Source organism: Chiloscyllium plagiosum, unplaced genomic scaffold (genome assembly GCF_037043375.1).
Source record: "Chiloscyllium plagiosum isolate Xiang-an unplaced genomic scaffold, Cpla_swu_hap1 HiC_scaffold_23, whole genome shotgun sequence".
NCBI lineage: Eukaryota > Metazoa > Chordata > Chondrichthyes > Orectolobiformes > Hemiscylliidae > Chiloscyllium > Chiloscyllium plagiosum.
In genome coordinates, this window is record NW_028270161.1 from 51,558,167 (window position 1) to 51,630,255 (window position 72,089).

The 72,089-nt window shown below is 41.6% G+C and overlaps 1 long non-coding RNA gene across 7 annotated transcripts; it reads left to right on the top strand.

The window, feature by feature from the left end:
- The first annotated feature begins 1,379 nt into the window (after window positions 1–1,379).
- On the top strand, window positions 1,380–60,057 carry LOC148145896 (uncharacterized). 7 transcript variants are annotated; one of them, XR_015761181.1, is made up of 6 exons: window positions 1,380–1,483; window positions 1,725–1,819; window positions 24,424–24,698; window positions 34,861–34,975; window positions 55,446–55,500; window positions 59,284–60,057. It is a non-coding gene; the product is annotated as an uncharacterized LOC148145896 (long non-coding RNA). The 7 variants fall into 7 exon arrangements; XR_015761182.1 differs by having other exon boundaries at window positions 1,394–1,483; window positions 1,728–1,819; XR_015761187.1 differs by lacking the exon at window positions 24,424–24,698.
- Window positions 60,058–72,089: the final 12,032 nt, after the last annotated feature.

Below are 72,089 nucleotides of genomic sequence, written 5' to 3' on the forward strand. Positions count from 1 at the left end.
ATGAGCAATCCCTTCAGGACCTGGGTTACATACTTGCATTATTTAATACAACCAAAGGTTCCAAATGCAATATTTTGTTTCCAATAATAAGTGATTTTTCAAATGTTTCAATTCTATTCATCTTCAATTCTATTCATGATTAATATATCTCTCTTCATTATTTCTGACCGTTTGTGACACTGTGCCAGGCAATGACTAACTCCAACAACGGAGAATCCATTTACCACCCCTTGATATTTAATGTCATTACTCTCCCTGAATCCCCTGCTATCTACATCCTGGGAGTTATCATTAACCAGATGTTGAACAACACCAGTCATATAAATACAGTAGCTGCAAAATCAGGGGCTTAGAATTCAGTGGTAAGTGTCTCACCTCCTGACTCCTCAAAGCTTGTCCAGTGTCTACAAGGAGCAAGTCCTCAGTGTAATAGAAATTGCCCCTCTCCCACCATTTGCCTGGATGAGGAAGCTCCAATATTGCTCAAGAAGCTTAACACAATGCAGGACAAAGCAGCCCACTTGATTGGTAGCCCCTCCATCACCTGCAGCATTCACTCCCTTCACTACTGACACACATGGTAGCAGTGGGCGTCATTGACAAGGTGCACTGCAGAAACTCACCCAAACTTATTTGACAGCACCTTCCAAACGGATGATCTAGAAAGACAAAGGCAGCACATATGTTGAAATCACCACCAGCCACATACCATCCTGTCTTGGGACTATCTCACCATTTCTTCACTGCCACTCAGTCAAAATCTTTGAACTCAACGGTTTAGGAATGCAACTCACCCCACCTTCACAAGGGCAGTTAAGAATGGGTGATAAGTGCTTGCTTATCCAGTGATGCCCAGATCCCATGAACGAGCAATAATAAAATCAATGTCTTTCTAACCACAGAAATCTTTAGTTCTACTGAAAACAGTTTTTTAAAAAATAATTCATTCACAGGATGTGGATGTCACTGGCTAAGCCAGTATTTATTGGGCTTACATAATGCCAAGAGGATTGTTAAAAATCAAACACATTGCTGTGGCCCTGGAGTCATAGCCAGAGTGGATAAGGATGGTAGATTTCCTTTCCTAAAGGAAATTAGTGAACTAGATATGATTTTTTCCACCAACTATAGTTGTATTGTCATTATTAAACTCTTAATTCCAGATTTATTTAACATTGAATTCAAAGTCCACCCTCTGCCGTGGCAGGATTCCCATCCAGGTCCCTGGAATATTACCAGGATCTGTGGATTAGTAGTCGAGTGCCAATACCACTAGGCCATTGCCTCCCATCCAGCACTGCATGTTGGGTAGTTCACTGACACCCGGAATCAATATACTGAGAGGCAGAATTAGCACTCAGCAATTGCCCAATGATTCTTTTGCTTGTGTGGCTGAGGCCTGAGTTTATGACCGTTAAGAGAGAGCTTAGAATGGAACTCTTGGGATACAGCTGGGCTGAACATCAACGTGACAGGAGAAACCGTAAGTGAGCATGGAACCAGAAAGGACTGAGTCAGGGAGGAGGATGTGGCAGTCAACTCTATCAGAAGCTTAGATTAGATGACAAACCACAGTTGGAGTAATCAATAATACAGTTGGAGAGTATGATCAGGGTGGCTGTGGTGATCTGGATTGGTTTTTAAAATGCTGTTTGTGGTTCCATTGTAATCTGTTTTTTTTCTGAATATTTTCTGCTAACACTGAATTACTGTGACTGTTCTAGCAGAGAGAGAAAAAAAAATTCTGGCAAGGCCACAGACACAATAAAGCGCCCACATGAAAACAACGAGAATACCATTCCACCACTGAATGTAGGAGGTAAGTTCCCACCAAGATAGATAGGGCCTGAGACCATTCAGTAAATGAATAAGACTTCAATTTCCAAAGAACAGTGCTGAGAATGTGGTGATATCACCAGAAGCATCATTGTATTTGCGGCTCTTTGATCTCTTCACATCTGAATAAAATTCAAATCCAACGTTCAAAAACTCACTATGAATTCATGCAACCACATAGCGATCAACCCACACATTATTAATTGAATGCCATTAACCTGCAGGAAATGGAAAAAAATTCAATTCTAGGATATGTATAAAAGTGAGGATGTTAGCATCAGAGAAATACATTGGGAATAAAAAGGACTTAAAAAGCAATTCATAATTACTTTATTTTTTAAATCAAGAAGAAAACATTTGAGAAATTCTGGATTTTTCATGAATCTGATAAAAGTAAGGAGCATTTTTAGTTTTAATATAAACAAATAATTAAAGAGATTTTTCTGTAATCTTCAGTCTTTCTGCCACTTCAAAGGCACAACACAGAATAAGTGCTAATTGGGGAGAGACAAACATGTTCACATGGATAAAAATTTAGTTGGCCAACAGGAAGCAGAGGGTAGGGGTAAATTGACCATTTTCTGGTTTGTAAACTGTTACTAGTGGAGTACCATATAAATTATGGCTGGGATCTTAATTATTTACTTGACTTCAGTGAAGGGCCAGATGTTGAGTTGCTAAATTTGCTGATGCCATGAAGATAGGTAGGAAATTAAGTTGTCAAGGAGACATAAAGATTTTACAAAGAGATTTAGGGAGGTTAAATAAGTAGGCAAAAATTTGGCAGATGGAATATAATGCTGGAAAGTGTGAACTTCTCTATTTGCACTCATCTGTACTTGTGATGCCAAGGCATACAAGGCCATGTGCCAAGTGCTGGAAAATGGGATTAGAATAGTTAGATGTTTGTTTTTAGCCAGTGTGGACTTCAGAGGTCAAAGGGCTAGTATTGCGGGATCTAGGTTTCCTGGACGTGAATCGCAAGATTTATATAGGTGCAGAAAGTGACTGAGAAGTAGATTAAATATTGTTGTTTATTGCAAGGGGAATGAAATATAAAAAGGGGGACATTTTACATGACCTCACTAAGACCATATCTACAGTATGATGTACAGTTTTGCTCTCCTTAGAGTAATAGAGTCATAGAGATGTACAGCATGGAAACAGACCCTTTGATCCAACCAGTCCATGCCGACCAGATATCCCAACCTAAACTAGTCCCACCTGCCAGCACCCGGCCCATATCCATCCAAACCCTTTCTATTCATATACCCATCCAAATGTTGCAGTTGTACCAGCCTCCACCACTTCCTCTACTTAAGAAAGAACATAATTGCATTAGAAGCCCTTCTGAGAAGGCTCACTTGTCTAATTCCTGGGATAGAGGGATTTATTTTATAAAGGTTTGAACAGATTTGAAGTATGTCCATTGGACTGTAGAAGAATGAGAAGTGATCTCATTGAAATATATGAGGTTCTGTGTGAATCTTGGATTTGGAGAGAGGGTTTTCTCCTGTGGGTCAACTGGTCAAGTTTAAATATTAGGGGACAACGATATAAGAATGAGATTAGGAGAAGTTTTTTTTCTCTCAGAGGATTGTCAATCTGTAGAAATCTCTTGCTAAGAGAATAGTAGAAGGAGGGTCATTGAACATAATCAAAGCTGAGTTAGATAGATTTTGACGGAAAAGGGGGTGAAGACTTATGGGGTTAGGTAGGAAAATTGACTTCGACAATCAGATAAAATAGGTAAAGCAAATAATAATACTGTAAGCATGACGTACATGTGCCATTCTTTCTTCATGTTTGTCCTTGGAGGACTGAGTGACTATGTGCTGATTTGTGTCAGCATGAGTGTGTTTTCAGTATAAATGTGCAGTGTACTCATTGCATGGGTTTTTACTGGCTGTTATTGAAAACAATATGTCTTATAAATCAAAGATAATGCAGCTGTGAAGAGTTTCACAATAGATATTGTGACCAGGGACTTATGATGAAAATGGGTCTTTTGAATTAATTTTTAACTTTTAAATATGTAAGTACAAAGTGATTAATCTTTCTTGCAGCATTGGAATGTGAGTGCCGGCCAAATGAGACGCAATCAAAGATTTAGACAGATTGTTGATCGGTTCCTTGTCAGATTGCAAGATTCTGTAGTTTTATTTTACATTATGAAGAGTCGTTTTGGCTTTGCTTTCGGAGCTCTGTTCACCATGTCACCAGCTATTGCCCTGAAGAGTAATTGCCAGTGCTTCTGATGCTACAGCTGACTGAACTCCAGATGCAGTCACAAGCCACAGCTTGGAAATCTCTCAATCCTGATTAACCATCGTTAATAAAGCAAACACAATTGCGTAACTAGAGTCTTCCTGTCTCTTTCAGCTACAACATGACCTAGTTACATCCTCCCGTAATCATGCACTCTGATGCGTATCATAGCTGCCTCTGGCTATCTCTCACTGCTACTTGTTTACACATGTGGTCTTATAACTAAGATAGAGGGTTAGAATGCATTGTAAATTGCACAACAATTAACCCATGGGGATATGTGAACACAATGGCTAGATACAGCAAGGATTAGGTTTGTGAGAGTTTTATGAATGGTCTTTTTTTCAGAAGATTTCCCATTTCCTGTTTTAGTTGATGTTGCTTTTAGAACGGGACTGAAGACAGCAATAAATGATTCTCTGCTTATGGCTAATGCTGAGCTGTTTATGAAAAAAAGAGAACATGTGAACAACAGAAATTGAATGGACCAGTTAAGACTAGCTGGACAAAGAGCTTGACCCCAAAGTTTAAATATGAAGGACATCAAATTTAAGAATGAGATTAGGTTTTTTTTTAACATGGATAGCTTTTGGATAGCATCCTCCCAGAATGCAAACTTTGCTGGGAGGAAATAAAGAGGGATAGACCTTCAGCTAATTTAAGTCAATAAACTTCCCCAAAGAAAGAAAACAAATTATTTTCAGCTATATGGTGATTTTTCTTATCTCATAATGTTCCAAAGCGCTTTATAGCCAACTATATTCATTTGAAGGAAAGTCACCCATAGGGGTCGTAAGGTTGGTATGCAATGTTAAGTAACACGAACAACAACATGGGTTCTATTCCTGCATTGGCTGAGGTTATTATGAAGGGCTCTCCTTTTCAACCTCTCCCTTCACCTAAGGTATGGCAATCCTCTAGTTAAACCATCACCAGGCATCTCTCAAGTTGTGAGAGAGCAGCCCTGTGTCTGGTAGGATCATGGGGACTTTACCTTTTACATTTTAGTGACTATTGTAATAAAGGAAGTATGGCAGTCACTTTATAAGCAGCAAGTTCCCAGGCACAGGTAAGTGATGTTTTCATTCATTTTAATAGTCTTATTTCAGCTTGAAACATTTAAATATTGAAAAGACTGCAGAAAACTGTGTGTGTGTGGAACTTTGCTGCACTATTTAAAAAGTTAGTTCTGCCTCTGTATTCTGTATAATGTGCATCATGTTAAGATAAACACAGTTAAGTAAGTTACTAGGTTTTGTATGTGTCTCATGCCAGGTTATATCATCATTCACTCCTGGCTGGGAGGAATCTGTATGCAAAAGACTGACATGTAAAAAGCAATAAACTAAGGAGAGGGAAAAGACAAATTCTAATTCTTAAGTTGTCACCATCTGAGCAGTTAAGGTAAATCCCTGGGATGGTCATGGTCCTTTAAAACAGGCAAACTATATTCAGCAGCCTCATTGTAGCTGCGAGGGTAAATTCAGCATGAAGTTTAAATTTTAAGCCTCTGTACACATGTTTTGATTATATTTTGCAGGTCTCTTTATAGAATAGCAAAGTAAACTGTACTCTGAAAATTCTGTACAGTATAATTTGTACTCTGAAAATTCTGTAGCTGATGGTTAGATTTAGATGGGGTCCAGATGAAGGTGAGAGATGGTGGAGGGGTTTGGCAAGGTACAGTGGCGCCAAGTGGTCTTGTGTACTCACAAGTGCACTCATTCTCTAATTATCTGAAAGCTTCTCCTGTAACCTTCAAGGAGTGCCTACCAGTGGGGTAGGCAGCACCCAGGCTCAGTCTAGGTGTCGCCCTCTCCATCCGCTTCTCTTTTTCTTCCGTTTCTCGTTCTTCCATTTCTCGTTCTTCTCCCTTTTAACTTTTGTTTTGACTTTCCTTGTTGAAGAGAGTGGGCAGTGACAGCTTTGGAGTGTTTCAGCAGCTGAGGGCCCAGAGTGGGACAGTCAGCAGATCCTAAATGGAGTGAGACGACCAGCCATCGGTGGGTCCAGACTGGAGTGGAGTGGCTGCCTGGTGGGCCTGGAGTGTGGTGGCCGTCGGTCATCAGACTGAGGCCCGGTGCGGTCAGCCTGTCACAGATGGTGGTCAGCCGCTTGTGAGCCTGGTTGGGGTCAGCCCAACACGTGGGAGAGTGAGACCATGTGTTGAAACCCCCCAGCGTGGAGCGACTGCAGGCTGTAGAAGGACCACAATGTTTATCTTTTAATTTTATTTCTTTATTTTCCTAACTGATGGAGTGAAAAACTGTAATGTGGAACTTTTATTTTTTCTCTTTATTTCTCTATTTTTGTACCTAACCTATTTTAGTACTAAAATTTGTAACTGGGTACTTTGTACCTAAGATGTGGCACAGTGGGCACGGTGGCTCAGTGGTTAGCACTGCTGCCTCACAGCACCAGGGACCCAGGTTTGATTCCTGTCTCTGTGTGGAGTTTTCACATTCTCCCTGTGTCTGTGTGTGTTTTCTCCAGGTGCTCCGGTTTTCTCCCATAATCCAAAGATGTGCAGGTCAGGTGAATTGGCCGTGGGAAATTGCCCATAGTGTTCAGGGATGTGTAGGTTAGTTGCATTGGTCAGACGGAAATGGGTCTGGGTGGGTTACTCTTCAGAGGGTCGGTGTGGACTTGTTGGACCAAATGGCCTGTTTCTACACTTTAGGAAATCTAATGTAACTAGGTTCTTTGTACCAGGTGTGGTGACAATGCACACGTTTTACTGTACTTTTTAGATTAGATTACTTACAGTGTGGAAACAGGTCTTTCAGCCCAACAAGTCCACACCGACCCGCTGAAGCGCAACCCACCCATACCCCTGCATTTACCCCTTCATCTAACCTGGACTGTGGACTGTGGGAGGAAACCAGAGCACCGGAGGAAACCCACACAGACACGGGGAGAATGTGCAAACTCCACACAGTCAGCCGCCTGAGGCGGGAATTGGACCTGGGTCTCTGGCGCTGTGAGGCAGCAGTGCTAACCACCGTGCCGTCCACATGAGTACACACGACAATAAACCTAATTCTAATTCTATTAAAACTTGCTGTTGACAGGCCAAGGAGCAATAGTGATGGTTCCAGCATTGGAGGCGGTTAAAAGGTTGAATCAGGAAAGCCAGGCTTGTTCTCCTTGGAGCAAAGGAGATTCAGAGAAGATTTTATAGAAGTTATAGATTACAGCAGAATTAAATAAAATAGTCAAGCAAACTGTCTTTCTATTAGCTGTAAGATTGGGGAAATTAGATTAAAGAATTTGGGCAGAAGACATCAGGGAGAATATGAGGACAGTCAGTGGCAATGACCTGGAACTCATTGCCACAGGAGGGTGGAGCAAGCAAATTATTTCAAAAGGAAATTGAGTGTGTACCTGAGGGAAATAAATTTGCGAGGTTATGTGACCAACTGGGACTTATCGGACTCTCTAAATTGCTCTGCAGAAAGCCAACATGATGGCCCATGTTTGTGCTATCAATGAGTCATCAAAGACTTTAAACTGGCAGCACTGTACCCTTGGTCCTTGGGACTTGAGTGCAACAACTGCCTCATAAATCAAGACTTTCCCCACCAGCGTGAGGGCAGAGAATGTCTCTTCTTCTTTCCAACTCATAGAATTGTAAAAAATGGAAATCTGCTGTCTGACATTCATCGGTCCCTGTCTTTCCCAAGTCAAATTCTGGACTCTCCTCACCTTATCTAAAATTTTGTACAAACACTGGTTCAGCATCAACTACAGTATCACATCCAGGCTTAGGAAGGAAGTGTGTGAATGTTTCAGAATGGATGCAGGATATTCCCAGCGTCATAGACTCATAGAGTCCCACAGCACAGAGAAGGACCTTTCAGCCCAATCTGATCCGTGCCAACCAAAATGTCCATCAATGCTAACCCCATTTCCCTGTACTTGGACCCATATCCTTCTAAATCTTTCCTATCCATGCTTTTGTCCAAATGCCTCTTAAATGGTGTTAATGAACCCGCCTCAACCACTTCCATTGGCAACTCATTCCTTTGGGTACCACCCTCTGTGTAAAAGAAGTTGCCCCTCAGGCTCACTTTTATTCTTTCCCCTCTAACCTTAAACTGATACCCTCTTAAACTGATTCCCCAATCCTGCAAAAACGACTGAGTGAATTCACCCTATCCATGCCTCCCATGATGTTATATACTTGTATAAGATCCCTCCTAGTCTCCTATGCTCTAAAGAAAAAAGTCCCTGCTTGTCCAACCTCTCACTATAACTCAGATCGTTGAGTTCTGACAATATCCTTGTAAATTGCTTCTGCACTCTTTTCAGTTTAATAACATCCTTCCTATAACAAGGTGACAAAACCTGAACACAATGCTCCAAATGCAGCCTCATCAATGTCCTGTACAACAGCAACATAACTTCCCAACTTCTATATTCAGTGCCCTGACTGATGGAGGCCAGTGTGCCAAAAGCCTTTTTCACTGCCCTGTCTACCTGTGACTCCACTCTCAGAGAATCGTGTACCTGAACTCCAAGATCCCTTTGTTACACTACATTTCTTAAGGCCCTACCATTCACCATGAAACCCCTACCTTGATTTGACTTTCCAAAATGCAATACCTCACATTTATCTATATTAAACTCCATTTGCCATTTCTTGACCCACTTCCCCAGCTGATCAAAGTCCTGCTGCAATATCTGATAACCTTCCTCACTGTCCATGATACTGCCTATTTTAGTGTCACGTGCAAACTTATTGACCATGCTTTGCACATTCAAAATCAATGAAATAGATAACAAACAGCAATGGGCCCAGCACTGACTTCTGAGGCACTCTATTAGTAATAGGCCTCCAGTCTGACAAACATCCTTCCACTATTCCCCTCTGCTTCCTACCATCAGGCCAGTTTTGTATCCAATTTGCTAGGTCCCCTGGATTCCATGCAATCTAACATTCCAGACCAGCTTACCATGTGGAGCATTATCAAAGGCTTTTCTGAAATCTATATAGACTACATCTACCCTACTGCCCTCGTCAACCTTCCTGGTCACTTCATCAAAGAACTCTCACAAATTTGTGAGGCATGATTTCTCATGCACAAAGCCATGCTGACTCTTCCTAATCAAACCCTGTCTTTCCAAATGCATATCTTATCCCTAAGAATCTTCTCAAGTAATTTACTACCACAGATGTTCGGCTTACTGGTCTATAGTTCCCAGGTTTTTCTTTACAGCCCTTCTTTAATAAGGGCACAACGTTCACTACCCTCCAGTCTTCAAGGGACCTCACCCGTGGCTAACAGTGATGCAAAAGTATCAGCCAGAGCCCTTGCAATTTCCTCTCTAGCCTCTTACAGCGTTCTGATTAGGACTAGGAGATTGATCCACCTTCATGCATTCTAATATGTCCAACACCTCATTTAATGTGACATGGACTGACCACTAACTTCCCCAAGTTCCCAAGTCTTCTTCAGAAAAAGAAGAACTCAGCCTCATTGGAAGGTCGGAGAAGTAGTGACTGTTTTCTTTCGAGAGAGGAGGAATTTGTATTTTTAATCAAAGGAGATTGGACCAAGCACAAAGAGGGAAATTATTCTTGTTGGGTGAAGAATTAAGAAAGAGAGTGCATAGAAGTGGCAAAAGAAGCACATGGCAGCATCAGGAAAACATTTTCACACAGCGAGTGTTCAGGATCTGGGATGCAATGCCTGAGAGTACAGTGGAGGCTGGTTCAATTGAAGTATTTGAAAGGGAATTGGATTCTGACTTACAAACCAAGTATGCACAGGGATAGAGATGGAGAAGAATGGTTAAATGACAGTGAATGATTATATGCTAATCATGAAATGGTTACGTACTGTAACCATTCTGTGATTCTACTCCAGCTACAATGCACTTTTCCTTTTTGCGCTCTCAGGTATTCAGTTAATGTGTGGAGCCATCACAAATCATCTAATTGCCTGGCTAGCTCGATGGTGGCATCCTATCTTCAATAAATCTGACAGGCATGGGCTGATTGTGCATGGTGATCTTCATGTCCACTTTTGGGGCTGTGAAATTTAGCCCTTAAACTGGCACCTAGAAGTTTGACAGCTCAGAAAATAATCTCTGTAATCGACAATGGTTAGTACTGGTCTAGGAGTGAAATGTATTGTGACAGCTTTGGATTCACATGACATATTTGTCAACTGCAGTCACTGATGCAGTTTTTAATCAAAGAATGTTGTCTTCTCCCAGAAAGCGAATTATCTTGACAGTCATGACTTTTCATAAAGCAAAGAGCAAACACTTATCATTTCACTGGGAGCTTTCTCAGGATGTCCTCGTCTAGACCTTTAGCCCTAAAACCTTTGGCTGTCATGTATTGCTACTTTCTTTATTGAATTAAATGAAGCTGCCATTCATCTACAATAGCTCATTGATGTTATATAAATTGTAAAAGAACATGCAGTGCAGAAAGCTTATGAAAATTACAGAAGCATCAGTTCTATCAAAGGTGAAACTGCCTTTTATTTCAAATGTAACATGCAAAATAATTCAGTAGTTGAAATATTTATGAAAAGGAGATATTGAATATATTATATGGGCACGATTGCTTTATTGCAGAGAAATCTCTGGTAATAATGAAGCCAAGGAATTGATGCATTTGCACGTGCTCCTTTAAGCCTAAAATGTTTTAGTGTGGATGAGAATAGCCACCTTCCTGGCTAGAAAAGCCAAATTTCTTGAACAAAATGAATTTTATTCCATTATTGCAACCATTTAGAAATTCAGGAATAGGATAAACATTGGAACAGAGACTGACAGGAGCACACTAGCCTCAGGTCAATTCCCTATTTGCTCCTTCTATACTCTTTGACCAAGTCCTCATCACATTATCAGTGGTGTTGCTTAGTGGTGGCTCACAGCACCGGGGACCTGCTTTTGATTTCAGCATCAGGTAATTGTCTGTATGGAGTTTGCACATTCTCCCTGTGGGTATCCCCTGGGTGCTCCAGTTTTCCCCCCACAATTCGAAGATGTGCAGGTTAGGTGGATTGACCATGGGGAAAGCAGGATTACAGGGATAGGATATGCTGTTCAGAGGGTTAGTGTAGACTTGATGGGCTGAATGGCCTGTCTCCACACTGTAGGGATTTTATTACTTCTATTACCCTCAATTAAGTATTAATCCTTTCAGAATAAATATACAATATATCCTCCCAACTCATTTTACCCTTTATTGCTGTTATATATTTTTCTATTTTAACTTGCTACTATCCATCTTGCCCACCCCCTGAAGTCTTTGATATTACAAATTCTGATATTCTGGAGGTTTCTCTATTCTCTTTGAAAGATGGGAGGTGCAATAGGCCATTCAGCCCATTGAGCCTGTTCTGGTGAATGCAGGCACAGTTGCAATGTTTAAAAGACACTTAGATAAGTACATGAATGAGAAAAGTTTGGAGGGATATGGTCCTAGAGCAGGCAGGTGGAATTAGTTTAGTTTGGAATTATGTTAGGCATGGACTGATTCGACCAAAGGGTCTATTTCTGTGCTGTGTGACTCTATGAATCTATGAGCTGGTTTTTTCATGCCTGATAAGGAAACATTTTTAAAAAAAATATAAACAATTGAATCTTTGTTTGTCTTTGAGGTCCAAATTAAAATGAAGTAGTCTGATTTTAATAATGAAATGCAAGTACACTTTCAATATTGTCAGCTTTGATTTCTTAAATAAAAGGGATACTGTCCATGTGGAGATAAGTAATGTTTCATATGTGATTCATTCTATAGTGGAATAGCCATTTTCTGTCTGCTGAATGAACTTGTTGATAGCTGAATTGCAGTGGATGACACATTTATGGAAACATTTTTAAAAAAATTTTGTAGAACTTTATTTAAACTGTTCCAATGATCCCAATTTCCTGGATTATGCCTGGGACGGTAGAAAATGCACGGACCTCAAAATGAGAGAGAGTGAAAGCTGGGAGGTTAATTCACTGGCAGATGGTTGAAATGTTTGTTGTTTGTCACTGAATTGGTTTCTTTCCCAGTTTAGAATTCAGACTGGCTATTGGTTCCAAATTGCTATTGATGCCAAGATTTGCATGAATCTCAAAAACAAACAGCAACATTCTGCACACACACTTCACATCCTCATCTCTAATACATTATTTAAGGGAGGAAGGACATTTAGCTCAGGGAGAAAGGAAGTGGTAACAGCAATCCTTTTTTCATGCAAAAAAAAGCATAAACTGTACTTTTTGTACAAAAAAAATTACTTTTCCTTATACACATGTTGGAATATATATTTTGCAGCTGATTGAGACCTGTTCCCACCCATCCTATTTTGTGTACATTGAGCTTTTCCACACAATAATTCACTTATACTATCTTCATAGCATTGCCTTTTGGGATATTGCCATGCAGAAGTGTTGCGGCATTGCATCATATTTGTAGATTAATGTTAGCTGGGTGGCTGGTTTGTGATGCAGAGTGCCATCTATAGTGTGGTTTCAATCCCTACCCTAGCTATTTTCATCACTTACTCCGCTGAAGTGTGGATCACCTTGGATCAAATCACCATGAGTTGTCTCTCTCTGTAATGAGAAAGCAGCCTTTGGTCTTTTGGGGATTCACTTTTCATTGACTAAATTCTAGACCCAATTTATACTGTTCATTAGGTTTTGCTGACAAGATTGCTAACCCTCTCTTTTCGATACCAGGAGAACGTTCCACGTCACAAGTTTCTGCTTCTGAAATAGAACAGGCTACTGGGGAGTTTATGCAAAACTTTGCCAAATGACTGGCAACGGCAAAGTCTCTGGCTTTTAGACTCAATCATTTTGTTACTTGCTGATAACTTTGGCTCAGAATGCGAACACATCAAAATGTTATTCAGTCTGAAAATACAAGTGGAGTTGGGAAAACACTTGGCAGTAAATTGATGACTTAGTTCCAAGTGACATTAGGTGGCCTCAGGTGGTGTTATTTTCTGACTGGAGGGAATTGTATGTTGTTTTCTCAAGGATTAGGGCTGGGTCATGTCTGATAGGGTTTCAAATCCTGGACTTGTATGTGTGGCACTCAATTTCATAATTTGCAGACCAAAGAAAGAGGCTTGGAAATATATTAAACAGTGGTGAGTTTGGTACTTTATGAGACAGACTGAGTGGTGAAATGGTCATTAACTTTAATGTAGAGAACAGAGAAGTGATTAGATTTGATGGGATAAATTGAGGAACGGCAACATAAATTAAATAGTACAATTTTAAAGTAGAAATAGAAACAAGAATACTCGGAAGTGAACTTATACCGGTTTTCCAACAAAACAGGACACCTTCAAACAGTTGTTAAAAAGATGAATGAGATCTTGTATTTTATTACTAGAGGAACAGAGGCAAAGCTGTTATGCCACATTGTTACCGAGCACTGGAATTAGATGCCTCAGCTGGAATAGACAGCAAATTCTGTGCTCCATACATTGGGAAAGACATCAAGGTCTTATAGATGTTGCAAAGAAGATTTACTCGAATCTCACCAGGAAAGAAAGGTTTTCTGTTATGTGGAGATACTTGAGACACTGAATCTTTTCTTCGTAGAGAAGTTTTAAGCGTAGCTTTAAAATAACAGTTTGAAATCATGAATAGTTTTGATTCAAGAGAAACTGTTTCCAACAGCAGAAGACTTGGTAAGCAAAGGGAAACAGGTAATCTGCAAAAGAACCAAAGATGACTTGTGGACATATTGTTTTGACTCAGGCTGTTGTTGTGTTCTGGAATGCACAGCCTGCAAGATTGTTGGAAGAAGATTCAATAATGACGTTCAAGAATTGGATAAACCATTGAAGTAGGGTCAGTCACACAGCTTTGGGGACAGAACTTAAGAATGGCACAGCTTGGATAGTCCTTTCAAAGTATTATCCTGGTAAAATGGGCTAAATGGGTTCCTTCCATGCTGTGCCATTCTGAGTAACAATGGCAAAATCAAAGTTGCTTGTCTCCAGAGGAAGTGATAGGGTAAAGTTGGACTTGGTGCTGATATCAAGATGGAGAGAACAGGAGAAGGGCAGCCCACACATTTTGTAAAGTTTTGTAAAATACAACAACGTCTCCTCTTCAGATTGAACTTTGGTGGGGAAGGCACAATAAGTGGGAGACTGAATGGGTACAGCGAGTACAAGTGCAGACCCTCCAGGTATATCCAGATTTATGAGCAATTGAACAGGGATTTTGGGAAGCACTGCCTTGCAGGTTATAGTTTTAAGCTGTGTTAGTCAGCTGGCTGAGGAAATAGCAGAACAATTCTAAGAAACAGCAAAATATTATCTGTGCAATGTGATTATTCTCTTGCAGTTGCTTGCCCCTGACTAATTGCTTGGAAGATAAATTTAAGAACTGAATTAGTGAGTTGATTATCTTCACGCTAGTTTTTAATCCATTCCACTAAAATGGCACTTAATTTTGACACTCATTTTCTATGGATACTAGATTGGTCTACTGATCAAATATTGGAGCAAAACCATTAGAAACAGGCACCGTGACTTAATGGATTGGTGACCTGAAGTGATGTATACTGGATTACCTAAAGTGAGAAGTAGACGTATCCTGTCGTACTGAGTTTTGAATTCCAATCGACACTGGCTCGTGGTGGGAGTAGTTAGCTGTCACCAATCCTTTGTTCTCCTCTTTTAACACAATCAAACCTCCCAATGAGGCACTGTAACAAAAGCACAAACTAATAACTAATGAAACTTACAGATGGTAACAGAAACATACTAAATTAAAATAATATTGTCCTGGTGATGATTTACTCCAGTCCCAGTGGTACCCAGTCTTCCTTTCAATGCTAAGTCTAAGAGCCTGTCCAATTAACAGTGCCAACATCATCAAAGACCCCTCACACCCCAGTAATTCTCTATTCCAACCTCTTCAGTCAGGCAGAAGATGTAGAAGTGTGAACACACGTACCGACAGGATCAAGGACAGCTTTTTTCCTGCTGTTATTAGACTGATGAATGGACTCTCTAACTACAAATAATGTTAATTTTGCTAACGTTGATTATACTTCATGCACCTCCTGTATACCTCACTCTGTCAAGGCACCTATGATCTGTATGTCCTTGTTTGCAACGATCGCAAAACATAGCTTTTCATTCTACTTAGGTATATGTGACTACAATAAATCAAATCAAATCAAAGAGGATTTCTATTGACTCATCACCCCTGTGCTTGTTAACATATATTGTCCATCAATGCCTCAAATGTAAACCACTGAGAATATGAACAAAAAGAAGCATTTGTCTTATGTCACAAAGTTTAATTTATTGCAAGATAGCAATAGGTACAATTAACATGAACTAGTTCAGCATAACTACAACTGTCAGGAGCGAGTTTCCTACTTCTATCAGGACCCCACGCTAGCCTGCCTGATACTCAACCCAAAAGCTGTATTACATCATCAGATTGGGAGGAGCACAAAATAACTTCAACATTGACTTTTTTCAGAACCACTTTACAATAAAACCCTGAATTCATCACAAACTCTGCTTCTACTTGAGCAACAGTCAGCAGTTTCTCTAGCTTTCCCCAACACCGTGGTTTGTCTTATACCTCCCCACCATTGGTTCTGTGTAAAATGACTTGTATCATGGAGTTTTGTGATGTTTCCTTGGGACCCAGTGGTTCCTTGATTTGAATGTCTGCTCTCAGTTATGTGCTAAGAGACACCTCCGGAAGAGGGCTGAATGACATATATTGCCAAACTAGCTTCAAAATGGTGATTTCTGTGCATCAAACTAAAACTGCTTTTGCTTTAACCAAATGTGTCCAACACCCATTTGAACTTGGTAGTCAAAAGTAGGGAGTACAAATCTCGGGGAAAATCAGTCAAGGTAGAGTTCCATTGTCTTGTGCTTTCTTCCAACCACTGTATTTTTGGTGCGCAAAAACAGAACCAACTATAAATTGAAGAAATTTTAAAAATCCAAGTTTCAGAAATAATCTAAAATTAGAGCTCAAGCGTTCTTTATAAAACTGAACTTCTAATTTGTTGTAATCAAGTTGAACACCAGTGTGCCATGTTGTATTATCTCGTAAATATTTCACTAACATTGTTCCCTCACCAAATTTGTTTTCATTTATGTTTGAATTGTGAATAAACATAAACTTGTGAGAATTGAATTTTGATTGATTGAAGAACAGTTCCAATGCCCATTTCCTGGTTTGGAACAATCTCTGTTGACTCATCACCCCTGTGCTTGTTAACATATATTGTCCATCAATGCCTCAAATGTAAAATTCTCATCCTTGTGTATAATGTGCTCTTGTCTCACTATCTCCTCCAGTCTTCATGACCTCTTAGAAATTTGTATTCCTCTAATTATGACCTCTTGGACATCCTGATTTCCTTCAATCTTCCATTGGCAGCTATGCATTAGTTTCCTTGGTTTTAAGCTTGGTTTCCAATGCTAAACTTCACAGCTCTCTCCTCCTTTAACATATGACTCAAAAGCTGCCTCTTTATAGGTGGTTTTGCTCACTGATCCAAATATATTCTTACATAGCTTAGTGTTACATCTTGCCTGATTAAACTGACGCAAATTGTCTTGGGATGCTTTTACGACGTTAAAGCTGCTACACCAATTCATGTTGTTGTTTCCAATGCCCTTTATTGTAAGTGGAACTTGAACAGCAATTAGTGGTGGATTATAGAATCTGGATCCTTGTGAAATCCTCTGGAGCTAACTGCATGCTAAATGATTAAATATTAATAACGTCACAACTTTGACATTTTGCAGGTTGTGTTTATTGTTGAAAGGAGCCACTGTTGAGAGATGAGTGCAGGGTAAAATGAAAACAGAACGGTGAGTAATGGAAGCTCAAAGTGAAAGAAAAAATGATCACCTACAGCAAATCAGAAGAGTACAGAGATGAAAAAGATGCATTCAACAAGATAGAGTGTAAACAAGAAGCAAATATCAGCTGGTGGTTAGGAGGAATTATAGTGTGTAAAATAATTTCAATATTGATATTTCAGGATAATATTGAACCCAACCCTAAATCTCACATCCTAAACGTGCAGTAGCAATCATAGAGTTGTACAGCATGGAAACAACCCTTTGGTCCAACCAGTCCATGCCAAACATAATCCCAAATTAAACTAGTCCCATCTGCCTGCAGATTAACCAATATTTTAGTAAAATGGGTCTTTAATGCAGAATATTATATTAACATTACATCAGAATCTCCTGCAAACACTAATCTTGATTGCTGTTTCGCAAATCATTGCTGGGCAGGATAAGTTGATAAGTTTATCTCCATGGACTATGGATAATGGGATGACTGCAAAGGAAAATGTTTCATTTGTTCTCTATTTTGTCACTCATTTCTCTCTTCTTCCGTTGTTTCTCTCCTCTTCCATTCCCTCTCTATCTCCGTTGTTGATAGAGAATCTTGATCTGCGCAGGTTTGGAGGACCGAAGGGCCTGTTCCTGTGCTGTAATGTTTTTTGTTCTTTGTTCCATTTTTCTCTCTCCCCTCCTCAATGCTGTTTCTCATTCAGCTGTGTTTGCATGTAGAGGGTGCACTCACTGCTCTCGCAGTTGCTGTGTAGTCACTGCAAGTGATGCCACAGTTAAAACTTTGAACGTGAACAAATTGGGATGTAGAATGCACCATTTGGTTTAAATTTAGATATTGTGTCTTGAGGCAAGCAGAGCGGTGAGTGAAGCAACAAGGCAGGTGACAAACTATGCGCTGAAAGGAGTGGCGAGTATGTCAATGAAGGGAAGGAGAGCATGGCAGTGACAGGGAGAGTCAAATGGGAATACAGAGGAGCCTTGATTATCTGGCATTCGATTATCCAATTTGGGATTATCTGAACAAGATCGCAAGGTCCCAGTGCTTGGCTAAACTATGTTATCCAGCATTCGATTATCCGAACGAAATACTCCCTGCCCATGTCCTTCAGATAATCGAGGGTTTTTTTTGTAATCAGTGGGTGATGAGCATTCAACAGACAATGGCTGCACAACAACACATGTGCTGACAGATTGACTGGGTGCTGGCTCCAATGGGCACACAATGATGATGGTCATCCATAAGGAAAAACCAGCAAAACTTGCAAAAGATGAATACTGGTCTGACTTGTTTTGGTTACTTCAGAACAGTGCTCCAGTATGGCACAACATCAGTTTCCAAATATTAAGGTTCTGGTTCTGGATGTAGGTTTGCTCACTGAGCTGGAAGGTGTGTTTCCAGATGTTTTGTCAATGTACTAGGTAACATCATCAGTGAGCCTCCGGATGAAGCACTGTTGGTATGGCCTGCTTTCAATACATGTGCTTTGGTTTCCTTGGGTTGGTGATGTCATGTCCTGTGGTGACATCAATTCCTGCGATGATGCCATTTCAAGTTCTTTTTCTCAAGGGGTGGTAAATGGGATACAAGTCGATATGCTTGTTGATAGAATTCCGGTTGGAATACCATGCTTCTAGGAATTCTTGAGCATGTCTCTGTTTGGCTTGTTCTAGAATGGATGTGTTGTCTCAGTCAAAGTGGTGTCCTTCCTCATCTGTATTGAAGGATACTAGTGAGAGTGGGTCATGCCTTTTTGTGGCTAGTTGATGTTCATGTATCCTGGTGGCAAGTTTTCTGCCTGTTTGTCCAATGTAGTGTTTGTTACAGTTCTTGCAAGGTATTTTGTAAATGACATTAGTTTTGAGTGTTGACTGCATAAAAAAAACATTGACTTGGATCCCATTTACCACACCCTGAGAAAAAGAACAGGAAATGACATCACCAAAGGAATTGATGTCACCACAGGAAATGACATCACCAGCCCAAATAAACCAAAATACATAAATAGAAAGCAGACCAGAGGCTCATCCAGAGGCTCACTGATGATGTTACCTAGTGTGGTGATGATACTTCTGAAAACAAACCTTCCAGCTCAGTGAGAAACCTACATCTAGAACCTCAACCTGAGTTACAAATCTTCTCAAAACCCGCTAAGGTTTTGGTGACTAGTTTTCCCTCTGGGCACTGGAGCTGACCTCCTATTCCCGTGTGATGGCAGAAGAGTGTTATCTGTCTTTTTCTCTCTCTCTCTCTCCAGACGAAACATTGAAGTGGAACTATTGACCAAGCTCACAGTATCATAGAATCCCTACAGTGTGGAAGCAGACCATTCAGCCCATCAAGTCCACACCGACCCTCTGAAAAGCACCTCATCGAGATCCAACCCCCCTATCCTTTACCTGTAACCCTGCATTTTCCCATGGCTAATCCACGGATGCAAAGGTTTCCTCCGGGTGCTCTGGTTTCCTCCCACAGTCCAAAGATGTGCAGTTAGGTGAACTGGTCATGCTAAATTGCCCATAGAGTTAGATGTGTTATTTAGGGGGAATGGGTCTAGGTGGGTTACTCTTCGGAGGGTCGGTGTGGACTAGATGGACCAAAGGGCCTGTTTCCACACTGTAGGGAATCTAATCTAATCTAATCTAATCCACCTAACTTGCACATCCCTGGAGACTGTAGGCAATTTAGCATGGCCAATCTACCTTGAGTGCACATCTTTGGACTGTGGGAGGAAACTGGAATTCCCAGAGGAAACCCATGCAGACACAGGAAGAACATGCAAGCTCCATGCAGTCACCCAAGGGTGGGATCAAACCCAGGTCCCTGGTGCTGTGAGGCAGCAGTGCTAACCACTGAGCCACTATGCCACCCCCCCCCCCCCCCCCCCCTCACTTCTGCGTTTTGTATGTAAGATCTTATCATGAAGTCATTATAGATTATATAACCTTGGGCCAAACATGGCCTGGATTTTACAAGCTTCCACTTCATGATGTCTCGATGGGAGGGAGGCTTATAAAAGCTGTGTGCCTTCACCCTGCAACCTTCCCCAACTCCCTTTTTCTGGAATGAAGCTGACTCAGGCCATAGAGTCATAGCCAACCTTCTACAGAGGCACTGTGTAGCCAATTCTGGTCATTCACCTCATTCCCTCTGGAACTTCTACCATGGCAGGGAGAAGATAAGAACCCATCTAGTTCACTAATCTCCTTCAGGCAGAGAAATCTGCCATCCTTACCCTGGTCCGGCCAACTGTGACAAAACAGACCTATGGTAACATGGTTGACTTTTAACCACCCTCTGAAATGGCTGAGTAAGCCACTCAGTTCAAGAACAATTAAGGTTGGGCTATAAATGCTGAACAAACCAGTGATGCTCATATTTAACAGAATGTGTATCTCAGCAGGTTTTGCTGGACCTAATTCACCCCTCTCACTGAGCCCTGTTATCTAGGCCTCGATGCTGCACTGTCTCCCTGTAATCTCAGCAGTAGCCATCCCTCGAACCTGGGCTGCTGCAATTACAGGCCTGGTGGCTAATTGTAAGCAAAATACTGCCGATGCTGGAATCTGTGCTAAAAACAACAAATGCTGAAGATCACAGCGGGTCAGGCAGCATCCCTGAAGAAAGAGCAAGAGTTCCTTATAACTCTTCATCAAAGCTGACAGAGCTGATGGCAAGCAGCCCTGTAATGTGGCACTCCTCTCCCCAGTTTGGGATGGGAGGGCGAAGATCTTGCCTTGAGCCAGTTAACGGCCAGCCGAGTGTGAATTGGCTGTGGGCAGGACAGATGTTTAGAGAGTGGGTTCCTGAGTTTTCAGTCAGAGGGAGTCAGTAACATATCCAACCCCACAGGGCAGAAGTGGGTACTGCAGATGCTGGAGATTAGAGTCAAGATTGGAGTGGTGCTGGAAAAGCACAGCAGGTCAGGCTGCATCGGAGGAGCAGGAAAATCACGGATGCTGTCTGACCTGCCATATCCAGCCCCACTTCTCTGGGTCTCTAGCCCTGAGAGGTTTTCATTTGGGATGAATACCTCTGGACATGCCGACAAGTCTCCATAAACAAGCTGTTAAATTTTCTGAACTATCCTTCCTACAATTGGACTAGGAAGTCATACATTAAACAGTGAAAAGAAAACAGTCTTCCACCCACCCTTTCATCAAAACATTGAAGCGTGATACCCTTGGGATAGCTAATTTACATAGACTGACAGTCCTAATGGCAAGCATTATCTTTTTAAATAGTGAGATTTGATGAGATTAATGAACTGGTGTGGAAGAGTTCCTGAGGCTGACTGTGTGAAAGAGCTCTGTACATGACTGGGAGAATCTTTTTGTTTTGGCTATACTATTTCTCCAGGCCACTTCCTCAATTCTCTAATTGCCTTTAATTAAATCAAACTGTAAACAAGGAAATAAAAGAAATAATTAAAACTTTCATAACAGTTGTTTGTTGGTGCTGTTGTTGTATAAAAAAATACAGCATGGTGCAACTGACAGTTCAGTCTATGTTTTCTGAGTGGCATTAGTTTAATGTTGCATTCAAAATAAATGGGTTCATTGTGGCGTTAAGAGAACACTGAGCTGAAAATTAAGGCTTTTAATTAAGGCATCCATTGATTTGTCTCATTTGAAAGGAATGAAGGAACGATGTGTCTTATCAATATTGTATTCTGTTCCAGGGAACAATTTGCATTGATTATAGTTTTAATATTCCAAGCTGTAACTTGAAAGCAAGTGATTGAAATCCTTTACAAGCCCTCTGACAGGAAGACGAAACGTCTGTGCCAGAATGTGCAAATGCCAAGGCCGGCTGACCTGTTATAGTTACTGGATTATTCTGTAAAGTCCATCCCTGTGATCCAGTGAAACTGAGCAAATTCCCTGGAATTTACAATGTAATCCCCACCTGTCTTCGCCTTACTCTGCAACCTTCTATTGTCTGGGGGTTCTGGTGTCCCTACCTCTAAGCCAGGAGGCCTGAGTTCAAGTCTCAATTTATCCAAATGTGCGCTGTAACATCTCTATACAGAAGCATTAGGAAAATGTCTACCTACCATACTATTTATTTCTCTTTTAGCTTCCCCTTAGGAAAACCTATTTTATTTGAGTTCAAGTACTCCCATGTGGCAGAGAGTTCTTAAAGAATGCGTTGACTAGCCATTAGTGCGATGTAACTGCAGATTTTCAATTGTGTGCAACATGCCAGCAGGGACATGCACAGTGGTTAAGGCAATGGTGCATCTGCACTTGTTGAACAAATGCACTGCATTCACAGGGGCTTTAATCACTTTGGGGGTGCTCTTGTAGCATGTCAGTAATGTTCCTATCTCTGGATCAGGAGTTCTGGGTTCAAGTCCCACCTGCTCCAGAGGTTTGAAATGACATATCTGAATAGGTTGATTAGGAAAATATTACTTTAGGGCTGGAGAGTGGGACTAGCTGAGTTGCTCCTTCGGAATCCATGGATCAAAAGGCCTCCTTCTGTACAATAAGATTAAGTTGGATCAGGGAAATATTTCAGGATCAGCACACTGAAAACCACAGAAGTCAGTGATTCCTCAAACAAAAGCGCTTCAGCTTCAATGTTGTGGCACAAAAACTATTGATAAAGCAGATATTGGAAAGAAAATCTGTCCTTTTCGAATGTGTTGATAGATCAAGCCATACAGCAGATACCCATGGCACAGGATAAAGAGCAAAAAGCTATCAGTGTAAGGCTACAGTGCAGTTTTCCACCTGGAGTACTTGCTTCATAACCTGTAGCTCATTTATACCACTTCACTGCAATTATCGATCCAATACTGTTCTCTTAAGAGTAAAATATGCCATTCAATGCTTGCAATCAATGGACATGTTGCAACTTGGGATGAATAACTCAGAACCAAAACTGTTGTTAAGTAGGAAACTCAAATGGTTTTGACATTATTATGACAACTGTGGGAACCAATAACTTGTAAATAAAATAAAATTGTTTTTTCCAGTGATAGCTGAAAGGATGTCACAATGAGATTTTATTGTAACAACCAGCTGAAACACACAATTTACTGAAACCTATTTTTGTGGATAACTTTAAACTTCAAAATGGAACTTTGCCCTTTTCTTTTGAACGTAACTAAAATGAACTCATGTCACAGGTATAAATTATGCTGTACCTTAAGTACATGCATAATTTTTCCAGACACAGTCCAAGTGCTTCTTAGGTTTTGAAGATTTGCTTCCATTCCTTAGCAATCCTTTTAAGCCCAGAATTGTCTTCCATGAAGAGGATTTTGGTGTTTCATCCTTTAATGCAAGCTGGGCACAACTTACAGCTTTGTTTCACAAACATGGTCTCGTTAATCTGAACACACGCTTCCACCTACTCTCCTGCGAGAGGTAAAATTTCAGTTTCTACCTGGCCCCTTCCTCCCAACTCCTGGCACACTGCCCTGTGCCTAAGAGTTTTTAGAGGTACCTTAGAAACTCTCTGATTTTCAAAGTCCATCTCCATGGCTGTGTGAGTCACACAGGTTTTTCATCCAGATAGAAATTTTCTGACGTGTTATGTTTTAGACTCCAGCTCTCTTTTATCTTAGAAGTTAATAAATAGTTAAGGCAGAACTTTATAACCCAACATTTGTAATACCTTCCTGGAACTTGGGAGACTAGTTGTCTACCTAATGTGAATAGGAGAAAATGAGGACTGCAGATGCTGGAGATCAGAGCTGAAAATGTGTTGCTGGAAAAGCGCAGCAGGTCAGGCAGCATGCAAGGAGCAGGAGAATCGACGTTTCAGGCATGAGGTTAACCTCCTTCCACCTACTGCATTTCCAACGCCCCTCCCCCAAGTCGCTCCTCCCTACCTTTTATCTTAGCCTGCTTGGCACACTTTCCTCATTCCTGAAGAAGAGCTCATGCCCGAAACGTCGATTCTCCTGCTCCTTGGATGCTGCCTGACCTGCTGCGCTTTTCCAGCAACACATTTTCAGCTCGTACCTAATGTGAATATAAATGCTTCTGCATTGTCACCTAATAGTTTCTTCTGACCAAAACAAACTGGGCCTATGTTTAATCTTTAATAACCATGTTACTCAAGACTTTCACTAATGTCCTTTAGGAAAAGAAGCTGCCATTCTTATCTGGTCTGGCCTACATGTGACTCCAGATCCACAGCAATGTGGTTGACTCTTAACAGTAAGTGCTGGCCTGGCCAACAATGCCCTCATCCAGTGAATAAGTAAAGGACTTTGTTAGGTGGACATTAGAACATGTAACATAATGTTGTTAATTTTACACTAAATTAAAGAGGCAGTTGCCAGAATATAACAAACTCATAAATCTCATATTTGCAACAACATAAGGAATTCTCAGTTGATAATGATTTTTTATACAGCAAGTAGTGTATTTTGGTGTAAGCACAGCTGATTCTATTATCACATATTGATCCTTTCCTCATTCTGAAGAAGGGCCACTGGATCCAAAAGGTTAACTCTGTTTCCTCTCTCCACAGATGCCACCAGACCTGCTGAGTTTCTCTAGCAATTTCTGGTTTTGTTTAGAATTATAGAATCCCTGCAGTGTGGAAACAGCCCCTTCGTCCAAACAAGTCCATACCAACCCTCCAAAGAGTAACCCACCCAGGCTCATTCCCCTACCCTATATTTACCCCTGATGTACCTACCCGACACATCCCTGAAGACACTGGGCAATTTAACATGGTCAATTCACCGAACCTGCACATCTTTGGACTGTGGGAGGAAACCGGAGCAGAAGGACTCCTGATTGGTAAGTAGTGGTCAGGTGATTCTTTTTGTTTCTTACCTTCAATTTCCATTTACCTTTTCATACCCATTAGATTTTAGAGTGGTGAGATTTAGGTTAGGAGTAGAGTAGTATAGTGCTGGGATTTAGAGTCGGACCTGGACTGTTGTTTATAGCACACGATGTGGAGGTGCTGATGTTGGACTGGTGTGGACGATGTCAGAAGTCATACGACACCAGATTATAGTCCAACAGGTTTATTTGAAATCAGAGTGCTGCCCCTTCATCAGGTGAAGTCTGCGAAAGCTTGTGATTTCAAATAAACTTGTTGGACTATAATCTAGTCTCGTCTGTTATCTGGCCTTGTTTACAGAATAGTGTGTTTCGTGTTTCATATTCTTTAGTGACTAACTAGTGACTTTCTAGTTAGCTGTAAATGATATTGAGCAGAAATTTATTTTTAATTAATTAATAGTCAGATGGCAAAACTGGCAGTCAGTGAGGTAGTGTGCCTCTACTGTAGATTGTGAGGAGTCAGAGAGAGTTTGAACACCCCTGACACCTACATCTGTAGGAACTGCATCCAATTGCAATTCCTTTGAGAATCACATGGATCAGTTGGAGTGGCAATTGGACATAGTTAAGAGCATGCAGGAGGTGGGAAGCATCATAGACAGGAGTTTTAGAGATGTGATCACACCAAGTTTAAGGCAGGCAGATGGGTGACTGGTAGAAGTGGCAGGTGCTCAGTGGATAAATCCCCTTGTGGTTATCCCTCCCTCTAAAAAGTATACATTTTTAGAATCCCAACAGTGTGGAAGCAGGCAATTCAGCCCATCGAACTCACACTGACCCTCTGAAGAGCATCCCAACTAGATTCCTCTCCCCCCCCACAACCCTATCCATGTCACCTTGCATTTCCCATGGCCAATTCACCTAATCAGCACATCCCTGGACATTATGGGTAATTTATCAGGGCCAATCCACCGAGCCTGCACGTCTTTGGACTGTGGGAGGAAACCGGAGCACCTGGAGGAAAATCACGCAGATGCGGGGAGAATGTACAAACTCCACACAGACAGTCACCTGAGGCTGGAATCGAACCCGGGTCCCTGGCACTGAGAGGCAGCAGTGAGTTTTTGACACTGTTGGGCAGGGGGGTGGGGGGGTGGGGTTGGTGGGGGGAGATTGCCTCTTTGGGGGTGGTGACAGCAGCAGCCAGGTCAGTACCACCACAGTGTGCTCTGTTGTACAGCAGCGAGGGTCAGAATACAGGAGAGCAATAGTAATAGGGGACTCTATAGTTGGGAGCACAGAATGGCAAAAGTGGCCACAAAAGAGATTCTAGGATGGTGTGTTGTCTCCCTAGTGCCAGGGTCAAGGACATTTCTGAATGGGCACAGGACATTCTCAAAAGGGAAGGTTAGCAGCAAGAGGTCGTGGTACACATTGGTACTAACGATATAGGCAGCAAAAGTGACAAGGTCTTGCAAAGGGAGTTCAGAGAGTTAGATAGGAAGTTGAAATGCAGGGCTGTAACCTTGGGATTCTTCTCTGTGCTACGTGCCAGCGGGAGTATGACTAGGAAGATAGTACAGTTAAATACATGGCTAAAGAGGTGGTATATGAGGGAGGGCTCCAGGTATGTGGATCATTGGGATCTCTTCCAGGGCAGGTGGGACTTGTACAGGACAGATGGGAAGCATCTAAACTGGAGGGACACCGATGTCCTGGCAAGGAGGTTTGCTAGTACTACTCGGGAGGGTTTCAATTAGTCGGCGGGGGGGGGGGGCGGCAGGCAGGGGAATAGATTGGTGTTGGAGGAGGGAAGCAGAGCAGTAGGTCAGTATGTAAAATGACTGAGGAGGATTCAGAGAATGAGGCCAGTAAGACTAAGATGAAGAACAGACAGGGAGAGATCACTGAACACAGCAGGACTGGCGGTCTGAGGTCTATTTGTTTTAACATGAGGAGTATGACAAAAGGCAGATGAACTTAGAGTGTAGATTCATGCACATAACTATGATATTGTAGCTATTACGGAGATTTGGTTGAGACAGGGACAAGACTGGCAACTTAAAGTTCTAGGATTTAGATATGATAGAGAGGTTGTAAAAGAGGTTGGGGAGAAGTGTTACTGACACCTTGGAGAGTTCATCCATATGGGTAGAGCTCAGGAGTAGGAAAGGTGCAATCACTTTAATGGGGTTGTATTATAGGCCTCCATCAGCCAGCAGGTATTAGAGGAACAGATATGTGACAGATTATGGAAAAATATGAAAACAATACGGTTGTTATGGTGAGTGCTTTTAGGGCGGCAGAGTGGCTCAGTGGTTAGCACGGCTGCCTTACAGCACCAGGGTCCCAGGTTCGTTTCCAGCTTCAGGTGACTGTTTGTGTGGAGTTTGCACATTCTTCCCGTGTCCGCTTGGGTTTCCTTCAGGTGCTTCGATTTCTTCCCACAGTCCAAAGATGTGCAGCTCAGGTGAATTGGCCGTGCTAAATTTCCCATAGTGTTAGGCGCATTAGTCAGGGGTAAGTATAGTGTAGGGAAATGGGTCTGGGTGGGTTACTGTTCGGAGGGTTGGTGTTGACTAGTTGGACCGAAGGGCATGTTTCCATACTGAAAGGAATCTAATCTAAATTTCTTCAATATTGATTGGGACTCCCTTAGTGCCAGAAATTCAGAATAGGAGAGAATTTGTTATGTGTGTCTAAAAATATATACTCCATCCAGGAAAGGGGTTGATAGAAAGGGGTTAGACCTGATATTGGGGAATGAGCCCAATCAGGTGATCAACATTTCAGTGGGGGAGCATTTTGTAAACAGTGATCATAATTCTTTAAATTTTAGCTTACTTATGGATAGGGATAAGACTAGTCCTTGGGTGAAAGTACTAAATTAGGATTAAAAAAAGGCTAACCCCGACAATATCTGGCAGGAAGTGGAGAATGAAGGGGACAAAGGTTTAAAGTAAAATGGGGGAAGGTTTAAAAGAAATGTGAGAGGTTTTAAGTTTTTTACACAGAGGGTGGTAAGTGCCTGGAATGTGCTGCCAGAGGAGGTAGTGGAGGCGGATACAATAATAATGTTTAAGAGGCATCTGGACAGATATGTGGAGGGGAGGAAACAAAGAGATATGGACAGAGTAGAGGCAAATGTTTTTTAGTTTAGAAAGTTGTCACATGTCAACACAGTCTTGCTCGGCCAAAGTGCTGTACTGTTCTTTGTTCTTACCACTTAACCCATTCAGCTATGTTTCCAAATGATACCTTTGCTGTGCATAAGTGACATTCATAATGATGTCCGATACGTCTCTAACAAAGGCGATGTATCCCAACCCCTCCCTCTTGGCTTATCTGCAGCCACCATCCATCATTATATATCTGAAAGGAGGGCACTACCTGGCTTCCATTCTGACTTATTCAGAAGGATCACCTTAAAGAACTTTTTCACCTTTTCCTCAGCAGTTAGCTCTGATATCCTCCTAATGGCCTATCATTGCTTCCCATCGCAGGTAGATAGTTTAGTGAAGAAGGCGTTTGGTATGCTTTCCTTTATTGGTCAGAGTATTGAGTTCAGGAGTTGGGACTGTACAGGACATCGGTTAGGCCATTGTTGAAATATTGCGCGCAATTAGAGTCATAGAGATGTACAGCATGGAAACAGACCCTTCGGTCCAACCTGTCCATGCCGACCAGATATCCCAACCCAATCTAGTCCCACCTGCCACCATCCAGCCCATATCCCTCCAAACCCTTCCTATTAATTTACCCATCCAAATGCCTTTTAAATGTTACAATTGTACCAGCCTCCTCCACATCCTCTGGCAGCTCATTCCATACACGTACCACCCTCTGCGTGAAAAAGATTCCCCTTAGGTCTCTTTTATATCTTTCCCCTCTCACCCTAAACCTATGCCCTCTAGTTCTGGACTCCCCGACCCAGGGAAAATACTTTGTCTATTTATCCTATCCATGCCCCTTATAATTTTGTAAACCTCTATAAGGTCACCCCTCAGTCCATGACGCTCCAGGGAAAACAGCCCCAGCCTGTTCAGCCTCTCCCTGTAGTTCAGATCCTCCAACCCTAGCAACATCCTTGTAAATCTTTTCTGAACCCTTTCAAGTTTCACAACATCTTTCCGATAGGAAGGAGACCAGAATTGCACGCAATATTCCAGCAGAGGCCTAACCAATGTCCCTGTACAGCCGCAACATTACCTCCCAACTCCTGTACTCAATACTCTGACCAATAAAGGAAAGCATACCAAACACCTTCTTCACTATCCTATCTACCTGCGACTCCACTTTCAAGGAGCTATGAACCTGCACTCCAAGGTCTCTTTGTTCAGCAACACTCCCTAGGACCTTATCATTAAGTGTATAAGTCCTGCTAAGATTTGCTTTCCCAAAATTCAGCACCTCTCATTTATCTGAATTAAACTCCATCTGCCACTTCCCAGCCCATTGGCCCATCTGGTCCAGATCCTGTTGTAATCTGAGGTAACACTCTTCGCTGTCCACTACACCTCCAATTTTGGTGTCATCTGCAAAGTTGCTAACTGTACCTCTTATGCTCGCATCCAAATCATTTATGTAAATGACAAAAAGTAGAGGGCCCGGCACCGATCCTTGTGGCACTCCAATGGTCACAGGCCTCCAGTCTGAAAAACAACCGTCCACCACCACCCTCTGTCTTCTACCTTTGAGCCAGTTCTGTATCCAAATGGCTAGTTCTCCCTGTATTCCATGAGATCTAACCTTGCTAATCAGTCTCCCATGGGGAACCTTGTCAAACGCCTTACTAAAGTCCATATAGATCACATCTACGGCTCTGTCCCCATCAATCTTCTTTGCTACTTCTTCAAAAAACTCAATCAAATTTGTGAGACATGATTTCCCACACACAAAGCCATGTTGACTATCCCGAATGAGACCTTGCCTTTCCAAATACATGTACATCCTGTCCCTCAGGATTCCCTCTAACAACTTGCCCACCTCCGAGGTCAGGCTCACCGGTCTATAGTTCCCTGGCTTGTCTTTACCGCCCTTCTTAAACAGTGGCACCACGTTTGCCAACCTCCAGTCTTCCGGCACCTCACCTGTGACTATTGATGATGCAAATATCTCAGCAAGAGGCCCAGCAATCACTTCTCTAGCTTCCCACAGAGTTCTCGGGTACACCTAATCAGGTCCTGGGGATTTATCCACTTTTAACAGTTTCAAGACATCCAGCACTTCCTCTTCTGTAATCTGGACATTTTGCAAGATGTCACCATCTATTTCCCTACAGTCTATATCTTCCATATCCTTTTCCACAGTAAATACTGATGCAAAATGCTCATTTACTATCTCCCCCATTTTCTGTGGCTCCACACAAAGGCCGCCTTGCTGATCTTTGAGGGGCCCTAGTTACCTTTTTGTCCTTAATATATTTGTAAAAACCCTTTGGATTCTCCTTAATTCTATTTGCCAAAGCTATCTCATGTCCCCGTTTTGCCGTCCTGATTTCCCTCTTATGTATACTCCTACTTTCTTTATACTCTTCTAAGGATTCACTCGATCTGTCCTATCTATACCTGACAAATGCTTCCTTCTTTTTCTTAACCAAACCCTCAATTTCTTTAGTCATCCAGCATTCCCTATACCTACCAGCCTTCCCTTCCACCCTGACAGGAATATACTTTTTCTGGATTCTTGTTATCTCATTTCTGAAGGCTTCCCATTTTCCAGCCATCCCTTTACCTACAAACATCTGCCTCCAATCAGCTTTTGAAAGTTCTTGCCTAATACCGTCAAAATTGGCTCTGGTCTCCTTCCTACCAGAAACATATTGTGAAACTTGAAAGGGTTTAGAAAAGATTTACAAGAATGTTGCCAGGGTTGGAGGATTTGAGCTATAGGAAGAGGTTGAATAGGCTGGGGCTGTTTTCCCTGGAGCGTCGGAGGCTGAGGGGTGACCTTATAGATGTTTATAAAATCATGAGGGGCATGGAAAACAAATAGACAAAGTCTTTTTTCCTAGGGTGAGGGAGTCCAGAGCTAGAGGGCATAGGTTTAGGGTGAGAAGGGAAAGATATAAAAGAGTCCTAAGAGGCAACGTTTTCACACACAGGGTGGTACGTATATGGAATGAGTTGCCTGAGGAAGTGGTGGAGGCTGGTACAATTGGAGCATTTGAAAGGCATTTGGATGGGTATATAAATAGGAAGGGTTTGGAGGGATATGGGCTGGGTGCTGGCAGTTGGGACTAGATTCGGTTGGGATATCTGGTCGGCATAGACAAGTTGGACCGAAGGGTCTGTTTCTGTGCAGTACATCTCTATGACTCTGCTATTTCCCGTGCTGCCCTCTGAGACTGGAGTGAGATTATGAATCTTTTAACTCAGAGACAAGAGTGCTAACGCAGAACTGACACTGAACACTGGTAATTGTCACTCCTGAGTTTCTTGACAATCTAGGAGCCTGTCATGCTACTGTTGGTGATCCTTGCCAAAGGATAGTGATGAATAACACTTCAGTTGCCAGCCATCCATTATCCCAGGCTGCCCTCCTGTCCCTTCTTTGCCATGCCCCACTAAAATCATGTCAGAAAAGAATGATGCCATCCCATTGCTGCAGTCTGCGTGCCAGAGGAACTTACCAACACTCCTGCTACTTAGTTCCTGACATGCAATAACCTGGTTGTCCTCAAATGACCATTTCACACGGGCAAGGTTAGCACATTGCATGCCTGATGCACAAAGGCAGCAGGTTCCCCTTGGGTGCCAGTAAAGTCCCATTGCATGAGACATGAAACGAACACTCAGTGAATGAATATATGTGTGTGTCATCTGCATCTGGTGCTGAAAAACCCGACACCAATCTTACAGTGAGAGATCAGCAGGAGGGAAGCACGCAAAGTTCAGAATAGCTGGGGCTGCTGGCCAATTGCCGCCGGCTATGGTGTTGTTTGAGTTTCACACAAAAAGAAATCTCTTGATACTGTTCAAAAGAGTTTGTTGGAATATAGATGGAAGGAAATGGAAAAGTTAACACTGTATGTTCAAGGAATAATGCCTGATGTAAAAGTTATTTCTTTAAAAATTTTGAGAGAAGGAATGAAGGGATCATTCCACTCCTCTTGCTTCAATTTGGAATATGTGCATCTAACCCTATCAAATCCTCCCACTTCCTTCAGACCAAAGGGGTAGCCATGGGCACCTGCATGGGCCCCATCTATGTCGGTTACGTGGAACAGTCCATCTTCTGCAGTTACACTAGAACCATTCGCTACCTCTTCCTCCGCTGTATTGATGACTGTATTGGTGCCTCCTCGTGCTCCCACGAGGAGGTTGAACAGTTCATCAACTTCACAAGCACATTCCACCCTGACATAAAGGTCACCTGGACCACCTCAGAACCACTCTCCCCTTCCTGAACCTCTCCATCTCCATCTCCAGTGACCGACTCAACATCTATTACAAACCCACCGACTCCCACAGCTACCTGGACTACACCTCCCCCCTCCCCCGTAAAAACACTATCCCTACTCCCAATTCCTCCACTCTGCTGTATCTGCTCCCAGGAGGAACAATTCCACTCCAGGACTTCCCAGATGGCCTCCTATTTCTTGGACTGCAATTTCCCCTCCACTTGGTGAACAATGCCCTCCAGCAAATCTCCTTTACTTCCCTCACCTTTGCCCTTGAACCCCAAGCCTCCAACTGCAACAAGGATAGAACCCTTCTGGTCCTCACCTTTCATCCCTTTAATCTCCAGATACAACGCATTATCCTCTTTCATTTCCACCACCTACAGTCAGACCCCACCACCAGAGATGTATTTCTCTCCCCACCCCTATCAGCATTCTGCAGAGACCATTCCCTTCTCAACTCCAGCATTAAATCCATGCCCCACCTTCCACTCCCGACATCTTTGTCTGACACCACAAGAGGTGTAAAACCTGCACCCACACCCCTCCCCCTCCCCCTTATCTCCATTCAAGGTCCCAAAGGATCTTTCCACATCCGGCAGAGATTTTCCTGCACATCCAAATGCCTCATCTACTGTGTCCATTGCTCTTGATGTGGTCTCCTCTACACTGGGGAGACAGAATGCCAACTCACAGAAAGTTTCAGGGAACATCTCTGGGACACACATACCCAACAACCCCATCACACTGTGGCAAACCTCTTCAACTCCCCCTCCCACTCCCATTCCGCCAAGGAAATGCAAGTTCTGGGCCTACTCCACCACCAAACTCTAGTCACCTGACTCTTGGAGGAAGAATGCCTCATCTTCTGCCTTGGAGCCCTCCAACCACACAGCATCAATACTGACTTCGTGAGTTTCCTCATCTCCCTTCTCCCTACCTCATCCCAGATCCAACACTCCAACTCAGCACTACCCACTTGAACTGTCCCATCTGCCCATCTTCCTTCCCACCTATCTACTCCACCCTCCACTCTGACCCATCACCATCACCCTCCCCCAACGTCCGTTGACCTATCACCTTCCCAGCTACCATCCCCCCAGCCGCAGCCCCATCCTGCTATTTATCTCTCAGCCCCTTTCTTCCTCCACACTCTTGATGAAGGGCTTTTGCCTGAAACGTTGTTTCTCCTGCTCCTCGGATGCTGCCTGACCTGCTGTGCTTTTCCAGCACCACACTTTCTGACTCTCCTCCTGAAACGCACATCAGAGTTTTATTTCAATTGCCACAATTTTCTTTTTCTAAGGGGCTGGTGGAGTAATTCAAGTGAATTCGGTCTCAGTGTAATTCACATCAAGTCATCTGCACTTTGCCCTTTCTCTGTTCCTTGTAGTTCAGTTTTCCATCAATCATTCTTACATTGTCCTCATCACTTATCCACTTTAATCAGTCTTACCTCCTCGCTGTTTAAGGCACTAGTTTGCAAAAATTGTTAGCTAGTGAGAAATACTCACCTTAATAGTGTTCCATTTCCTGACCAGCATTATTGACACATTAATTGCCACCCACACACTTCCAAATATCTTATTGATACACTTGACATACGTATTTTCCAAATTGTCATAATGAGGTAAAGAGTCATTCATAAGGGTACCCGATTATAGTGATTCTGGTGTTGGGCTAGTATTCCACAGAATGTGAATACAAATCAACTCCCCATGTGTCTTCACCTTCGCTGTCTCCTTGCTCTTCCACCATTTCTTGGACACAGAGAAGTCTTGCGCACATGAAAAGAAAAGTGGATGTGGCATAGGCTGTGGTGAAGGGAGAGCATGCTTACACCATCCGTAGCCTGTATGCTAGGGTACGTTGTGGAAAGACAGGTTAGCAGGATGGGAGAAGGATTAGCTATGTGGATGGCATTGCTCTCTGTGGTTTTAGCCCTGCTGTTTTAGACAGGGATTCAGCAGTGACCCATTTCAGAATGACCAGCATCTCAGGTACACCTGAGACAAAAATAGAAATTGCTGGAAAAACTCAGTGGTTCTGGCAAGCATCTGTGGAGTTAATGTTTCGGGTTGAGTGATGCTTCTTCAGAACTGCAGGTACACCTCTCTCCCTCTCTCCGATTAGTTCCTACTGCCTCTGTTTGTTGCACTTTTCCAACAATTTTAGCATTAGAGTCAGAATTAGATTTATTGTCATGGGTAGTCGAGTAAAGGGATACAGGAGTGCAGTGAAAAGTGCACAAAATCGCCATTCCTGGTGCTGTCACAGGTACAAAAGTACCTAGGTACAAAATCTTACAGAATTAGGAGAAAGAAATAAAGTTACAAGTTCAATATTACAGTCCAGCTTAGCCATGCTGGCCTAGATCCCCACAGAGGCTCAATCTCCTCCACATTGGGCTATTCTACCACACTGGGCTCCAGAAAAGTGTGTTAGCAAGTTTCATGCAAGCATTTTAGACAATGGATGAATAGCTGGAGGTTTTTGCAAGCCATGACATGTGATTTGGAATTCAATAGTGACAAGTATGAGTGTCAGTTGAGCATGTAAATATTAGATGTGAATCTTGTTTCACAGAGTTTACTGTCAAGTGAGCAATTGGGAAAGGTGAGCTGACCTTGATTACTCGTGTTAGGTTAGTGAATGACTTTTTGCCCTGCATCCTTATGTCTGGAAGCCACTTATTCCCCTGGGGACACAGGGTTTAGCTCCTGATTTCCACATCCTGCATCAAGATCATTATTTTTAATTTACTCACAGGATGTAGACATCTGTGGCGAAGCCAGCATTTATTGCCCATCCTGGAATTGTCCAGACAGTGGTTAAGAGTCAACCGCATTGCTGTGGGTTTGGAGTCACATGTCAGCAAGACCAGGTAAGGGATTTCCCTCCCTACAGGGTATCAGTGAACCAGATGGGTTTTTTTCCGACAATCGACAATGTTTTCACCGTTGTCATTAGACCCTTAATTCCAGATTCTTATTATTGAATTCAAATTCCAGCATCTGCCATGGCAGGATTTGAACTCAGGTCTCTCGAAAATTAGCTGAGTTTCTGGATTATTATTCCAGTGATAACACCACTTGGCCTTTGCCTTCCCTCCTGGGCAGTGTGACTGAACTGTTAACTCAGTTGGGCGAAAGTGGGTACTGCAGATGCTGGAGATTAGAGTCAAGATTAGAGTGGTGCTCATTCCTGATGAAGGGCTCTTGCCTGAAACGTCAATTTTCTGCTCCTCATAAGCTGTCTGACCTGCTGTTATTTTCCAGCACCACTCTAATCTTGACTGTTAACTCAGTTGGCATGACGGCTGGGTTACAATGCCAAGAGTGTGGATTCAATTCCTGCACTGGCTGAAATCACCACAAAGTCCGCTACCTTCTCAAACTTGCCAGAGGTATGGTGGACGTCAGGTTAAGCTCAGTTGTCTCTCTCTATTGACAAACTCACTTTTCAGTCTCAGCCATTGACCTCTTTCTCAGGTCAGAGTCAGTGGCAGAAGGACTCCTAGTGCCAATGTCGCGCAAAGTACTTTCCCTTGAAGAGATGCAGACTAACTTCAAGAAGCGCAAGATGCTAGTGGTGCCAATTTGCCGCTGATTTAGCCCACCAATGGGCAGCTCTGGCTGCAAACTGAAATCTTTGTAATAAGCAAGCAGGACAAAGTTAGCATGTCAGCTCTACAACATTTGTGCACCACATTTCCCACACCCAGTTACAGGGTCTACAATTTACAGACCGAGAACTGATGGCAAATTAGCTCTCTGTGCTTAAATTGTCAAATGTGGCTAAATCCTTAAACAAAACAGACGGGAGAATTGAGTATTAATTGCTAGTTTTTGCTCAAAAATGATGGTAAAATATATAAGGAGAGATTTTTGCTGAATAATTTAGATGCAGTCAGGGCCAATGAGTAGAAAGAGAAATCTCAACAGAAGAAACTGAATTTGCTTGTACACTTTTAGGTTTAAGTCCTCTTTCTTTTAAAATGGATATCCATGCCGGACCCATAAAATGTCCAAGGCTGGTCGAAGGATCGTGTCTCCTGAAGCTTGTGAACCCATTACCTTGTATGGAAGTTTGAGCTGGAGCTGACTCAAGGTGGGCTTGAGATGAGCCATCTGCCTCCACCTAGCTCTGGACAAGGGACCATTCTGCTCAATTCAACATTAACATTTTAGGATTACCCCGTTATTTTGCAAAAGAACTCTAATGGAGGGTGAAGGGTGCAAAACTATGATGTTAGCTTAATGCCTGTCCTTTTTGCCCACCACAATGGGCCGTCAGTACTTGAAATGAGACCAGAAGATATCGAGTCTACTCTGCAATTTGATCATGGCTGATATATGTTAACTCCATTCTCCTGCCTTCCCCCCATAACCCTTCATCCCCTAACCAATCAAGAACCTATTCATCTCTATCTTAAATATATTCAATGACTTGGCCTCCACAGCCCTCTGTGGCAATGAGTTCCACAGATTCACTACTCTCTGGCTGAAGAAATTCCTCCCCATCTCAGCTCAAAAGAGTCGTATCTTCACTCTGAGGCACTGTCCTCTGGTCCTAGTCTCTTCTACTGGTGGAAACATCTTCTCCACATCCATTCGATCCAGGTCTCCCAGTATTCCGTAGGTTTCAATAAAATCCACCTTTATCCTTCTAAACTCCATTGAATACAGACCCAGAGTCCTCAACCACTCCTCATGTGACAAGCCCTCCTCCCAGGGTCATTCTTGTAAACCTCTGAACACCCTCCAAGGCCAGCACATCCTTCCTTATGTACGGGGCCCAAACTGCTCACAATGTTCCAAATGCAGTCTGACCAGAGCTTTTTACTGCCTCAGCAGTACATCAGTACTCTTTTGTTCTAAGTTTCTTGAAAGAAATGCAAACATTGTCTTCCTTGCCACTAACTGAACCTGCCTGTTTACCTTAAGAAAATCCTGAACTAGGACTCCAAAGTCCCTTTGTGCTTCAGATTTCCGAATGCCTGTCCTTTTTAAATGGCTGAAATGAGAGTTGATTGAATCTTTTCAATATGCCTTGAAATCAGTTGCTGTTTGACCTCCAGTGAGACAGAATGACTCCAGACTGATTTGGCCATTTGTCTTGGCCCATCCATCTCTGCTGACTTGAAGGAAGCCGACACTCTATCTACAAGAAGGAAAGCTACTGGGCCCAAATCACTGAGGAAACTACTATTGGATACTGTCCTCTGTGAAGTTGCAACGAACGTGGACTGATTTCTTTTATATACAGGTCGTTCTGCTATAACGTGCGTTCGTGCACGTGAATTTGCTATAATATGATTGGGGTGCTGTTTCTAAAGCACAAACTTTTAAAACATGTGTTGGCTGTGACGCGATTATATCGCCAACACTTTAACCGCTGTTTCTAAAGCGCGATTTTTCTATAACGCGAGGCTGCACAAGAACGCAACCATCACATTATAGAAGAACTCACTGTACTCAACGATTTACCAATATTCCTTCTTTCCTGATGTGTATGTGAATGGAATAGCAATACATTTCCCCAACATTATGAATGTTTTGTTAATAAATCCTAACTTTGATTTCACCTTAAAGATTTTTGCTCAGTGGTTTATTTCAAAAACCGGAGTTCAAAAATCAAAGTTTGGGAACACCTTCTTCAGTGAGAAGGAAGATTAAAAAGGGAAATGAGTAAATCAAACAGTATTTCATTGTCTTGAGCTTAAAAGATGAAAAGTAGCCATAATTTTAATTTTTCCATGTTGCTACTGTCCATGACAGGCAATATCGCTTGCAAAAAGGTCAAGATGAGATTTTCAGCAGTAATGTTGGTTTAACACAAAATGTCCACTTGCGAAAATTGTTGAAGTCAGCACAAGGAACGCAAATGCTCAGAAAATTGACGTACACCTAATTGCAATTTAATGTGCACGGTAGTGCTCATCAAGGAGGTTGAATAGCATTTAGGTAATCCCTTCCCTAACTGTGATGAGGCATTTGGGACGAAACAAAACATTGATTACGATTCTCTTGTGTTTCTTAAAAGGATTCTCGTTATTTCATGGCAGTATTGCTGGAGCTGCAGAGTGGACTTTTGAACACATTTGGAAACTTCCTAGGATATTTTATCCAAACTTCACCAACTCTCAACCAACACTTATACCTGAAATTCTCCAAGGAGTTTCCCCAATAAGATTGAGTGCTGCACAATGTTACCATATTGAATGCCTTAGAGGTGTCACCATGAGAAGGGGATTATTTGGTCATTAGCATTCCATATTCTCTGGTCCTCCTTCATGAGAACCTCCAGTGATGCATCCAAGAATTTGTGCAGGTTTTAGCCCAGTCACTGAATACCTTGCAATGTACCACTGTGTGGTAACCAGAATCTCCACAACAGGGTGACCAACTCTTCCAAGTAAAGATAAAGGACTTTTCACAATGTGAGACCGCAGAAATGGAATGGGGGTGTTTGGGGAGTGTTTTTGATGTTTAAGCTGATGGAATATGTGTGTTTGTTCACGTTAAGAATTGTAATACAGCAGGAATGGACTGAAGCATCACCATTTTGTTTAAACCGTGAATGAGACATGATAATGTGGCTTATTTATCAACTGAGTCTGTGAATGTCTTGGAATTGTGCTGTGTAAATGTGGCATGGTTGGTTGGATGACATGAAAGAGGTGAACAGTGAGCACAAACTAATCTGAGGACAAAATTAATTAAAGTCAAGAAATAAGCAACCTTCCAAGGAGATACAAGGAGATATCATTGATTAAACTGATTTGGAAAACACTTGACACATTTCTGATGTTTGCCAACAGTCAAACTGATCATTTACTAGAGACTGGATAGTGTCAAGAGTTTAAATGCATGTCCTTATTGTATGGTAAGAGCATAAAACAAAGTTGCCTCCTTGCAAAAATTAGCTAATTCAGCAAGGTCATTTATTCAATGCCCAAAGGTTGAGATGAAGTGGGCTGATCTGATTTGATCTCTGACAATTCTATATAAAGGGATAGGCTTGTATTGTACAGGTAAGATTTTAACAGTTTTTTTTTGTTGGGGATTTTGCTTTTGTAAAGGACATTAAGTACGGTCTGTTTTTAGAACTGCCTCGGGGGCTATTGATATCTGGAGTGAATCAGATTGACCAGGGAAAGTGGGAATAAAAGGAACACCCCCTGAGATAGTCTGTGGCTGAAATGACTGACCTTAAACCACCACAACGCTTTGGGCCAGTTATGACCCCAATAAGCGGAAAGTTTTGCTCCTGATTCTCATTGACTCCAGTATTATTAGGGTTCCTTGATACCACATTCAGTCAAGTACAATGGTGATGTCAAGGCCAGCCATTGTCACTTCACCTCTGGAACTCAGCTCTTTTGTCCACATTTGACCTAAAACTGATACAAAAGAGAAGATGGTCTCCATACAAAGATAATATGCAAATCTGTGATTCAGTGGTCTTGTGGTGATGTAATAATGCCCCTATCTCTGAGCCAGGATGTCCAGGTTCAAGTCCCATCACCCCTGAAAGTATGGCATAACAGATTGGTTAAAAGTAACTATTTTTAGGAAGAAGTGATCAGTGTATTGGGGTTTTGTGATGGCTGAGTTGATGGCTAAAATATTGACCAGAAAGATATATGTCTGGGCTTTGTCTAACTTGTCTGATGGGGGCACAGTGGCACAGTGGTTAGCACTGCTGCCCCCAGTGCCAGGGACCTGAATTTGATTCTAACCTTGGGCGACTGTGTGAAGTTTGCATGTTCTCCTGTGTGCGAGTGGGTTCCTCCGGGTGCTCTGGTTTCCTCTGACAGTCCAAAGGTATGCAGGTTTGGTAGGTTCGTTGAGAGGTGGTTGGGGGCTGGAGGGTCTGGACAGAATGCTGTTCAGAGTATTGGTGCAGACCCGAAGGGCCAAATGGCCTCTATCTGCACTGTAGGGATTCTATGACTTTTTTTAACCTCCGGGGTTAAACACTTAAAATGTCAGTCGACATTTATTTATAATTCAACTATGAGCAATTGGTCAACCATGGAAGCGATTTTAAGGGATGTGTATGTTTCAGTCACTTTAAAACTGAGGAACACTGCACTTAAAATATTCAGGACTTTGATCAGAACCACTCTTGTAATTTCGAACCACCTGCTGCTCAATGCTGTTTCCTACATCCTACTAGCTGTATAATGGATCATAATAGCTTTTCACTTCGATGTTCCACAACCATTACATCTAGAAACTTCAGTTGCAGAAAGAGACAGAATACAGTATTGTTTAGATTAAAATAATAACCTTCATGTAGAAACTACCTCATATAACCTTGTGTACTTCTGAACTGCTTCTGAAGAACAGTCATACTGGATTTGAAACATTAACTCTCTTTCTCCCTCCACGAGTGCTGCCAGACATGCTGAGATTCTCAAGCATTTAATACATTGCATATAATCCCTGCCGATTTTGGGTACTTGGAAAATTGGTCCTTTGGTTCTTTTTCATTAATGTTTAGGATATGGACATCACTGGCAAGGTTAGTCTTTATGGGCCATGCCTACTTGCCCTTGGAAAGGTTGGTTGTTGAACCTCTGTTGATTCTGCCACAGTGCCGTTAAATCAGGTGATTTAGACAGAGAGATGGAGGGATCCAAGTCGGGTGTGGTTGAAAACTTGTTTAGGTGATGGTTGGATGTGATGGTGTTCCTTCTACCCTGGTCCTTTTGGGTCCAGAAAATACTAATCTTTGTACCTTGCTGTGACTGGGCTTATGGCTTCCCTTCCTTCTTCAACTTACTCTCAGTCAGTTGCAATGATGTTTAAAAAAGAAGTGGCAAGTAACTAATACAATTTAATTAAGATTCGTTAACCAAATTGAACATGTAGGGAGAGCTAATTTCAAGATTTTCTTGAGTGAAAGAGAGTGGAGTTTATTTCCGACTACCCAGGAAAAACTGACTTTAACACACACACATGCAGATGAACACAGGCAATAAGCAGGGCATGGGAGCTTTGGAAGATGTAGGAGTGTCTAATACTGACAATAAGGTAAATGCAACTGCAGTCATGGACATTGAGACTGAGATTGAGGAAGATCAAGAGAAGAGTTTCCAGTGCTCTTGCTGTCATCAGTCAATATTTTGCTCAAAGGCTGATGTTTCCATGAATTTCCTTTATCAGATTCTGATGTCGTTTCTTCCTTTCATTCCAAACTGGATGGTTTCCATCTCTCAGTATGTTCAGTTATTTCACAAGTGCGAGTGAAGCAAAATATGTGAATTTCTTGACACTGGTCGAGTTTCAATGCCTCTAGCAGCTTCATCAATGACATTCCTCCACCATTACAAGTGGGGGTGTTCGCTGATGATTGCATAATGTTCAGCTACATTTGTCACTCCTCAGATACTGAAGCAGTCCATATTCAAATGTAACAAGACCTGGACAATATCCAGGCTGAGAAGTGGCAAGTAACATTTGTGCCACACAAATGCCAGGCATTTGATCATTTTCAATTAAAAAAACAATGTTACCACTGCCTTTTGAAATTCAATGGCTTTACTATCACTGAATCCCTCAATATCAACATCCTGGGGGTTACCATTGACCAGAAACTCAACTGGACTTGCCATATAAATTAAGTGGCGATTGGAGCAAGTCAGAGGCTGGGATTACTACAGCAAGTAACTCACCTCCTGCCTCCTCAAAGCCTGGAGCACAAAAATGGAACACTCCACACTTGGCTGGATGAGTGCAGCTTCGACAACACTCAAGAATTTTGACTCCATGGGCAAAAAATGCTGTCCTAGCCACTGATGTCCACATTCTGTAAATGAATTAGAAAAAAAAAGGACAAAGTGGCCCCCTTGACTCCGTATTCCCAAATATCCACTCTCTCCAACAGCAAGTTGGCAAGGTGTACTATCTACAAGATACCCTGCAGAAACATGTCAAATATCCTCAGATAGTAACTTCCAAATCTGATAGGTTCCATCTTGAAGGGTGGCAGATACATGGGAACAGCATTATCTGCAAATTCCTTTCCAAGCCTCTCACTATACAGGCATTTTTTTTTTGTATTCACTGGTGAGATGTGGGCATCACTGGCTGGTTGGCATTTGTTGCCTGTGCCTAGAAACTTAGACATACATCACCATTCCTTCAGTATCACTGGGTCAAAATCCTGGAATTCCCTTCCTAAGGCCATTGCGGGAGTACCAACAGTACGTGGATGGCAGTGGTGCAAAAAGGCAGCTCACCACCAGCTTCCCAAGGCCAACTAGAGATGGCAAAAATGCTGGCCCAGCAATGTCCGTGTCCTACGGGAGAATAAAAATGGGCTAAAACAATAATTCTGCAGCAGCGTATTACATATACAGTTTGTCTGGTCATGTCAGGCAATCAAAGATCAGCAGTATCCTTTCTGAAACTAGTTTCATCCCTGGAAGTCTCAAACATTGAAGACCAATGATAAAGGTTGAATACAGGTAGTCTAGTCTCTTCATAATTGTAACAATTTTCAAAATAACAATTGGAAACAAACTCTGGGTTTGGAAAATGAATGGGTTATTTGCTAACATAGTGTCATTTCACTTGACTCTTATCAAAGTGCTAACTGGGGGTGAGTGCTGCCGTTTTAATTGTATCAGTGTTGCTTTTGAATGCTATCTCCAACTCTGACAGACCTGGCAAGCAGCACAGGAACAGTTCTAATAAGGGGATATTTGCATTTACCACTTTAGCTCAGAAATTTTACAGAGAATTTCCACAATATGAAGTGTTTTAATGAACCATACCAGCTTAACAGCAGTAAAATTGAATAAATAAACACAGAATTTGGAGACACATTGAACTTTGTATTCTGATCCAAATACGTCTCAGATTGAAATTTTACAAGGTAGGTTAACATAACCCTTGTTTTGATTAAACAACTTTCTGTAGTACAGAGAAAGCTGTTATACCTGCATAGCAACAATTTATATAGGGACATTTAGTGGTTATCAGGGAATGCAGAGATGTTGTAATATCTGCAGAAAAAGACATATTCTTAAAAGTGCCATCTTAGCAAGCAGGAAAGATTTGTTTAAAAAAATTGTTGGCTCCAAACAGACATTTAGCTAATGTGCCTTTGGCCAAAATGATTCAAAATGGAGTATGATTATTTGATCATTCTTTTACATCTATTTCTAGGAGTCAGAAAATATAGTTTGAAGTGTGAATACTTTTAATCTTTATCATCAATTCTCTGATGGTCTGGGAGACATAATTAATGAAGTGACATGTGCTTCACCAAGGCATTTATCAAAGCATGTTCCTCCAAACATTTATAACTCATCTGGCCATATTAGGAGATATTAAGGCAGATGGTCAAAAGGTTGGTCAAAGTGACAGGTTTTAAACAGAAAGTAAAAGGAAAAGTGAGAGGTGAAGAGTCTTGGGAGAGATTTGCAGAGCTTAGGGTTGCAGAGTCATAGAGTCATTTAGCATGGAAACAAACCCTTCAGTCCAATCAGTAGTCCATGTTGACCATAATCCTGAACTAAACTAGTCCCACTTTCCCTTGCTAGGTTCATACCCCTCCAATTCTTTTTTATTCATATATTTACCTACATGTCTTTTAAATGTTGTAACTGTACCCACATCCACCACTTCCTCTGTCCACACATGAACCTCTCTCTGTCTAAAACATTTGCCTCTCATGTCCTTTTTAAATCTTTCTCCTCTCATCTTAAAAGTATGTCCCCTAGTATTGAAATCCCTCACCTCAGGGAAAAGACACCTGTCAGTCACCTTGTCTATACCCTTCATGATTTAAACCTTTATAAAGTCACCCCTCAACCTCCTATGCTCCGATGACAAAGGTCCCAGCTTATCCAACTTCTCATTATAACTCAAGCCTTCTATTCCTAATAACATCTTTCCTGAACCCTCTCCAGCTTAATAATACCCTTTGTATAACAGGGTGACCTGAACTGGACTCAGTACTCCAGAAGAGGTCTCACCAACATCCTGTACAACCTCAACCTGACATCCTAACTCTTATATTCAAAGGTCTGAGCAATGAAGATAAGCATGGTAAATGTGAAAGTGGTTGAAGGCATGGATGCAAGTGGTGAAGCATTGAAAATGTGCAAGAGGTCAGAGTTAGAGATTATAAGTGATTGTGGGGCTGGAGGAGCTGACAAGGATAGACAGGGATTTGAAAAGAAAGATGAAAAGTTTGTAAGTTTAATCTTGCTTCACCAGTGATCTGTGTGTTGGTTCCCTACCACGATTCCAGGAAATGGAGGGCAGCTAATTAAGGTCAATTATTGGGAATTGCTGTTCCCATTAAGGTCCTGTTCTTGTACTCACTGAAACTCCCTGTTAGCAATTTGGATGACCTTCATTAAGATGCAGCCTGTGCAGGCGAATCTAGTAGTTTTGATGATGAGAAATGGTGAGAGAGTGGCACAACGAAACACAAAGGTTGGTCCTCTAACTTTGTGGCCAGGTAGTTTCTAAAAGAAAAGCTTCATTTCTGAGTGGGTCAGTGAACACCAGGGCAAAGAGTGAAGTGGACTGGGTGGAAGTGAGATGGTGGTGGTCAGTTTCCTTACAAAGGAAGGCCACTTGGAAGCTGTCCAACACTCTGCCTGCCAGCCCTACTAAGAGGCATTGAATCAGACATGGAAATGGAGAGGAAGGCAAGACATTTAACTTTCTTAAAAAGTTCCCTGGTCATGAGGCTTGGAGGGCCAACCTGGGTGATTCATGTGTCACTCTTTTGCAGCACTCATCCCCCATAAAACCCATCATTTTGGTCTAGACAGGTTACAGTGAATGCGAGTCTCCCGCATCGCCAACTAAAATTCCATTGGGTGCGGGATCAGCACCTGAAGTTCCCAAAATGTGACCTGTTTGTCTCCTTTCCATTTCCTAGTATCATGGCAGAGAGCTGACATCGAGGACACAGGAGCTAAATTGCATACCTGCCCACTTCTGATTTTGATTCATATAAAAGTCCCGACCAGGGACAATGCTAGGAACAACAGAGTTGGGATACGAAAGATAAAATCTTTTGCTGTCTCATCATTAAAGGGACACAATCTTGGAGTCTATGAAGATCAGAGGCACTGAAGAATTTATAGCTCCTCCAAACATTTATAACTCAACTATTTAACAATAGTGGGGCTTTTGGAAAAATCTGCAACATTATTCCTGGAACTGTGCAGATCTGTGCCTGCCAGTTGAACCCAGGCGACATGACCTTTGAAAGGGTAAATGCGCTCATGTCTCAGCTTTCATTAAAAATACAGTTATTATAAGCTTGTGAGCTTGTAGCTTCAGTCAGTTTAAATTTTAACTCAAAATGGTTAGTCACTTGTTCTTTTGAAAGAAGAAAAGACTAAAAGCCTTACCATTTGCAATGTATATGTGCATGTCTTTAGTATAATATAGCAATAAATGCCAGCTTGCATCCCATAAATGAAGTTAAAAAAAGGCTTTCGTGTCATAAACGTACTGCGTAGCAGAGATAAGCTTTCTCATATTTCCCCCATTCGCTCTTTGTTATTGAAAGATCAAAGAGTTTCCATGATCAGTTCCCATTCCATTTGGGAATCTTCCTTGAAGAGATATGGAAACTTCTAGGGAAGTTATTCCAGTTACAGTTTGAGTTTTGGTGGACCTTGGAACGGTTTTGCAGGCTCATCCATCTCTTTCTTGGCACGGACTCCCGGTGCGTCATTAATCACTAACCATGAGTGATAACACACCAGGAGAATGCAGGACGTGGAAAGGTCACAGTTGTCAACATGGTGCACTCCAGGGCAATCAGCAGGAGAAGCAATGCAACTCTCACAATTTCAGGAATTTTAGCGCAACATTCTTCTCCCTTGGGAGGATGGGCAGGGAAGTGTTCAGTATGGATTTGTTTATTCCAGTGGCTATTGAGAGTTGCAGATTCAGTAATCTGGTCTGTGTTGTTCTCATGCCTACTAGGAAACCTAAGCATTATAGGCATGATGGTGTATCACTGGAACGACTTGAAACTTATTTTGTAACCCCAGATAAAGTGATAGTTTATCCTTATCAACTCTTACGTTCAAAATGATAATAGATGGTCTCCTTAATAAGACATAAATGCACTTTAAAACTTACAGGCCGAATATTACAACATTTTACAATTACCCTTCCATGAGATAATGTAAATACAGTGAAGTGAAGTAGTGTCAGGGCGCACTTGCGAAACAGTATACATGCCCTTGTTACAGCATTAGAAACAATACCACTCCGATCATGTACCCAACGCCTTCGTCCATTGCTTTGCTTTTCAGACTTCTCTCTCAAATTGTTTTTGTGGCCAGCTTTACGAATCAGTTAAGTGTTGTCCTCAGCGGCCAATTTCACAAGTAGTTCATGTGAAATTTATTCCAGATTAGATCCCAGTTCAGCAGCATAGGCTGTTTGTAACTCTTCTTGTTCCATTTAAGTGCAACCCAGCATTTCCATCAATCAGCTGAAAAGTAGTTTCTCGGAAATCAAGTTGATTAGAAGTTCTACATCTATGAATTATTTTGAATTATCTAAACTTCTGTTCCTCATTCTGTTATTTATTTATTTCCTGTCATTGTGGATTCTCTGGTTTGACATTAGAAATTACTTTTTCCTACTGACTCTTCAGTTGTTATCTTTTGCTTGAATCTCTCCATTGCCTCACTCCTAAATAATCTATGGGCTCTTACTTTGCAACATTTTTTATTTATCACTGTGTCATATGTGCCTTAGCTGGCTAGGTCCTAAGCTCTAGAACTTATAATTAATCACCTGTTAAAGCCTAACTCTTAGACACTTCTGTCTCTTGTTCCATGACTTACTGGGCACCTCAAACAACTGTCTGTGTGGAGTTTGCACATTCTCCCCGTGTCTGCGGGTTTTCTCTGGGTGCTCTGGTTTCCTCCCACGTTCAAATATTGGATTGGTGGATTAGCTGTGCTAAAGTGCCCCATAGTTGTTCAGGGATGTGCAGGCTAGGTGGGTTAGCTATGTGAAAAGTAGAGTTACAGGGATAGGGTAGGGGAGTGAGTCTGGGTGTGATGGGTTGAAGTCGACTCAGTGGGCTGAGTGGCCTGCTTCCACACTGTAGGGATTCTATGATTCATCATCCAGAGTTGAGGACCTAAAACAACGCAAGACACAAGTTAAACCACACATGGAATACTGTGAACTGTTTTGGGCCCTTTCTCTAAGGAAAGATATACTGACATTGAAGGCAGACGAGAGAATGTTCAGTCAGTTGATTTGGGTGTTGAGGAGAGGCTGAACAGTTTGTGCTTATATTCATTGGAATTTAGAAGAATGAGAAGTGACCTTATTCAAACACATAAGACTCTTAGGGCACTTGACAAGGTAGGTGCAAATAAATTGTTTCCTTTTTTGGGAGAGTCTAGGACCAGAGGGCAAGGGTCAGGGGGTCAGAGTAAGAGTTAGAACAGAGATGAAGTGGGATTTCTTCCCTCAGAGGGAAGTGAATCTGTGGAACTGTTTACCACAGGGGACTGGGAAAGGCACAGCAGGTCAGGCAGCATCTGAGGAGCAGGAGAGTCAACATTTCAGGCATAACCTTTCATGCCTGACCTGTTGTGTCTTTTTGAGTGCCACACTTTACAGACTCTGACTATCCAACATCTGCAGCCCTCACTATCTCCTACCACAGAGGACTATCAAAGCTGGTATTTAAGTATATTCAAGGCTGAGAAAGATTTTTAATCAGACTGGGAATCCAAGGGTGTGGTGAAAAGGCAGGAGGTTGAAGTTGCTGGTTTTCACATTAGCCATAATCCCAATGAAATGCAGAGCAGACTTGATGGGCTGAATAGTCTAATTTTGTTCCTACAACATATGGTCTTAAAGTCTAAGGTTCAAAAACAGATATCTGTGGATAGGCTAGCAATGATTTCACAAAATATAGATTCAGGAATTACCTCATCTGAGTGGATATTGGTAAATGTCATACAGCTTTTCCAAAAAGAAGACAGTGAGGAATAAAGAGGGAACTGCTGACAAGTCAGTATCAGGGCTCAGTAGAATTGGGGGGAAAATAGTACTAATTGCTAGGGCACATGATTTAGGGAGCCCGGACTCAATGCTGTCATAGCTGTCATTAAGGCACATGGAAGTGGCCGTCAAAATTGTCGATGAACAACAGTGGAGGAGCAGAGGAAGAAGGAAGATGGCATTGGTAAGGGGTTGTGAGGACTGAATGTGCGTGGGTTGGTGGGCTCAAGGTCAGAGATGCAGGACCAAGGTCGGAGAGGTGAATCTGGAGCCAGGGAAGTTAGAGAATTGTGAATGACCAGGCCTGGCAAGGAGGTAAAGAGAGGAAGAAGCTGCAGAGGTTTGGAGGATGGTGGAGAGACGAAACAGAGAGAGAGAGAGAGAGAGAGAGAGAGAGAGGCTTTGTGGGGGAGGAGAGAGAGGGAGGCTACAAGATGGGAAGTAGGCTGGAGGGAGGATGGAAGTATGAAGAACTAGTGAGACTGCAAAGGAGTGGGTAGAGGGAAGGGGGCTGCAAGTAAATAGCTGCACCCCTAACCAAACTGTTCCAGTACAATTACAAACTGTCATCTCCAGGACAAATCCAGCCTGGCAAATTACTGCTGCATCTAACTACTCTCAATCGTGAATAATAAGGGGTTGCTTACAGTCCTATCAGTTCGTTTTGCTCAGGAATAGCCTGCTTCCTGACAGTTAGCTTGGATTTTGTCAGTGCCCCTCAGCTCCTGACCTCAATGCAACCTTAGTCTAGGTGTTGACAAAAAAGCTAAACTCGAGACATGAGGTAAGGGAGACGGCCCTTGACATCAAGGCCGCATTAGACTGAGAAAGGCATTAAGGATCCCTAAAAAACAAACTGCAGTCAATCCGAATCAGGGAGAGAACACTCTACTAGCTGGAGTCACATGGAGCACAGCAGGAGATGGTTATCGTGTTGGAGTTCAATCATCTCAAACATAAGATATTTCTACAGGATAGTGTCCTAGGCCCAACATCTTCAATTGTTTCATCATTTACTTTCTCTTTATCATAAAGTCAGAAGCAGAGATGTTTGCTGACAAGGTTCAGCTCAGATTCTGAAGCAACTTGCATCCATATTCCGGAAGACTGGAACAACACCGATGCTGCATTAATCAAAGGAAAACATGATTTACGCACACTATATAAATGCTAGATGCCAAATAGCTCAAGCACAGTAGCAAATTTGCAGAGAACTATCATTATTACAGAATAAAAATCTTTGAAGATGATAAAATGCCTCATTATGCTGGAAGTAATAGCATCAGAAATAATGATTCGGAGATGCCGGTATTGGACTGGGGTGTACAAAGTTAAAAATCACACAACACCAGGTTATAGTCCAACAGGTTTATTTGGAAGCACTAGCTTTCGGAGCGCTGCTCCTTCATCAGGTGGTTGTGACATTCTGGCGTTGTGTGATTTTCTCAAACCCTGATGAAGGGCTCCTGCTCGAAACGTCGATTTTCCTGCTCCTTGGATGCTGCCTGACCTGCTGTGCTTTTCTAGCATCACTCTAATCTTGACTCAGCAACTGAACTGGACTAGCCATATAATAAATACTGCAGCTCCAAGAATAGGTCAAAGGCAAAAAATTTCACAGCAAGTAATTCATCTCCTCTCTCCCTAATGCCAGCCACTATCTGAAAAGCACGAGTCAGGAGTCTGATGGAATGCTCCCTCCTTAATTGGATTTTCAAACAACACTCAAAAAGATTGACACGATTCACTGCCAAAAGCACAGGGGCAACAAGGTCTACCTTCTGCAAGATGTACTGCAGTAACTTACCAAAGCATCTGTGGCAATACCTTCCGAGTTCATGCTCTTGACCATCTTGAAGGTCAAGGTCAGGAGATGCATGTCGGCACCACCAAATTCCCCTCCTAGCCACATGCCATCCTGACTTGAGTCAACACTTCTGAACCTTCATAATCACTGGGCCAGAATCCTGGAACTCTCCCTAACAGCAATTTGGGTGCAGTAGTTCAAGGATTGCAGTAGTTCATGAATGCAGCCCACCATTATCTCCTCCAAGAAAATTAGGGATGGGCAATAAATGATGTTCACATCAATTAAAAAAAAAGAAATACATTTACTGTGACCTCACAAATCTGTGGAAGGTGTGTTTAGGGTGAGGACTTTTTTGTGTGTAGATGCATCATAATATTTATCTATTTAATAATCAATGATATTTTGAAAATAACTTTTAAGTCTAACATGCTTGTTGTCTACTATTAATTTAATACAGTGGAATATAAGAAATTATTGCTTTCATTGCATGTTGAGGTTTTAAATTTAATTGAAGATTTGTAATTCTTGAAGATATTGATGAATTCTTCCGATTCTGTTCTGGTGTCAGTCTAAATAGTTCATATGTCAACACAAACAGAGGCTGTTATTATTGTTATTATATGAGTGCATCACTGAATAAATGAGTTAGTAAGAATGAAAACGTAGCTGCCAAAAATCAAAACACAACCCTCAGGAAAACCTCAAGAAGATTCCAGAGGGGAAGAAAAAATATTTTGAATACCTATTCCAAATTGTGAAGAACGTGAGGGGGAGGATATAGAACATTGAACAGTGCAGCACAATACAGGCCCTTCTGCTCTCAATGTTGTACCTTTTATTCTAATCTAAAATCAAACTTTCCTACATAACCTTCATTTCACTATCATCCATGTGCCTATCCAAGAGCCACTTAAATGTTGCTTAAAAATGGAATAAAGGACCCAGAAACAAAAAAAAAGGACTAGTGCCTATGATTTCTTTCTCTGGTTCTAACAACATTCATTGGGAAAATATTGGAGTCTATTATGAAGTAAATCTTAACGATGCACTTAGAAAAACATGCCAGGATTAGATCAAACCAACATGGTTTTACAAGGGGGAAAATCCTGTTCGACCAATTTACTAGCCTCATTTGTAACTGCTAGGGGATCCAGTAAATGTGACACACCTGCATTTGCAAAAGGCATTCAATAAGGTACCACACAAAAGGTTAATTGACAAACTAAGGTCACATGCAATTGAAGTAATATGTTTGCATGGATAGAGGATAGTTTCACAGAGGGGAGGTAAAGAGTGACAGTAAATGGGGAGCATTTTTAAATTGGCAGTCTGTGGCTAGTAGAGTGCCAAAACAATTAGTGCTGGGCCCTCGGATATTTACAATCCATCTTAATGACTTAGAAGGAAAAGACAGAGAGTAAGGTATCAAGGTTTGCTTATGATACTAAGGAAGGTGGAAAGGTTAGCTGTTGTGAGGATAGAAAGAGGTTTCAAAGAGATTTACACAAGTTAAAAGAGTACAGAAGAAGATGGAATTTATTTGTAAGAATAGGAAATCAGAATATTTCATAAAAGGGATAACATTTGCAATTTGACATTTAGAAAAACTTGAGGTGCTTGTTCAGGAGCTCAGGAAGTTACCTTGCAATTAGAAAGGTGAATGGCACATTGGCCTTGATTGTGAAGAGATTGGAATATAAGAATGAAGTCACTTTGTTACAGCTGTGCAGAGCTTGGGGGAGACCATATCAGGAATACTGTAGGCTGTTTCAGTCTCTGTATTGAAGGCAAGCTATACTTGCAGTATAGATCAGTGAGGTTCACAAAATTGGTTCTTGGAATGAGGGGTTGACCTGTGACAGAAGATGAAATAAATTAGACCTATATTCTTTGAAGTTTAGAAAAATAAGAAGAGATCTTATTGAAACATAAAAAACAATCATAGGGGTCTTTGATGATGTTTAAACATTATTTTTAATTCAAGTTGTCATCATTAATTTTTTTGATGTGTGTTTACTTTTGTAAAATAGGCAATTGTGCACATGAAAACTCAAAGCAAGAACAATTTAATCATTTATATAGCACCTTTCATGACCACTGGGCAAGAGAAAGTGATATACAGCAAGCAAACTACTTTTCAAGTATGTTTGCTGTTTTAAAGTAGCAAACATAGCAACTAATTTCCACACTACCAGCTCCCATGAACAGCAATATTGTAAAGACGGAAGAATCAGATTCTCAGATGTTGACTGAGAGAAAAATAATAATGATTTGCATGTGTAACAGCGGGCACTGCACTTTAGTTGTTGGAAATGGTAAATGAAGGCAATTTGACTAATGGACAAGATACAGCCAATCATACAACAGAAGATCTGTTGGTTTTCTCGTTGCAGTGGAAAGGCGATGTGTCATAGGAAGGATGTGCTGGGCAACTAATACTAGGGATAGGAGGACATAACTTCCTCATCAGAGTTGGCAACCATAGCAAATTGCTGCTTGTACATTTGTCTGATAATACATGACTACTATGTTCGCCAATGCCAAATCACTCACCTTGCAGTATCTGTATATAGATCTTCTAGAAGTTCTAAGGAATTTCAAACCAATCTTGAAACTTTGGCCCTCTCGATTTTCAGGGCTCCGGCAATGCTTACAAGCAGAGTTAGCTGTTAATGTGAATTATTCCAGTGTTACTCATGATCTATGTTTCAGACAACTCTGATCACATTCTCACTTCAGTTTTAGTTGACAAAAAGAGTTGTGATGCTCCAAACAGTGAAACAGACTGCACCTTTTAATCAGGCTTGCTACAAGAGTATTGAAATGACCTGTTAACATTTAACTTAGGTTAGGGTCACCTTCAAGTGCAGTTTACTAATGCTGTAAAATTAATGGAAACAGGTTAATGTCCATGTTACCTGAAGAGTGAATTCCTGAACTCATCTAGTTTATCATGGAAAGTTGCCAACCAAGATGTGAGTTCATCAGGTAAACAAGGACAGTTTTAGTGCTAAGCGAACTGACTGGAGCTCGATCTTCCTTCAGGTGTTCAGAGCACAGAGGAGTGAGATTGTGCTTTCTTTCACCATGTGAGATTGTGGGTGTTACTGGCTGAGCTAGTACTTATTGCTCATCTCAATTTGTCCTTGGGGAGGTGGTATACAGCCACTTCCTTGAATTACTGCAGCTCATGCAGCACAAACACGCATCCACAGTACTCATAGGAAAGGAGGTCTAATGGCTTATCTCCTTATTTTTTAGCTGTGGAGATGGTATGTGATATTATATCCCCAGAAACAGAAGAAAAAGAATTACTCAAAGCTTCCCTTACTAATTATATTCTTAGAAATGTCAGACTTTTGGGGTGAACACAATGCTGTAGATGGGGTTTGATCCAGGCTGTACGACAGTGGCATAACCTTCTCCCTTTTGTATTCCTGTTTCCTTGAATTAAATGTCAATATTCCTGTGTAATTGCTCTTTGTGCCTGTCCAGCAGTATTTAACAAATTGGGTACAAGGACAGTCAAATGTCTGCTTCATTCCATTCTGTAATCTCTCACATTTAAGTTCCATTCAATTTCCCATCTCTTTCAGTCTTGATGATTGATCTCACATTTCCTGTATTGAGCTTTTGTTGTCCCAGTTAATGTCCACCCACTTGGTTACATCCCTTTGTAACTTCCTACTTTTATCTACACAGTGTTCTGTGTCCCCTAACTAGATGATTTTTTTTTTAAATGAAGTTTATGCAACATTCTGTTTTACAGAAACCGAAATATCCTGGCACATACAACTGGTTAGAGCTTGCTTCAACCAAAATTATGATAACCATGCAGAGCAAGCAATGTATCAAAAACAAAATGAACTAATTTTAATCAATTCAGCTGCTTATTACTTGGATGGTTGAAAGACTAGAAACATAAAAACATACCAGCAGCCAAGTAATAACGAGTGAACTACATTCCACAGAGTTATGGTTGGACATTTGTGATAATTTAGCTGGAAGACTGATATTTGGGAGAATGTCTAGGAAAGAGATAGTATCCTGAAGATTCCAAACTGGATTTCACACATGCCTTTGGGAGAGATCTGTAACCATCCTGGCCTCACAATCATAGTTGGTAACCCTCTAAGATGGGGTCTCCATGAATGAAAGGTTAATAATAGAATCATGGAATCTTAGAATCGTACTGTACAGAAGAGATCATTTGAATCTGTACTGCTGAATGATGCTACTTACACTACTTTCTTGCACTCTGCCCACAGCCTTGAACATTACAGCACTTGACGTACTCGACTTAAAGGTTGTTAGACAGTGGTAGAGACAATCCAGATTTTTAAAAATGTTATTAATGATTTTAAAAATATTTTATCAGTTCTAAACTATTTTCTAAATGTGCTGATTGGTTACTGTAAATGTTGTGTCCTTTTACTTCTGTGCTTTTCAAAAATTGTGGACTGAAACGAGAAAGAACTATTTTAATACCAGTGTTTTGAAAGATTGCTGCATGTTTTAGGAATCGAGTAAGCTGACACTCATGGCAAGCATTGTTTGAATAGTTCCTTGAACAAGCAGTAATTGAAGATTAGATTATGAACAGGTGCCTAGAGGTTCTGCATTTAAACAGAACCCTGGTTGACAACAAAAAACAATTAGCCTATGGTCTAGGGACCAGTTATTGATGACAAAGATCTTTTGATTGGTTCTCAGGTAACTGAATAGTGCAGTGCTGGGAGCAATATACAGAGAAGGGTATCAGATTTCTACCAGCTCAGGAGCTGCCTCTTTGCTATCTGCACTTTAAACCTGAAAACACCACTTTATATTTATTTCAGCATTGCTATAAGTAGCAATTTTTGATCGACAATTCAGAGACCTTTTATAAATGAGCCAGCTACCCAATGCCTCTTGCAAACTAGTGGAAACATTCAGAAAAGGAAGGCTGAGAACAAACCTTTGGATTATCAAGAATCAATTTAACGTACCTTATGAACAAAGACTATTGAACTCTACAGAGGGAAAACTGTCCATGTATTTTGTTTGTTGTGTGTGTGTGTGTGTGTGTGTGTGTGTGTGTGTGTGTGTGTGTGTGTGTGTGTGAGTGTGTGTGTGTGTGTGTGTGAGAGAGAGAGAGAGAGAGAGCGAGCGAGAGGAATGGAGAGTTTTAAGGAGATTAGAGATTTACTTTATAATGTTAACTACTTACCACTAGCTAGAAGAATAATTCTGGTGAAGAATTACAGCACCTCATCCATTCTTTCTGTTAACGTGGATCTGAAAATCCAGAAAATACTTGTGTGTGGCATAATACATACTTTTCCATCATCGATACTTTTTAAAGACTCATGTGTGAAAGATTACAGAAATTAGTTCCTTTGAGATGGTGAAGATAAACCTGGACTTATTTGTTTTTAAAGGACTTTTTTTTCAAAGACCCATACTGGGATTCACATGACTTAAGTTGACTGCTTGAATTTGTTCACTGAAAGTCACATATTTTCTGTTAACAGCTTGGATTTACTTGAAGTCACATGCAAGGATGTTGCCGGGAATGGAGATTTTGAGGTATGGGGAGCAGCTGGATATGCTTGGATTGTTTTCACTGGAGTGTATGAGGTTGAGGGGTGACCTTATAGAGGTTTATGAAAGTATAGGGGAGGGTACAGATAAGGTGAATAGCATATGTCTTTTCCAGAGGGTGGGTGATTTCAAGATTGTGGGGCATATTTTAAGGTGCGAGGAGAACAACTTAAAAAAGACCTAAAAGGCAGCTTTTTTTTAACAGATAATGGCTCGTGTGTGGAATGAACTTCCAGAAAAAGTGGTGAATGTGGATACCGTGACAGCGTTTAAAAGAGATTTGGATAAGTACACGAACAAGAAATGTTTGCAGGGCTATGGACCAAACACAGGCAGGTGGGACTAGTTTAGGTTGGGATTATGGTTAGCACAGATTGGTTGGACTGTAGGGTCTGTTTCTGTGCTGCTTGACCATATGACTCTCTGCCTGTGTTTCTGGCTCTCAGGATGCTGCTATTTGAAATTGTTTGGAGCTCAGCTGGGGTACAGTCTGAGAGCAGATAAGGTCCTTTGTCACCTTCCTGCAAAACTCTCTTGAGAAACGCACATGAGAACTGCAAAACCGAAACAGCAATTCTCTGTGTTGTGCCTTTAGATGACCTCCTTGGAAAATCTCCTGAACAAACTGTGTTGAACAATCCCAGTGACCATCCATGTCTGTGTCGAGTGACTCATTTTTATTTACAAGGACCCCAGACTGAAAACAAGCTGGAACATTTAATATTTCATTCTTCTATTCACAGAGAATGAACAACTATTCTAGCCAAAGTGTTTTATTTTTCAAACTAAAAATCTGTAGATAATGTTTCAAAAGAGTCAGACAGTTATGCAGTACAGAAACAGACCCTTTGGACCAACTTGTCCATGCCAGCCAGATATCCTAAATTAATCTGTTCCCATTTGCCAATATTTGGCTCATATCCCTCTAAAGCCTTCTTCGTTATGTACCTATCCAGATGCTTTTTAAATATTGTAAATGTACCCACCTCCTCTGGCAGCTCACTCCATACAGCATCACCCTCTGCATGAAAAGGTTACTCCACAGGTCCTTTTTAAATTTTTCCCCTCTCGAGTTAAAACTATGCCCTCTAGTTTTGGACTCCCCTCCCCCAGGGAAAGGATCTTGACCATTCACACTATGCGTGCCCTCATGATTTTAGAAACCTTTATAAGATCACCTGTCAACCTCTATATTTTTCCTCTAACATATATCCGTTTATGTACTTATGCATGTGCATTGAAGTTATTTAGATCAGTAAATATTTATATTTTCATATTTCAAACTGTGTTAAACAGTTCTTCATCTTTGTTGGAGAAGTGCTGTTTTTATAATTGATTAGTAGTCTTCCTCTTTATGAAAGACATCTGGTTAATGGATCTTTTTATTCTGAACATGACATAGGGAAAGTACATGAATTCCAAATCAGTAACTGGGTAAAGCATATTAATTTATGACTAGTTCTGACTAGTTGAATAGTGGGATTAGAAGGAGAGAGTGTAATCATCAAACTCAGTTGTGGCAGTAAAAGGATTCTGCCACCAATCTGCTTTCATTTGACTGAGTCGAAGGGCTTATAGTGGTAGAAGATTAATGCATCAACCACTATTGAGTTTTAACAAAACGAGGCACTTTGCCTTGACACAATGTAGTTTATTGCACAATGGCAATTAGATACATTGCTTCCAAGTTGATGACAATACGTGTGGCTATAGATCTGCACTTAATAAGATCCTAAGATTGTTCTGCCTTTCCCCCTCAAGCTCCTAAGATTGGGTGGCATTCAATGAGGTCTCAACAGTAGCCCTTTCTGAAACATTACCTTATACAACACTCAAGGAAATGAGCTGGACTTTTCAGTCTACCCCAGAGTGGGATAGCAGGAGATGCACTGAAGTCCAGGGCCATAAATTGAATATTTTGCCAGTGGCATTATGCAGGCATTTAACCATTGACTGTGATTTTACCAGTGGCGAGAGAAGTGCTGAACAGTCCAATCACCCCCCCCCCCCCCCCCCCCCCCCCCCAACCTCCAGGCCAATTAGGACCCCTTTAATGGTTAATTAATTTCTCCTGCTTCTGCTTCTGCTGGGCTTTTACCCGTGACATTGTTCTTGTTTCCAATGTTAAACCTTGCAGCCCAGTGTCTTGGCAAAGGGCTGTATCTTTGTCCTGGTCCCCTGTGTTTCCTCAGACTTCCGCCATGCCCAAGATTGTTCCTATCAATCTCCTGTCATGTTCACCATAACCCCTCCACCTCTTAGGGCATGGTGGCTCAGTGGTTAGCACTGCTGCCTCACAGCACCTGTGACCTGGGTTCTAATCCAGCATTGGGTGACCATCTGTGTGGAGCTTGCACATTCTCCCCCATGTCTGCCTGGGTTTCCTCTGGGTGCTCCTCTTTCCTCCCACAGTCCAAAGATGTGCAGATTAGGTGGATTGGCCATGGTAAATTCCCCATAGTGTTCAGGGATGCGCAGGTTAGGTGGATTAGCCATAGGAAATGCAGGGTTACAGGGATAGGGTAGGGGTGTGTGGGTCTACTAGGTGGGCTGCTCTATGGAGGGCGGGTGTGGAATCGAAGGACCTAATGGCCTGCTTTCACTTCGTAGGGGATCTGTGATTCACTGGACCTACGTCAGCCTGTGCAGCTCACGTCCTCTCTCTGGGACTTGCTGCAATTCCAGCAGAGCCTGCTGTTAATGGAGGTATTGCTGGGTATTGTGAAAAGCTGCTGTCTACTTGATTGACTGACAATTCTCAGAGACAGGACTTCCTCTCCATTGGAGATGATGACCATTAAATAAATGCCTACAGGATGAGCTAGCCAAAGGCTGCCTCCTGTTGTTTACACTAGGGCAAGGCTGGATCCTAGACCCTTTTTTAAAATTCAATGAGTGATTCTGCTTGGTGAACACATTTTCTTTATGTAAGTGATGTGCTGTTATTCTATTCTGCATTGCTTGGGAAGTTGTGGTTTAATGTAGCCAAAATAATATTTGAAGGGAAAGAAAGATTAACATAAATATAAATACAAAATTGACTGGAGTGGAAGTAACATCAATACATCACTTCTTAAATTGCAGCTAAAAATTTAATATAAAAGCAATTATGTTTTAAGCCATGGGAAACTACACTTGTGGTTCTGCTCAGTTTTGTATATAAGCATCTGTGGTAGTTAGATGTACAAATATGTTTTGTGAATTAAATAGGTCCTTGCTTTTTTTTCAACTGATTAAATCTAAGACTAAGTTTCATAAAATACTGCAGTTATCTGTAAATATATCAGGAAAGGAAGTACACAGATGTGAGATTATCAACTCAAGCCATTGACGGAGAGGACATATTTATTCCTGAGGTGACGTTAACCAACAGTTATCCCATATTTTGCCCAATTGTGTGACAGGAAAACATCAAACGCTTAGAAGATTCTCAAAGCACTATCTCTGGCTAGGGGCATTCAAATAGAAAGGTTCTCTGGAAAAAAAAGTGATGCATTACCTTCTGAGGGGGTGAAGCATACAAACTTTGCTATCTATGACTTCTGTCATTAATACAGATGCCATGGTATAAAACTTTGCACTGTATGTTTTTTCGTCAAATTATGCGTGATGATAGATCGCTATTCTATTCTAAATCGAATCCTTCCATGGCCCTGGTTGCCAGAATGCATCATGTGGAAGAATATGTTTCGCTGTCATTTGCAAGTGATGCAAAGACTGACTGCTCACATGTACTGAGGTGTTCTGTTCCCTACATTGGTCACACAGGTTCGCTACCAGTGAGACTCAGCCAGTGGGGGGATGGTCGATGCTGTCACAGCCGTGCTAAAAGGCACAAAAAGGTGGAGATGGAGCAAGTCGACCAGTCAGCCCTGGGCTAGCAGCAACCCCAAGCTGCAGGCCAACAGCCTCCACTACTGAAGAGCTCACAGCTGGAGAGCCCCTCCAAGTGTATTGGAGGCAGAGGTGAGCCAGAATGAGAGTCTACATGAACAAAAGAATTGTATTATCAAGACCAGGGAAATCATTAGGAAGACAAAATTCACGTGCACTGGAATGCCTAACCTATTCAGGCGTGTTTTATGGCTTAGTACTGAAATTCCAGGTTCTTACATAGATTCAATGCTGAATATCTTTGGTATGGAATAATGCAGCATGTGAATGAGCAGGACAAATCAACAGCATCTTCTAGATTTCCATGATTAACTGAGCATGTGTTGACTCTGGGAATTGATTGATTCCATAAGATCCGTGAGTTCTCATAGCCTCACGGTTATTTGTAGCAAGAAAAATGGGCCATTGTAGCACGTTTCTCTATAAAATGAACTAGCTTAATGTGTTCTGCTTATGCCTTCATAGATGAAATAAAAGTACTCGGTTCAAAATGATCTCTACATGTTCGAACTGATAAAGTTGTCACCGAGGATAGCTCGGTATTCACTCGGCAGAATCAATGAATAAACATCTCCTACCTGGTAACACAATGTACCGCTATGGTTTCCATGACAACTGTAATTAAACAAAATGCTCTCTGCATTTAAGGCTAAATGGAGCATTTCCTTTCATCTGTGAAATATCTGTCGTGTGATAAAATGAAAGAAAATATTAATGGGGTTTTCAATTGCGTGCACACAGTAACAGGGAGTGTGGTAACATGGTTGAGCGGCAGTAAATTAGCCTGTGGAGGCCCTGATCAGATGTGGAACAAGAGCCACACATTCTACTATAAACCAGTGATTATAACACATATTCACAAAGCCAGCATAGAGTGTGCTGTGCAGTCAATTATCTGCTGCAGTTGTGGCTGCTATTATCTAATCTCATGCACATGTTACATTCTTAAAGTCAGCAGTTTCGAGTAAAATGCCATCTGTTTCTACTTCCTGTTCTGCTGATGACTGTGAGAAACTCACTGGGTGACTTTCTCAAAATCAGTCACAATCAAAGACAATGTAAGAATTTAGTACAGGCTCTCAAGATTTTTCGTTCATTTCTATTGACTTCTAATCAGAATCAGTCAATAGCTAATAAAGCAAGTCAGTTGAGCAACTAAATACACTTTATCATCTCTGGAATATCTATTTAATGTGATGCTTGGTATACAATAAATTGGATAATTAATTTCAAGTCATAGACAATGAACTCAATGAGCTTAAGGTCTTTTTAAAATTTCACTCATGGGATATGGGTGTCTTTGCTTATTTCTCATCCCAAATTGTCCTGAAGAAGATGGTGGTGAGTTGCCTTCTTGAACTGTTGCAGTCCTTAGAGTGTGGAAATATCCACAATGCTGTTAAAAAGAGAGGTCCAGAATTTTCACCCAGCGACAGTGTAGGAACGATGATATAATTCCAAATCCAGACAGTGTGAAGAATGGAGAACATAAGAATAGAAATTACCTGTAAATAAGCTGATGCCTTCCCTAACCAGTGAGGCAAGCATTTATTTTAGAACTACTTGAGTGTGTTTATTAAGTGAAAAAGAAATTAACAAAGGTGCATTCCAAAATTCCTTGGAGAAGGAAATTGCATTTCTTACCTGGTCTGGCTGACATGGTGATTTCAGACCCACAGCGATCTGGTTGACCCTAACAGAGTCGTAGAGATGTACAGCAAGGAAACAGACCCTTCGGTCCAACTTGTCCACGCCGACCAGATATCCCAACCCAATCTAGTCCCACCTGCCAGCACCCAGCCCATATCCCTCCAAACCCTTCCTATTCATATACCCATCCAAATGCCTTTTAAACGTTGCAATTGTACCAGCCTTCACCACTTCCTCTGGCATCTCATTCCATACACGTACCACCCTTTGTGTGAAAAAGTTCCCTTAGGTCTCTTTTATACATTCCCCTCTCACCCTAAACCTATGCCCTCCAGTTCTGGACTCCCCGACCCCAGGGAAAAGACTTTTCCTATTTACTCAATCCATGCTCCTCATAATTTTGTAAACCTCTATAAGGTCACCCCTCAGCCTCCGACGCTTCAGGGAATATAGTCCCAGCCTGTTCAGCCTCTCCCTATAGATCCTCCAACCCTGGCAAACATCCTTATAATCTTATCTGAACCCTTTCCAGTTTCACAACATCTTTCTGATAGGAAGGAGACCAGAATTGCACACAATATTCCAACAGTAGCCTAACCAATGTCCTGTACATGACCTCCCAACTCCTGTATTAAATACTCTGACCAATAAAGGAAAGCATACCCAACGTCTTCTTCACTATCCTATCTACCTGCGACCCCACTTTCAAGGAGCTATGAACCTACACTCCAAGGTCTCTTTGTTCAGCAACACTCCCTAGGACCTTACCATTAAGTGTATAAGTCCTGCTGAGATTTGTTTTCCCAAAATGAAGCATCTCTCTGAGCAAATAGAGAAAGGGCCTGATGCAAGGTGAAACAATAGGATGGTCACAGCTACAGCCGCACTGTAGCTCAAGGAGTTCCAATCCGTGGGATCCAACTCAGCATGCCGATTTCAACAATACATCACTCCCTCTCCCTTACCATTGGTAAGAACAACATCACAGGATATGATCAGGCACAAGCCACACATAGCCTGACTTGGATATATACTGCCACTTTTCATATGGTGGAAATCTCTATCTAAAACAGCATCACCATCAGAACTGCAGTCTGATCCAAGGAGAAAGCAACCATGAAGGGGAACTAGGGAGCGGCAATGAATGCCTCAGCTATACTGCTCACAACTCAAGAACAGCATAAAACAAATAGGAATTTCTATGTTAAAATAATTGAACAAAATCATAAAGCAGTGGGAGTGTAATTATTGTAATCTCATTAACGTTGTCAAGCGTTAAAGCATAAGTTAAAGGATCTGATAGGAATGAAGTTTAAGTTCGAATGTCTTTTTTTTATCTTTGCACCCTTCGCAAAACCTTTTGCAACATTAATGAATGTGTTTAGATTTTGTTCATTTAAGCATCGCATTTGCATTGAAGTTTTACCTAGACCTTTAGCTCTGGGTCCTAAGTTCAAATCCAGTCACCGTGAATGGGGCAGGTGACAGTGCATTGGCGATGCTACGAAGTCTATTAATCCACAGCCCAGGCTAATGTCCCAGGGACGTGGACTCAAATTCTGGAATCAAAACAGAATCCAAGTCTGGAATTAAAAGTTAGTCAAATGGTGACCATGTAACCAAAGTATATTGCTGTAAATACTCATCTGGTTCACTAATGTCCTTTAATAGGGCTGGATGGTGGCCCAGTGGCTAGTATTGGTGCCTCACAGCACCAAGGACCCGGTTCAATTCCACCCTTGGGAATTTGGTACATTGTCCCTGGGTCTGTGTGGGTTTCTGCCGGGTGGTCAGGTTTCCTCCTACAATCCAAAGATGTGCAGGTTAGACGGATTGGCCACACTAAATTGTCTGTGGTGTCCAGGGTCGAAAAGTGTGGCACTGGAAAAGCAAAACAGGATTAGGCAGCATCCGAGGAGCTGCCTGTCAAGTCTGAACAACCCTCCAAAGACTATACCCTGCACCCCCCCCCAACCCAGCCCACACATTTGACATTTCGGGCATAAGCCCCTCATCAGGAATGTCCAGGGATGAGGAGTCTAGGTGGATTAGCCATGATAAAATATGGAGTTATGGGACTAGGTTGGGGGGAGCGGGGTATTGTCTTTGGAGGGTTGTGCAGACTCAACAAGTCAAATGGCCTCCTACACCAGCGCTGTAGGGATTCTATGGTTAGGGAAGTAAATCTTGATTTGGAGATGACGGTGTTGGACTGGGGTGTACAAAGTTAAAAATCACACAACACCAGGTTATCATCCAACAGGTGTATTTGGATGCACTAGCTTTTGGAGCACTGCTCCTTCATCAGGTGGTTGTGGAGTATAAGATTGTACAATACAGAATTTATAGTAAAAGTTTACAGTGTGATGTAACTGAAATTACATATTGAAAACGACCTGGATTGTTTGTTAAGTCTCTCATCATTTTGAATGACCATGTTGGTTTCAGTTCTTTCATATGTAAATCGCAAAACTTTTAAAAAAAAGTTACATTCTCAAGTGAACTTTAATAATTGGTGTCTTGTCAGCCCAGATAGTGCATTGAAGGTGTGAGTTTCCCTGTGAGGCTGTCTGTGCCATAATGGTCAGACTGATTCTAATCTAAAAAAGGAATTTACAGAATCTTATGTGGATTCATGTCATTTTTGAGAAAAGTAAAATGTAATTCTGCAAGTGCAAATTCACCCCACAAACTTATATGTCTATGTGTGCGTGTGGATGTGTTTATGTGTCGGGTGAAGGGTTTATGAGTGTCTGTGAGAGTGTGTGTATGTGAGTGTAAAGGGGTATAAGTCTGTGAGAGGGTGTTTATGGGAATGTTTGTATGAGAGAGGCACCTGTAGTGTGACATGAATGCAATGTCCCAGTTGAGGCCATCCTCATAGGTTTCAAACTTGGCTATCAGCCTCTGCTCCGCCACGTTTCGCTGCTGTCTGTCCTGAAGTCCGCCTTGGAGGACGGTCACCCGAAGGTCCGAGATCGAATGTCCTGGACCACTGAAGTGTTCTCTGAATGGGGGGGAGCACTCCTGTCTGTTGATTGTTGTGTGGTGTCCATTCATCCGTTGCTGCAGCCTCTGCTTGGTCTCGCCAATGTACCATACTTCCGGCCCTCAGGAAGGAAATCTGCCATTCTTATTCAGTCTGGCCTACATGTGAATCCAGACCAACACTAATGTGGTTGACACATAACTGCCTTCTGGGCAATGAGGAATAGACGGTAAATGCTGGCCTCCCCAGTGATTTCCACATCCTGTGAATGAATGCTGACTTCAGGGACTTAGATTAAAATAGGCTTTTAATTTTGAGAAATAGGAACATGAGTAAGTCATTGTTTGCTTGAGCCTGCTGTGTCATTCAAAACAATCATGGCTGATCCTACATCTCTCAAATCCACTTTCCTAATAATCTTTGATTCCCCAACTAATCAAGAATCTATCTATCACAACCTTAATGATACACAACGACTTGGTCCCTCACCTCTCTGTGTCAAGGATTTCCAAAGACTCACAATACTCTGAGAGAAGAAATTCCTTCTCAACTCAATCTCAAATTGGTGCCCTTTTATTCTGAAGCTATGCCCTCTGGTCCTTGAGTCTCCCACATGAGGGGGCAACATTCTCTCAGCATTTACACTGTCAAGCGCCTGAAGAATCTGACATGTTTCAATGAGATATCCTCTCATTCTTCTAAACTTCAGTGAGTAAATCCCCAACTTGTTTAACCTTTGCTCATAAGACCCTTGTTATGCCATATTTGGAGTATTGTGTGCAGTTTTGGTTGCCACACTATCAGAAGGACATGGAAACTTTGGAGAGAGTGCAGAGAAAATTTACCAGCATGTTGCCTAGTCTCGAGGGCATTAGCTATGAGGAAAGACTGGGATTGTTTTCACTTAAAAGACAGCAGCTGAGAGAAGACCTGACAGAGTTTTATAGAATTATAAGAGACATTGATAGGGTGGATAGTCAGAGTCTTTTTCCCAGGGTTGAAGTTTCAGTTACATGGGGGTACAGATTCAAGATGAGAGTGGGAAAGCTTAAGAGAGATGTGCAAGGGATGTTTTTCACACAGAGAGTGGTAGGAGCCTGAAATGCACTGCCAGAAGAGGTGATGGAAGCTGGCACATTGGCAACATGTAAGAGGTATCTGGGTGGTTACATGACTAGGGAAGGAATAGAGGGATATGGACTGAATAAGGGCAGAAGGTTTGTTTTTTAGTTTAGCTAGGGCATGATAATTGGCACAGGCTTGGAGGACCGAAGGGCCTGTTCCTGTGCTGTGTTTCTCTTTTGTTTCTTTGTTTGTTTTAAGACAATCCATCCATGCCAGTGATCATCGTCATGAACCTTCTCTGAACTGCATCCAATGAAATTATATCTTTCCTTAAATAAGGGGAGCAAAACTGTTCACAGTACTCCAAATGTGGTCTCACCAGGACCTTGTACAGTTAGTGTGAGACTTATCAATTCTTGTAATTTTACTCCCTTGAAATAAAGACCAACAGTTCATGAACCTTCTCAATTTGGGCAGTTTCAATCTGGCATTGACTGACCTCACTTTCAGATATGTTTGTGTCACAGGTAGACTAGTTGTTAAAAAGGCGTTGAGCACGCTTGCCTTCATTGCGCAGACTTTTGAGTATGGAAGTTGGGAAGTCATGTTGAGGTTGTACAGGAGTTTGGTGAGGCCTCTTCTGGAGAACTGTGTGCAGTTCTGGTCACTGTGTTATAGGAAGGATATTATTAAGCTAGAGAGGTCTCAAAGGAGATTTACCAGGATCTGGCTGGACATGGAAAGTTTAAGTTATAAAGAAAGACTGGATAGGCTGGAACATCTATCAGGTGAAAGTGAGTTCTGCAGATGCTGGAGATTAGAGTCAGGAGCATGGTGCTGGAAAAGTGCAGCAGGTCAGGCAGCAGGAAAATCGACGTTTCGGTCGAAAGCCCTGCTCATTCCTGATGAAGGGCTTTTCCTCGAAACGTCGATTTTCCTGCTCCTCGGATGCTGTCTGACCTGCTGTACTTTTCCAGCACCACACTCTTGACTGGAACGTCTATCACTGGAGCGTAGGAGGTTGAGAGGTGACTTTGTAGAGATTTATAAAATAATGAGGGGTATAGATAGGGTTAATGGTAGGTGTCATTTCAAGATTTCAAGACTAGTGGGCATATTTTTAAAGTGAGAGGACAGAGGTTTTAAAAAAAGACATGAGGGGAAGACTTTTTACACAAAGTGTGGTTCATGTGTGGAATGAACCTCCTGAGGAAGTAGTGGATGTGGGCACAGTTGCAACATTTAAAAGACACTTAGACCAGTACATGAATAGGAAGGATTTGCAGGGATATCAGCCAGGTGCAGGTAGGTGGGACGAGTTTAGTTTGGGATTATGGTTGGCATGGTGGACTGTTGGATCGAAGGCTCTGTTTCTGTGCTGCATGATTCTATGCCTGCATGTGCCATTAACTCAACACTATAACAAAATCCTGTGAAATGACGCAAAACCAGGTGATTGGACTTTCCAATTAATCATTTATCCATGCACATTTGGGAAAACCTCAAAAGAGATTTGTTTGAACTCATTTTGGTCCTGTATACATGTTAAAAAAAAACCTTTGCATCAGTTCAAAGTTTTGCTGCTTGTGAGGGAAGGGTTAAAACAAGATTTCTATGCATATTTGCATCTGCTTTTCTTTAAACAAATGATTCAAAGAAGGAATATGCTGTTCTAGTAAATGCATTAGTGTTTGTATTAATCTTACAATTTATATCAAACAGAGCACATTCCTTTTGTAAGGACCATAGGTCATCACATATGAAGGATATTTTAAAGCACCATTTATTCATTTTGTGTTTATGAAAATGAGAATTTTAGTGCAGGAGAATAGAATATTTTTCATTCAGGATGTCTGTGTCTGTATTGAGCACATCACGACAGGCACAATGAAGTTTAGTTCCTTTCCTCTGTTCAAACAATGGGCCGTAAACCCAAGCTCAGAAGAGTAGCTCGTGCTCATCAATGAAGCACTGCGCCCACACTGTGCACCTACCATTCATCCAGCCAGTAATGCCAAGTCACCATCTCACAATAAATCAAGATACAAACCTTTAGATATATAAATCATGAGCTGTGATTTTTCTTCAAACCCAAACAGATAGAGAATGAAGTTGGTTTATGAACCACATTAGTGAATTATTTAATGTATGATGGGTTAGAGCTCTCTACAAGAAACTACATTACTGAAAATCCTGTTCAGGAAACATCTCCAAAATGCAAACTGCAATCACCACATACTGTGCCTTTCAGTCGGAGAATACAATGAGTGTGATTGGGATGACGGCTGGTCAAGGATAATATTTAATTTTATAAGTTTCCTTTCATGTAATAGTTCAGTGCCATATCATTGCATTTTAATAAGAAATAGCTTGTTTTGTTTGATCTCACTTCTTATTCGTCCATTAAAAGAAAACAGCAATAAAAATCTAAGGCAAACTGCATCCTGGACATTACACACAGACTGTTGTCCCTGAACAATTGTAAAGTGGGAGGAAAGAGTGGAAAGGTAGTCTGGCAAAGCTGTTCCACTTGCCTTTGTGCAGTAATCACTAACTGGTTAATATGGACGTCAGTCAATGTGTTACCATGTTGAGGATCAGCTTGACTCCTGGTGAGGGAGCAACTCCTGTGGAGAATCAGGCACCATATTTGATTGTGGGGCATAATCAGCTCTTCACTTGGCCAGCTGGCTACCTCCCCTCCCTTGGTTGCATTTTATTTATTCATTTTGACACCCTAGTGATGTGGAATGTACTGGGGACAGGGTGGAGCAAGGAGAGAGATTCTCTGCTCCCAATTTGGGTGTGTTCAGAGAGATAGAGAGAGGTGTTTGACTGGATGTTTCATGTGGGAAAAAACCCTGCAATTTGAAAGTTCAGTTGTAAAACCATGGGTGAGGCTTAGTTTTACCTAAAAAAGTCAACTTCCAAGACAACTTTGTGACATTGGCACATCTGTCTCAGGCAAGAGATTCTGGTCTTGAGTTTCAACTTGCCATCTTGCCATTAAATTAGTCTTTGATTAACTTTGAATTCCCATTGAGAGAAAGCTGTGAGTGAAAAATATATAAGATAACTCAACTAATGGAATTGCAATTTTAAATACAGTTTGGAGCCTTTATGCTTTTTACATTTTTACATTGCTTTTTACTGCTGCACAGTAAGTGCTGGAAAGAAAGTTGCCTCCAACACTCTAACCATTATGAGTCCTCACCAGTCCTCACCAATACAGATGCCTCCAGGTACTGCACTGGTCCAAACCTAACTCTGCTACCGCGACAAGACCATGCTGGGCCCATTTAGTGCCTTTGATGCCATCTGTTGTGACCGAGATCTCCAAATAGTGAAGCTTTAATGATGATAATTTCCTATGTAGGCTTCCAAATTCAAGGAGAGGCAATGGGACCTGAGCCGGAGATACTTCACCCCTTACAGGGGATGTGTGATAACAGTGTAGGAACACAAAGTGACTTGATGTAGAAAGTTCCAATTTCATTACGAAAAAGAGTTTGGTCAGAGCAATGCTGTCCCTTTGATATTGTCAATAAAAATCAGGAAATTCTGTGCATGATGAATAATTATTTTGCAGCAGTTTTTACTAAAGTGGAAGAGCCGTAATGTCAGGTATCTCAAGGAATCCATTACTGAACCCCAAAAGTGTTGATCCACAAAATTAATGCGTTACCATGTTGAGGATCAGCTTGACTCCTGGTGAGGGAGCAACTCCTGTGGAGAATCAGGCACCATATTTGATTGTGGGGCATAATCAGCTCTTCACTTGGCCAGCTGGCTACCTCCCCTCCCTTGGTTGCATTTTATTTATTTATTTTGACACCCTAGTGATGTGGAATGTACTGGGTGGAGCAAGGAGAGAGATTCTCTGCTCCCAATTTGGGTGTGTTCAGAGAGATAGAGAGATATTGGTACATTTGTTACCGGTTATTTCAAAGAGCTTTCAACACATTAGAATGTATCCCTGCACAGTAGATTAGGAAAAGGTTTCTATCACAATTATTATGGCAGAACAATATAAGCAAAAGATTTCTAAATTCAAAAGATAATGGTAATATTGAAGTTAGTTCCACTATAAAGAGAGACAACTTTCGGGATCAGATGGTTTCCATCCTGGAGTTTTAAAAGAAGTTGGTAAGAATATTATCTCCATAACAATCTTCTCATGTTCTCTTGATTTGGCAAAGATTTATTTAGACTATAAAGTTGCACATGCCTCTCTTTAATTTAGAAAAAAATGGCATTCTTGCACCTGTTCTGATGAGTGCAAGGTGAGAAATTTTGACAGCATGTCTCTTTCTTAGTAATTCTCAAGTTCTGTATCGCCAAGCGACTATTCTAAAAAGTGATAGGCAGCATCTAAGGAATTAAAAGGCAGGAACCCTAATATCATCATGATTGATTGGACACGGGGGGAGTATTCAGAGAAAACCAACATGGAATTTGAAAAGGCAGATTGCATCTGACAGATCTGATTATATTTTTTCAGGGACCTGTACTAGGCAGGCAAATGTCTGAATGCTACTTATAGGGATTGCCTTTAGTAGTTGTTGTAGGAAAATGTTAGCTAAAGTTGAAACTCACAGAATAGGAAGCAAATATTGGTCTGGGTGGGAAATTGGCTGAATTGAAGGAGACAGAAAGTAGGGATAAAAAGCAGGGATCTAATTGGTAGGATGTGGTTGGTGGTATCCTACAAGAATCTGTGCAGGGACCTCAACTGTTCAGTGTATTATTAACACGTTAAGTGACTGGTGTTTCAACAGGTGAGGGTGGGTGAATTGTCACCCCCTTGGTTGGATGCAACAAAAACTTTAAAGGCTTTTTCAGCAAGAAGCTATATTATCATACTTCCACTGAAATGTAATACAGTACTCGGCAAACTTGGAGTCAATTACAAAGTTACCAACCCTGAGAAAAATAATAAACTGTGTCTTTAATTTTATACACATATACACACACAGACACACACACACAAACACATACGTGCGCACACAAACACACACACGCACGCACACACACATGCCCTGCACACGCACGTGCACACACACAATGCACACACCCACATGCACTCACCCATATGGACACACGGGCACACGCACATTCACACACACGTATAAAGTTTACAAAGGGGAGCGTGTGTGGTACAAATAAGATTTCATGAGCACAGGTCATCACTGTGGATCACCTATGGACATACTAACCTTTTAATTTCAATATGTGTTTTTTGAAAAGAGATGGATATAAACAGCAAAAACAATTGCTCGAGATGTAAATTCAGTGGTTGGCTCAGCAGAGAAATGTATGAACCTATGAAATGTCACATCTGTACAGAGTCACAGAAACTGGAAAGATAAAAAGGATGAGATAACAGGAAGCTGATTAATGACAACACCCTTATCCCTCAGTGGGAGGCTATTGTGAACAATGTAGATAGAAGCTTGAAATTGCAACTAAATATTGATTGATTAATTACACAGACAAAACTGCACCATACAAACTTCAATACAGACAAATCTGCTAAAAACAATAGATCAGGATACTTTCTAAATGCAGATGAGCTAGAAACAGTGAAGATCCACAGATAATTAGAACAGATACAGAAAGCAGTCAAAACAGCAAATGGAATATAAGAGCTCAATGGACTTGGGTGATATATTAACATGGATAGAGGACTGGTTAATAGGCAGGAAGCAAAGTAAAGACAAATGGGGCAATTTCAAGTTGGTAAGCTATGACAAATGTAATACTGCAATGATCCATTCTGGGGTGTCAGCTATTTATAATTTATATTAATAACTTTGACAAAGAGACAGAGAGGAATCTGTCTAAGGTGATGATATAAAAGGAGCAGGGAATGTAGAGTGAGTGGATGACGCAGAGAGGTCGCAAAATGATATAGCACTGAATATTACCATATTCCAATGAAGTTTTTTTATTCATTCAAAGGATGTGGGTATGGCTGGCTAGGCCAGTATTTATTGCCCATCCCTAATTTCCCAGAGGGCAGTTCATCGTCAACCACATTGCTGTGGGTCTGGAGTCACATGTAGGTCAGACCCAGGCAAGGACAGCAGTTTCCTTCCTTAAAGGACATTAGTGAACCAGATGGGTTTTTCCAACAATCGACAATGGATTCATGGACAGCATTAGATTCTTAATTCCTGGATTTTATTGAATTCAAATTCCACCATCTGCCATGGCGGGATTAGAACTTACGTTCCAGAACATTACATGGATCTGTGGATTAACTGGTCAGTAATAATATCCTCCTCTTAAAGTGTTATTTTCACTAAGTTTCATGGAGGGTTTCTGTCCAAGAGACTTGGTTAGTTTTCTCATAGAGTCATAGAATCATAGAGATGTATGGTAAGAGACCCTTTGGTCCAATTCATCCAGGCCGACCAGATATCCTAACCTAATCTAGTCCCACTTGCCAGCACCCGGACCATATCCCTTTAAACCTTATTCATACACCCATTAAATACCGTAATTGCACCAGCCTCCACCACTTCCTCTGGCAGCTCATTCTATTCACGCACCACCCTCTGTGAAGAAGTTGTGCCTTAAGTCTTTTTTATCTTTCCCCTCTCACCCTAAACCTATACCCTCTAGTTCTGGACTCTCCCAGGGAAAAGACTTTGTCTATTTATCCTATCCATGGCCTTCATGATTTTATAAACCTCTAAGGTCACTCCTCAACCTCCAACGCTCCAGGGAAAATAGCCTCAGCCTATTCAGCATCTCTCTATAGCTCAAATTGTCTAATCCTGGCAACATCCGTGTGAAACCTGAAAGGGTTCAGAAAAGATTTAAAGCATCCTTCTGATAGGAAGGAGACCAGAACTGCATGCAATATTCCAAAAGTGGCCTAACCAATGTCCTGTACAGCCGCAACATGGCCTCCCAACTCTTGTACTCAATACTCTGACCAATAAAGGAAAGCATACCAAACGCCTTCTTC